The 72,089-nt window shown below is 42.2% G+C and overlaps 3 protein-coding genes across 3 annotated transcripts in view; 2 read left to right on the forward strand and 1 right to left on the reverse strand.

Annotated features, from left to right (window-relative positions):
- Positions 1-2,791: 2,791 nt before the first annotated feature.
- Positions 2,792-3,476, forward strand: PCBD1 (pterin-4 alpha-carbinolamine dehydratase 1). Its single transcript, XM_077822158.1, has 2 exons — positions 2,792-2,860; positions 3,378-3,476. Exons 1-2 carry the CDS (start codon positions 2,792-2,794, stop codon positions 3,474-3,476), a joined length of 168 nt encoding a protein of 55 aa, XP_077678284.1.
- Positions 3,477-5,536: 2,060 nt separating this feature from the next.
- Positions 5,537-50,689, reverse strand: SGPL1 (sphingosine-1-phosphate lyase 1). Its single transcript, XM_077822875.1, has 14 exons — positions 50,596-50,689; positions 35,705-35,870; positions 32,160-32,227; positions 30,091-30,238; positions 27,131-27,210; positions 25,328-25,456; positions 18,407-18,495; positions 16,434-16,539; positions 15,355-15,453; positions 14,060-14,209; positions 12,492-12,730; positions 11,021-11,167; positions 9,109-9,229; positions 5,537-8,978 (listed from the first exon to the last, which is right to left on the reverse strand). The coding sequence occupies exons 1-14, from the start codon at positions 50,596-50,598 to the stop codon at positions 8,838-8,840; spliced, it is 1,686 nt and encodes a 561-aa protein (XP_077679001.1). The 5' UTR covers positions 50,599-50,689; the 3' UTR covers positions 5,537-8,837.
- Positions 50,690-68,289: 17,600 nt separating this feature from the next.
- Positions 68,290-72,089, forward strand: part of TBATA (thymus, brain and testes associated) — a 15,310-nt gene continuing 11,510 nt past the window's right edge. Inside the window, exons 1-2 of the mRNA XM_077822847.1 lie at positions 68,290-68,297; positions 70,341-70,397. Coding sequence (XP_077678973.1) covers positions 68,290-68,297; positions 70,341-70,397 — 65 coding nt within the window. The remainder of the gene's footprint in view (positions 68,298-70,340; positions 70,398-72,089) is intronic.

Consider the following 72,089-nt stretch of genomic DNA (forward strand, 5'->3'; position numbering starts at 1 on the left):
TACACCTTAAAGGATACCTGACATTGTTCTGTATCTCAAGAGAAAAGTTACAAAATAAATTCAGTAGCATCACATTTAACGTAGTGTTTCATCTTGCATTTTCTCTGATACAGTTTATCCACAGCCCAGCCACTGGTTTGAACTTAAGTTTGGGTGTCACTATAGGGCACATACCTGTACCTCATCATTACTGGTTAGTAGGTAGATTTATCATAAATCCGATCTAGCAGAGGAGTATAGCGTGCCTTTGCCTACATGTGTAATTATAGTCCAGTGTGCTTAAACATCGGCATTCAAAGAGTATCGATACTGAATGGCTTGTGGAGCACAAAAAAACCCCAAACACACACACAAAAAGAGAAACCCACAACACTAGAGAAATAGTATCTGCTCAGTGACCAGCCTTTTGGGCTCTGCATCCTCAGACTACCTGAATCAGAGAAAACCAGGGTTCTATTTCTTTGTGCAGATGATTCATAAAATAAGTACAAGTGTGACTGACCAAAGACTAAGATGACAGAGGGGAGTTTAGTTTGAATAATATGCTCAAAAGTAGCACACACAACATGCTCCATTTTAAGCAGCTATCAAACGTTTGAGATTCTCCCAAGGCATCCTGGCTATTCACCATTTAAGATTCCACATCTTACATAAATATGTGTATGCAATTCCAAAAAATACATCAAACTTCAGCCCCAGTGAAGCTAGGATTTTTAAAAGGCCCATTATAAAACAGAGCATCATCTAATCTGCAAGGATTTGGGTTGCTGAAATAAGGCATAATCCTCTACCTATGACTGTTGGCTCTGACACCAGCTCACATATTGCACCTGCCCTCTTCAATAAGCCCAGGATAGGTGCTATTGGCCAACCCCCATTTATGCTCACATTAAACTGGAGCATGCCCCAATTTATCTGGGCTGAATTACTCCACCCAAGCGCGTATTATTTGAAAAAAAAAAAAAAAAAACACAACAGCAACAGCTCTAGCCAACAATAATGAAAGAAAATGCAAAATAACCACTCTTCCCTTCCAATTGTTGGTCACAAATAGCCTCCCTTTATTTAGTGGGTAGATGGAAGAGGCATTCTGAAATTTCTGCTGTAATGTACGAGCATAATATGGAAAAGTTTAAGCACTGGTTTAATCTGACCAATCACAAAATATTCCTCCCAGGATCCAAAGTCATCCAGGGAGAGCAGAGTGGAGAAAGCAATTGCTTAAACATTAACAGAGCAATAAATCTGTTACGATGAAATGGTTTTTCCATTCGTGCAACTTTCCCTATACCCTCCTGGAAGGAAAATACTGCAGTTTGGGTAGGATAGCATATTGCAGCCAGCTTTCAAAGTAAATAAATCTTGGTTAATTTGAGGATTCCCTCCCCTAACTTTGAAAGGGGCATTCCATACCAAAGCTGCAGTCTGGATAGATCCTTTTGTGAAGAGTGCTGGACTGCCTTTTCTTCCCTTCTGAAAACTGTTCAGTTACACAGAACTTGTAAATATCTATCCCTCCGGATAATTTAGTTCTAGCATTAGTTGAAGTTTAAAGTATACTTGTTTGGGAGCCTCTCAGTAGTGCATAACAGAGATGGTTCACATCATACAGCCATCACTCATTTTAGCCCAGTTTGTAGTACAGGGGTTCCCAAACTTGTTCCGCCGCTTGTGCAGGGAAAGCGACTGGCAGGCTGGGCCGGTTTGTTTACCTGCTGCGTCCGCAGGTTCAGCCGATCGCGGCTCCTAGTGGCCGCAGTTCGCAGCTCCAGGCCAGTGGGAGCTGCTGGAAGCAGCGGCCATAAACAAACCGGCCCAGCCCGCCAGGGGCTTTCCCCGCACAAATGGCGGAACAAGTTTGGGAACCACTCTTGTAGTGCATGGTGAAGGCAGGCTTAGCCCTGAAATGACAGGAGTGCTGCAGGTCGTGACCAATATGCATTGATAACTTAAGCCTCTTAGGCTATTTTACAGTTTCTAGGTGGGTGCTGCAGCTCATGACAGAAGTAAGGAAAGCCTCATTGCATGTATACTTTATCTGTGCCTCACTGATTTGAGCACCTACTTTCTATTTACTCTAGGAAAGGAAGTCTTACCTCTGCTCAAGCAAATGTCAATAGCCGGTGTCTTCTTGGTCCATTCTTCTACTTTTTATTTCTCTCCTAGGCAGGAAAAGCCCACAGGTTGAGCACTGATGAGAGGGAGCAACTGTTGCCAAACCTGAAAGCTGTAGGGTGGAATGAGGTGGAAGGGAGAGATGCCATCTTCAAAGAGTTCCATTTCAAGGACTTCAGTCGGGTACAGAAACTGACACCTACGTCCATACTGCAAGTGGTCTGCATTTCAGTTTAGGGATCCCACCCAGAAAGTTAATGCTTATTTTATTTAAACTGTTTCCCTCTGTTCATAGATGTTTAAACCAGAAAGGACCATTCTCATCTGTTCTGAACACTTGCATAAGACAGGCCATAGAATCTAACCCAGTAATTCCTGCATCCAGTTCATAAGCTTCTGGCTGAGCTACAGCATCGATTATTGAAGACATCCAACTACTCAACCAGTCAGCCAGTGTTTTTTGCAGAACTTTTCCCACACAAACAGGTGGACATCGTGGAAATCTTAGGCAAAGGCAATGTAGCGTTAGGGAAGTTTTGTGTTTACCTGGATTCCCAAAAAGGAAAGGAAGTTAATTCCATCAAGGACATGCCAACCATAAATAAGTGTGAGCCACCACTAGAGTTGGCTTACAACTAACTTATCTTTTGTTCCTTCTGGGCAGGCCTTTGGGTTCATGACCAGAGTAGCTTTGCAAGCAGAAAAACTGGACCACCACCCTGAATGGTTCAACGTTTACAGCAAGGTAAAGGATAGCAGTGAGCGATTAGGTCTCTTAACATGGAAGGTGTTTCAGGTTTAGCAACGGATAAACAGTATAACGTTTTCTGTTTATAGGGCGCTTAGGACAATGGGATGCTGGGGGGTCATGACTCAGGCCCCTAGTGCTATGATAATACAAATAAATAACACTTAGTTCCTTCTGTTAAGAGGGAGGAGGTTGTTTACATGTAGTGCAAAAATATCTTGCCTCACTATGTCAGACCATTGTATAAATCATGCCTAGCCTCAGTAATAGTATTGTAGCATCACAATGAAGCTCTAGTAGTTCATCCAACTCACAAAAGTTGGAGTGCTAAAAAAATTTGCACCCATCTCTTGTTTCTGCTGTCCCACTATTAGAGATTTTATGGGTCCTGCTGGGGAAAAAGTAATGAAAGTACTTAACACTACTTCAGACAGACAACCATTTACAATGTTGTAACAAGTTTAGAATATGACTGCTCTTTCCACCAACTGCAAGTTTTTTTGTTTTGTTTTAGGTTCACATTATCCTGAGCACACACGAGTGTGCAGGCTTATCCGAGCGGGATATCAATTTGGCCAGTTTCATAGAGCAAGTTGCAGCTTCTCTGTCTTGAACGAGGCTGGGCATACATAAGCCTGAATTGGCTGAGCAGCTACTGTCTCCTCTCTCATTCTTAAAACTGTAGTTAGAACCATTTGCTGGTTCCACGCAGTTCCTGATCCAAGCAGAAGACAATGCTATGCTCAGCTCCTCTTCCACCACAGCTCAAAGTTTCAGAGGGAATAAGCTGCCCTAGCGTAAAAATACTTCCTACTTCTCAGTTACCAGGAGGAAAGTTGCCTTCTTTTTTAGTCCAGTGAGTACCAGTGTAAAATTGCTTGACCTCTGGTACTTTTGGCATATCTGGCCTTTAGTGGAAGAAAGTAATATTATACAGTGTAAGCAGTTTGAGTTTATTGTTACCCAGTCAGTTGTGTGCTTGCTTCTTACTTTACAATTATACTGTTTTGTCTACAGTGAAGCCTATGTCCCCTGGTCTCTTCTGTTAGCAGACCAGTATCTGTGATGTGCAGTTTGGTTACATTTGTAAGCTTTGTTCAAATAGTATTATAGCAGGTATGTGGGGTTACCTGTGTTGCAACTGGCTATATTACAGAGATGGGAGCCAGGAATGTCAGCTGAAAATATCTAAGTGTTTGCAATAAAAGTTCTTATAACATAGCAGTTGTCAGTTTGAAGGGACCATTCACTGCATAGTTTTGACTGAAGAAACTAAGTTGAAAAAACTAAGCAAGTTATTCATATTTACTCTCTCCTCCCATTCCCCATATAATTCACTCCACACGTCTCCAGGTCATTGCATGGGGAAGCCTTCCTGAGGCATAAATAACTTCTGGAGCAGTTGCATGTGCCTCAAAGTGAAGTGGTCAAAAAACTACAAAAAACAGGCTCCAGAGGGGGACATCCATGAAATGGAGCTGGTAAAGCTAGTAGTAATAAATATCTAACAATTCTAAGTAGGAAAAGGTAGCTTTGGCTCACAGGGTTTGAAGAGTCAGTATTCAAGATTGTACTGTAGGTGGGGTAGGACTTTGAAAAACAGGAGAACATGTAAAAGAGCATAGTGCAGTCTTAAGTATAAAGGCACTCTGCCTTTAAGCCAAAGTGGGATGAAAGCAGTTGGACTCTACGGGTATGTCTACACAGCAATTAAATCCCATGGCTGGCCCAGCTCAGCTGACTCAGGCTGGTGAGGCTCAGGCTGCAGGGCTGCAAAACTGCTGTGTAGACATTTGTGTTCAGGTGCTGCTGCCCGAGCTCTGGGACCCTGTGAGTGGGGGAGAGTCTTTTATTCCAGCATAGACTTCCCCTAAAACAGAGATGGGCAAACTACGGCTCACGGGACTGTCCTGCCTGGCCCCTGAGCTCCTGGCCTGGGAGCTAGCCCCCGGCCCCCACCCCACTGTCCCTCCCTCCCCCACAGTCTTGCCACCGCACGGGCAGCGCGGCTTACGCCCGCCCACCTCTCATGCTTTCCAGTAAGCCTGTCCTGCTGCTCTGAGTGGCATGGTAAGGGGGCAGGGAGAAGGGAGGGTTGGATAAGGGGGCAGAGGTGGTCAGGAGACAGGGAGTGGAGGGGGGGGGGGGTCAGGTCCCGGGGAGGGCAGTTAGGAACAGGTGTCTGGGGAGAGTGTGGTCAGGGGACAAGGAGTGGGGGTGGTTGGATGGGTCGGGAGTTCTGAGGTGGGCAGTCACGGGGTGCGAAGTGGGATGGGGCAGACGCCAGGCTGTTTGTGGAGGCGCAGCCTGCCCTATCTGGCCCTCCATACCGTTTTGCAACCCCGCTGGTGACCCTTGGGCCAAAAAGTTTGCCCACCTCTGCCCTAAAAGGTATTTTGGCACTGTAGTACTGTCACCTCTCATGGATGCAATAATATGGGTATTTGATGTTGCTAAACCACAAGACCAAAATTCTAAGAGGAGCTCTACAAGTGGCTGACTCAGGTCTAACCCTTATATTTGTCTAACGCCAGAATTCACTATAGAAAATCCACCGCTCCTTCATATAGCCTTCCCTTTAATATCCTTAAACACCACACGTGAAGAGCAGTCAGAGTCAATGCCCTTATCTGGGCAGCAGGAAGAAAAGCAGTTGCAAAGCTGTAATTCACCATTAATGAACAGGAAACCACACACCAGGGAGCAGTGGCCTAGGCTATGTATCAGCGCTGGAAAAAAAAAAAAAAAAAAAAAAAAGACACCACCTCCCTGCAAAATCATGGCGGGATCACCAAGGATTCAGGCTAGTGGTTTAGAAAACCCTTCTTCAATAAGAATGGATACAGTGGGCTTGGATAATTAAGTGAACCATTTTAATACAAAAAGGGCTCTCCACTACAGCATTTTACGATCTCTTCAATAATTTCAGCCTACAAAGTTTTAATCAGTAATAAGCGAGAGTGAATGTTACAGAATATTACCATCGGAGCAAATCCTGCCCTGGAAGCCCCTTAAAAACAATGGGTGCATATTTAATGTGCGTCATATTCTCATTGTATGTATTTTAATCTTTTTGAAAGCAACAAGAAAGCACAAATGGAATCAATGGCTCAGCAGTATCGACTGCACCCTGACACTTTACATAGGATATAGTGTTCCATTTGGCAAATAAAGTTCAAACATCTGCAAGCAGCTACCTTCCTTTGAGCCCTTCACAGGCACAGTAATTCCTCTCCACCCTGAAACATTGCCAGTGTTTATATACCTTGTTTGAAAAACTCTCTCTTACAGGAAGATAGAATTTGATATTTTGGGAACCTCCTGCCCCTAGAAAGTACCATCAAGTTTCAGATTACAATCCACACTGTAGAATTTAAAAGCCAGTAAATAATGTATTAATGTCGCCATTTTTCTAAAAACAGTATGCATGATAAAGCAGATACAGATTCTATATTAAATGACAAAAGCAAATAAAGACTGCATAATAGTAAAATACAGTGTACAGAACAGATTACATTTACAGTATAGATCAAATGTACATAAAACATAATCAAAGAGTCACAACCATTAACAGTACATGAAGCCCAGAATGGAGTACACAGAGACAAATACCTCTTCAAGTACATCAAAAAAAAAAAAACATGTGAATTGAAACACTGATTTGTTAGCCCCATGTAATTCCTGGGGAAGAAGATGAGGAGAGTTTTTTAGAACGGTTTTTCCCTTTTTTTAGGTCTGGGTTGGAAGTCAACTATCAAAATAGCTGGGTATTTATATAGAAGATCCCTTTCCAAAGCACAGTATACTGTGAGAGATGTAGTGATCCTCAGATGGCAGGATGCTAATTATTAGGTCCAATACATGTTGACTAAGTCAGCAAGACACAAATTAAGTATCTGGCAATTTGAATTCAATGTTTCAAGAAGAGGGCTGAAAAGAATTCTCGGAGTAAGTAGACATGTGCCCGCCTTATCTTACTGAAGTCTATAAGATGGCTAAGCTGTATTGACTCAGAGTACAGAATACTAGATATATTTTAAAAAGAATATCCTTGTCCACAGACTTTGAACCCAGCACTAAGGTTGCTTTAGCAATGGCTCATAATTCACTCTCACTTTGCATAGCTACTGTGCAAATGTGCGTTTCAGACATGTTGAGTCACTCAGAAGCAGTTTAGATGCAAGCAAATACAGTACTGTGGCTGAGGGGGAGCCCACCTTTAAGATTTACAGCACTCCCCCCCCAGAAAGCACTGCATAATGCAACCACCTCCTGTGAGAGTTGTTTGCATTTGAAGTGTCTAGTAGTATGCAGAAATGGATCAAAAGAACGAGTATTGGAAAATGCACTCCACCCTAATTATAAAGCTCTACCGGGCTAACCACACCAATGATTAGCATCAAAAGCTTTTCTAGTTTGTTTAGGGGGCTGCAACCATTTTACAAGGCTACTCAATGCAGTCTGCATAAAGGACAAAGTGATGCAAAAAAGTAGGGAAGGTGGGGATAATTCTTGATAGAGACCCCCTCCTTAGAACCCAAGGCCTTCATACTTTCAATATTAATTAGATCCCACCTTAACACTTCACGCTCAGCACTATATCAACACCTTTGTAACACTGAAAACAGTTGGCCCAATAAGACTTACATTGAGGGTGGAGTGTACTGTACCTGAGTCCAATTTGCTACAGATTATTTTCAATATAGTACCATAAGGAGATGACCATGGTAACATCACAGTCAGCAGCTGATCCATCATACTCTTCCTGAAGTCTCAGGAAAAGCTGGAGCAGTGTTAAGGCACACTGGTGAATGCCCTTTGAAAATGTGCCTTAAAAGAGTCAGTGCAAAGAGCAGACAGAAACCACTACTTTCTTTTACAAAACTCACCACTTCATATTAAAAGATGGTGTAAAAAAAAGTTAACTTTGGTGCCATGTTTGCACATAAATCCCCAGCCATTACAAAGAGCAAGGCTCAACTGACTTCACTGCAGCATTTTAGGATAGTGCAAAACCTTCAAGTTACATACAATAAAATAATCATTTTGCTCTCCTCTGGAGTTGTGCAAGATACAACAGCATGATGGGTGGTAATGTAAAAGCTCTAGAACAAGAGGCAGGAAAGCAATGATACTGTATTAAGAGTGGTTCTTGAGGAGTACCTTCAGACTCTTTCCCCTATCCTACCCATTTGGTTTAAAATTAATTTTCTACTTCTACTGCAATTTATACAAGACTCAGGAAGAGTTGCTTACATTAAGAAAGTCATCCAAAGAAATTACTATCTATAAATTGACAACTGTGTCTAACTGGATCTCCATATGTAAAGAATTCAAAGACTGGATTGGGGAATCAATAAAGAAAAGACGATCATGTTCAGAGTTAGCAAGATATAAACCCCCATCACGCAATTTGTTAAACACGGTTTCCTACAGTAGGTAGCAGTACAGTTGGAAGAGTCACTGAATACTTGTGTTCCATTCACTTTCTACCTCCAACTTCTGGGGAAGTTGCTTCAGTGTCTCTATGTTTCAGACAATTACAGAAAACCCAAATCCTAGTGGGGCATTCACTAAGTAAAAGATCCACAGCTTTTCTTCCAGGAAAAGAAACGGTACAGAATAAACAAAGACAGAATACCTGAGGAGTTAGGGGGTTGTGGAATGGACATTCAACTGCCATAATAATGCCATTCCATCCAAGACTTTTAAGACTAGTCTTGGTAGCTAACCAAGGTGATACAATAGAAAAATTAAAACTAAACCAACTACTGAGAAGTGACAAAGACAGTGGAAATTACTCAAAAGTTGATTTCAGAAAGTAGAGGGATGAGACAAAGAGAAAGGGGAGGAAACTTCTGTAGATAAAGCTGCTGCCTGATCTGATCAAAGACAGTAGCTTAGTATGATCATCTTCCTCCAGGAATTCAGAATACCACCTCAGAGCTGGCTGGCAAAGTACCAGTTACTGCATTCAGGAGTGTCCAGGAGAACCGTTCATGTGTTTGTCACTAGAAGGGATGTCTGTGCTATAGAGGCAGTCCAAGTATGCATGAGAAATCTCTGATACCATCTTCCTGTCCGGGATGGACTGCGCCATTCCATAGATGGCACCCTATGGTTTAAAAAAAATAATAATAATAACAACAACAACACAGGAAAACTCTATCCCAACAGGGATGTGTGAATTTAGAGATTTAATCATTTCAATCCAACTTCACCCTTGTTGTACACTGTCTCCTTACCATGCCAGTGGTCTTGGCTTTAGGGTCCTTCATGATCTCTAAGACACAGTCTTGGACATCCTCCAAGAATTGTTCTGCAATGCCAGGTTTTGTGTGCAACAGCGTAATGCAGAGATGGATGCTACAGGCAAAGGGGAGAGGAGAGGAAAGATAAGCCATTTCACAATGGAAAGGGCAGAAAACTATTCCCTACATTTTCAGAGTAACTACGAGGGTTTAAGTCATGCTGCTCCCCTTGACTGATGGGGCCCCTTTGAAAACTTAAGGTATAACCTGTTAGGCCTGCCAGCACCCGCACTTAGGTATTCTAAAGAACAAAATCAGGTTTACTGATTTTCAGAAAGGAAAAGCAGGTCACTCACTGCTATTGCCCCCTTCAAATACAATAAATCCAGGGAGAATACACATTAAACAGGGTTTCCCAAACTTTTGAAAGCTGAGCCCTTCGTTACAGAAATGGCAGTCACACCTCCCTCTGCAACCTCACCACATGTTGAAGACCACGCATCTTAACAGATATAACTACTCCATCCCACCTTTCCCGAGTTAATCTTTCATCCTTGTCCTCAACACACACACTTTAGGAAATGCTTGTGTGGATCTTCATAATATCCTTCCCTCCACTTTGTTACATGCTTTGAAATATTTTAAAATGTCAACTATTATTAGTATCTGAGCTAGCACCCATTCAAATTAATGGGGCCGCTCACACCTCAGAACTACTGTTTCAGCTTCTCTACATACTCCTCTACCATAGCTTCATGTTTTGAAGGGTTTCTTTGCAATCACAGTGAATTTTTTTTTTTTAATTGCAAACTGAGAATCTGGAGAACAAGGAAGCTCTGTCCTTGCCTCCCCCTCAGTTACTGTTTCACATCCTCAAGGGGCATGGGTCCCACCCTTTGGGAAATACTCACCAAGTTCTAGCAGATTGTTGTACATGGTCACCTTTTAACACAAGCTCCCTCAAAGGCTCTGTAATTAGTGGGCATTTTCACAAGGAAGTGTGTACTTACCTTGTGTTAGCCAACACGTTAACTAACATGAGATACAATACTAGTAAGGACAAGGCAGTCTGTAGCTTTCCACACATTAGCAGGTTGAGGTAGAGACTATGAGTGGGAAGCCCAGCATTTGCCTTGACCTAACTCACGTTCAAGCTATGAACTGCCTTGTCTTCTTAGGATTTTAATGTCCATACTTTGATGAGCAGTGAGGACAAGGCCTAAATGTAAGTTGTTAGCAGATGTGCATAACCAACTCTTGACAAAGCAAGGGGGGCCACTTCGTACAAAGAACATTAAACAAAATGGTTGCTTTTTGTTGGGCTATGCAGACAGCACAAACGGGAACATTTACATATTGTAGAAACCCACAAAATTTTACAACTTTCTAGGCTTCCAGAAAACTCTTAGGACCTAGCATAATTTAGGCTCCCCTACAACTTTGCACCTCAGTGGGTTTTTTTCTCAGTGTTGTGCAGTTTGTTTGGTTGTGCTTGTTTTTTTATGAACACATTTTAGAAGTCTGCTTTCAGAGACACTTGGCTAAGGACTGCAGACAACTACAAACTCCTGAAAACCAGAGACCTATCTCGACAGATAGTCAACATGGTGCAGAGACACATACATGTGACTGGGTTTCAGGAACTCTGAAATTCTAATCCAGACTGCCATTGACTAACTGTGTGGCCTTGGGTAGCCACATAACCTCTCTGACTTGATTCCTCTCCATGTGAGGGTGCTACTTAACTACCTCCTGCACAGGGATGTTGGGAGAACTGGCTGTAAGAAGTGCTGTAAAGTTGCTCTTCCTGGATCTAAAGGCATTTCTTGACCACAGTTGTATTTGTCCCATCTTCTAGGCTACAATTGGCCTAAATTAACAGTTCCCATTTTGGCAGTCAACTCACCTTGACGGGAACTGCAGGACATTTAAGTTCCATCCTCTAGTGCTTAACAAATTTGACAACCGATAGATGTCAAAAACATCTGATCCGACAGAGATGACAGACACCTCAGGTTTCCCAAAGATTTGGATGTTGTCAATTTTCCGCAACCTTGAAACAGTTAAAAGTGATTTATTTTCTCAATAGTAATAGAGGATAGCTATTTTGTGGGCCTTCTCAGGCCCAGAGGGAGGGAATTCCATAGCGCTGGAGCCAGAGAGTGAAAGACAGACTGCATCCATGGCATCAAAATCCCTCGGCGATGAGTAACAGTTCAGGGAGTCAGTATGTACCTAGGACACAGCCGGTTAGCCTAAACTTTACCTTGTGTGGGCATGGATTTAGTGATTTACTTCATCACGTGCTGCTAATAAATCCATTAGAATAGAACCAAGATTATCCAAACCCCACCTTATTCAAAACAATCATGTCTCCCAAGAGTCTCAAGTACATAAGGATGACGACTCACTATCTCCCTGCCACTTCTTGTGGGGGAAATGAACTTGTGTATTTACGATGTTTACTGAAGGGCAGGCATTTCCCCCCCCTCAAGCTTTCTTATCAGGGGAGCCAATTCACTATGGAAGTTACATGTTAGGGTGAGTCAGGAACAACTTGCTCACTCACTAGAGGCCCAGGGGATGCTTTATTGGTACAAGACATTAATTTCTAGAAAATTTAAACCTTTCATTTAAAAAAAAGTTTAGCTCAAATGCTTAACAGCAACCTGATGAACAAAGGTGCCATGTTACTTTCCTGTTGTAAGTCTACAGACAGCTTTAATGCCTGTTCTCGTTGTTCATCACTCTGCCAAAATCATCAGAACAAATCCTATGGGAGCAGCAACACCGTCTAGAATCACACTGCTGCAGCTGCTAACCACTCAGGAAAGCTATGAGACCAACGACCAAGAGCGCTCAAACAAACAGAGGCTGTGAAGAGAGTGGGGAAGCAAAGAGCACTAGCCCTTTGAGGCCACAAAGCACCAAGGTTGGTCTTGGAGAGAACAGTTGCTCCTTCTTTCAGCCAGTGGAGTGGAAAGTTTCACATTTCATAACCCATTAGCTAGTGGCTGATACAAAAGACGACACCCCCCAAAGCAAGGTTCAGGGACAACAGTTTGGGATGGGAAGAGGGGAAAAGGTGTAGGAATTTCTACCAAACTGTAAGTTGCAGGGAAGGGTTGGGTTTGAACCACGGCATTATTGCTAACTTTGCTGTCAGAGATCCAGTCCCCTCCTCACCCTCATCCTTTGCACGAATTTATGGCTAGTCTGCGTTTGGATAAGCCCACAGCATATTGAGTAACACTGGACTTTGGGCTCTAGCTTCCTCAGTCTGAAGGGTAAGAGCTAAGGGATTTTGGGAGCGGTTCTATGTTCAAGCTCCAGAAAGGGTCAAGAGGGATGACAAAAATAAAGCCAAAAAAACATACCCTGATTCAATGAACCGTGTAGTACTAATGACCTTCTTAGTAGCCTCAACATAACCGTCTTCTCCCATGTACATCATGGTTGCCCAGCAAGCTGCAATGATGCCACCAGGCCTGGAGCCAGCAATGGTTGGGGAGGCATAAATGCCCCCTTGCCAGTCAGGTGCAACAAAGAACTGATAGTGCCTGTATTTCTTGTCACTGTACAATACCACTGAAGAGCCTTTTGGGGCATAGCCGTACTGCAAGAGACACACACAACAACAGGTAATGGGTATGTTTGAGCACGTACACAGGTAAAAGACTACAGACTACAGACTAAATTCAAGCTCACATTAGATAAGCACTGCTGGCATCCACATTCCCACCCTCTCTCATGTTTTGAAGTATAGAAATAGTCCATTTTAACACCTCCCCTTCCCCTGCCTTTCCTGGATATCAGCGCTACTTTATGGTACAGTGGTGGCACCAGAAAAAATCTGACAAACTCTGGCAGAGATCCAATCACTCGGTCTGCCTGGGGAGTAATGCCAAAGCATAGCAGGAAGGAATCAACTTATTCTCTGAACCACAATGTTGTACACTGCCCTTGTTTAGTACACAGCTATAGTATTACGTGGTCATAAAATTGTCCATTCTCATTCTACCTGTTGAACTCACAAGATATGAAAAGAAAAATATATAAAAATATACTAATTAGGAGTACTAGATATATGTTTTTTAGACAAAGAAGAGTTCAAATCCAACTTCAACACAAAGTACACTGAATGATGAAATACTGCATCAAGCAGTATGGTGTCCCTAGCCTCTGTTTGCCAGAGGCTGGGATTGGGTGACAGGGCATGAATCACTTGATGATAACCTGTCTCTTCGTTCCCTTTAGGGCACCTGCCATTGGCCACTGTCGATAGACAGGATACTCGGCTTGACGGACCTTTGGTCTGACCCAGTATGGCCGGTCTTATGTTCTAAATGGACTGCCCTTTATTTTCACTGATGGTTTCTTTGTGTGTTAAAGAACAGGGCTGAAAAGGGGGCTAAACAATACTTACTGTACCCATCATGAAGCACATCTTTTCTGAACTGCAGCAGTGAATCTGAGATGTTCTTACCTGCTTTGGAACTTGGGTCCATAAGAAAAAGGGGAAATTTAAATACATACTGTTGCAATACAGTACGACTGGACCGTACCCAAGCAGAAAAATGTTACTCTAGACTCCTAAGATCAACCCCTAATGCCAGCAAGAATATAGAGCACTAAGGTGCTCATTCATGTGCATTGGTTCCCTAGCAGTTCCCACAGCCACATGCAATTTTATTCCTGTTGTACTTCTGCCACATCCTCCTCTTAGCTCAATTCTAGTGGAATGCAATAGAAGTAACACAAAGTGCTTTAGGAATGCTACAGACAGGGTTGACATTAGAACTCTTGCTTGAATGTCCATTATGGCAGGCCTGGCTACTCCACTTTTAAACAGTAACCGTCTCTTATAACTGCCTAGAGAAAGTGGATCTGGTGCAAGCAGTACCATTTAATTAGATGGATGCCCCCAACCATTTCCCCTTCTCACCTTGTGGGTGTCTGCAGAAATGCTAGTCACGCCTTCCACACGGAAGTCAAATGGATGCTGTAGTGGAAACCCTGCCTTCTCCATGAACGCAATGAGGAAGCCACCCAGACAGGCATCCACATGGAAGGGGATTCTATACTTCAGTGCCAGCTAAACACAGACAAGAGGTTCTAGTTAGTTACTCAAGCAAAACCAAAGAGGTGAATTTAATAGAGTTCTTGGGACAGCGGAGTTAATTTTGCATTTCACATTTGAGACAGTGTTCGGAATCTCCAGAAGGGTTCAGAAAGCATCAATTCTCAAGCAGTGGAGCACTTGGTGGGGTGGGGACAGGGGGAGGGAGAGGGTGCAGAAGATCTGGCTGATCATATGATGTTGTTCCTTCTTGCTTCTAGATTTAAAAAATCCATTATGAGAGACTGCTAAAAATGTATTACGTGTCCTTTTATTGACACAGAATGTAACGTGACTTGAAATGGGAGGAGGTGTCCATGATACACTATTAAGGCGTCTTCCACATTAAGAAAAAAAAGGTAGAGTTCCCCTGATTTGTAACATAAAAAATGAAGTGAAATATAAATAAAAAATATATCTCATTATTCTCTCCTCCCACCACTCCAGCTATGAGCCCACTTAAAGGTATTTCTAAACCCTTTGATTTTCCCCAAGTAGCTTTCTAACCATATTTGTTTAAATGAAACTGTTTCTCCTCCACCTCCCCACCCCAGCTCATCCTCCTGCTGCTCTCCCCAGACTTGGTCCTGCAGTGAAGAAGTCAAACAATTATGAAATAGCCTATGACAAAGCATCTTCAGCACCAGAAGAAGGAAGATACAAAAGTGTATTCCACTTTTGAAGGCAGAAGCACGCATTTAAAATTTGCCATTTTGCAAGAATCCTCATCAGCATGACATATCACTGTATGAAACAGCTCACATTTTAAAGAACACCGAATAGCCAGTTTTATAACAATGTCCAGTTGTCATTTCAAATACTTAAATCCTGCACTCTTGGACAAGTTTTAAATGCCTAAATAAATAATAAATTATACCAAAACCTAACAATCCAATACTCCCCACCCCTTCCCAGCCTCATCACTGTTCATTAGCAGCTGATCTGCTTGAAAACAGTTGCTATATTTCCCACTAGCTTGTTCCTCCTTCTACCAGATTCATTCAGCAGTGTCACAATTCTGTATTTACATTCTTTTCTACAAAGAAAACACTTGCCCAGGATAGTCAAGTCTTATTTAACCCCTCTTCCCTTCCAACCTCATATTTCAAGGGGCACTCTACCTTTGCCACCTCCTCAATTGGGTCCATAACTCCATGGGGGAACTGGGGAGCGGAACAGACCAGCATTGCAGTATTCTTCGAAATAGCCCTTCTCATTGCCTGAAGATTTAAAGAGAGAAGATAATCACATGCCATTGTCCACCCTGCCAAAAAATGAAGCTACTAGATTTAAGATAAACCAAAACACAAGAGCCTATGAACAGTGTATATAGGAGGACCTTTGTGCACAGGCTGTAGATGGGTGTTCATTTCTGCTTTCTGTAAAAACTTTAAAATTACTGTAACTAACTACAGTAGTCTGTATCCTGTCACTTCAATTTCATAGCAGTTGTAATGAAGTAGCACACTCAGCGCTTCCATTAAAGACATAAGAGACCAATTAAGTCAATTAACCCAGCCCCTGCAAGTTCAAGATTTTATCCCAGGTTTTTTAATATTTTGTCTGAAACCCAATTGAAAGTGCTTTTGCAATGCCTAGACACAAGGATACATTCAATTCTAAATTAGTGTGCTAGGTCAAAGGAAAGGTTTAAATCTAAATTGTTTACAGCAGTGTTTCCCAAACTTGGGACACCGCTTGTTCAGGGAAAGCCCCTGGCGGGCTGGGCCCGTTTGTTTACCTCCCACATCCGCAGGTTTGGCAGATCGCGGCTCCTACTGACCGCGGTTCGCCGCTGCAGGCCAATGGGGGCTGCGGGAAGCGGCAGCCGGTACGTCTCTCAGCCCGCGCCGCTTCCCACACCCCCATTGGCCTGGAACGGCAAACCGCGGCCAGTGGGAGCCGCGATCGGCTGAACCTGTGGACGTGGCAGGTAAACAAACCGGCTGGGCCCACCAGGGGCTTTCCCTGCACAAGCGGCGTCCCAAGTTTGGAAAACACTGGTTTACAGCATGGCCCAGTGTAGAATGCAACAACAATTATTTTTGCTGCAGTTTTATTTGTTGTTTCTGATAAGCACTGTTCATCACCACCATCTCTACCTATCAACCCATCCCTAATAGGCAGAAGACTGCTATTTCAGGAACATTATTGGAAGTTTTCCACAGAAGAGGTGTCTAGGGCTGTCTAAGAGCAATACCTGAACATCCACTTGCATGGTCTTGGTCAACGGTATGTGCACAATCTTCAGTCCAAAATAATGAGCTGCTTTATCAAATGCTGCATGAACACTTACTGGAACCAGTCTGAAAAGAAGGAAAGGCAATACTTCAACCAAGGTATGTTTAGGTTGCATTTGAATACCTGTCCAGGTATAAGCCAAAATTCATACAGCAGGCATTTTTATACCTGACCCCTTGCAGGCAGGATAGTCAGCCTATTGGCATGATTTAAAAAAAACCAGGAAATGTGGGCCAAAGATTATTTTGGGCACACAGGCCCTGTGCTTTTGTGAACTAAAATATACAGTGTTCCACCATTCACTTCAAACTTTAAAGGGATAGTTAGAGGAAACTGCTTCAAAAAGGACTCTCTCTCTCTTCATGGACTTATATGAAGTAAATACAAAACTCATAATTCTCCAGTTCTTTAAAATAAAGTTCTCACATCTCTTCCAAAATGAAGTCCTGCTTATAAGAAGTGTTGAAAATTGTGCAATGTCACTGAGGTTTGCTCTGCAGGAGCACATCAAAATACAAATGTGGGGATGCAAGTACACCAAAGGAAAGTAACATGCAATCTATAGAAATTGGTGTGGATTCTGACTAAACTCTCATACATTTGGTCACAGTTCGCAGGGTCAGCAATCTGGGTGCTCTCCCCCTCCCGGAAGGCCTGGGCCACCCGCTGCCGCAGGAAGGCGCCCAGGTCCCGGCCCTACTTGGTCTCTTCCACTAGCCACTCCTCACAGAGCTTCAGAAACCACTGGTATGGGGCCAGGACCTGGGCACCTTCCTGCGGCGGCGGGTGGCCCAGGCCTTCCGGGAGGGGGAGAGCACCCAGATTGTTGACCCTGCAAACTGTGACCAAATGCAATCTATAGTAAGTCCAATAGATGGCAGTGACTGAAGGCTCAAAAAGATTAACCAAAAATGGATTCACTTGGATTCATGATACTTTGCAGTTGGTTAGCGGTCTGCAACAATGTCAGGAAGAGAGCTCCTTCCTTCAGGATTACAAATTTGGAAGAAGACAAAAGAACACTGTTCTTATCTCTATTGTAATATTTCCTCCATAAGCAATTTACCAAAGGAACGCTTACTGTTGCTTCACAAGCTTTAAAAGATTATGCACTGTATGAAGAAGAAATCACTGGGGCTTGATGATGTAGTGCTCAATACAACAGCCTTTCAAATTCAAGCTCAAAATCATATGCAAGAAGTATTTTGGTAGTCTTAGTCTAGCCCCTCTATTTGAGCAAATCAAAACTCCAACACACTTTAAACTGGTGACAAACTCTGCTCCAGGGAGGTCCAAAGCTGAAACGGTCTGGGTTTTGTAGGTGAGTGTAACGCCGACAGACCCTGGTTGTCCGCGGGCGGGATCAAACCAGGGACCTCTGGAGCTTAGTGCATGAGCCTCTACCGCATGAGCTAAAAGCCAACTGACTCTTAGTTAAGGCTGTAGAGCAGACTCATTTATCTCTCTCTTTAAGTGGTCTTGGTGCCACTAGACAGAACACCACACCCATAAGGTGTGTGGGTTACATGAGCATTTAGGTACTGGCAAAGCTTTTGGGGGTTGGAAGTGGAGATGCTTCTCACCTATCTCTAATTTTAGATTCAAGTGTACCTATGCCCTGAACATATACACTCAAATTAGAAGTGATGAATCACGAGCAATGCTGTTCATGTTAACGTCAACATCATCTCATACTGTTGAAAGCTTGCTGTCCTATTTTGCATTATTTCTTTCAGTTTGGGTTTTTGTCCTAGGTTTGGCCCTCAAAGTTGACAGATGAATGGGGGGAGTGGGGGTGGATTAAGAGAAATGAGAGAAAAAAGTGCAGCATACCACCTGCCCCAAGCCAGGGCTGTGAGCAATCATTTTTCAGGAACAATAAAATCAGACCAATCTTTGAAAGAAAAAACAAGCCATGGAGGTACTACATACATTTCTGGGTGCTTGATTCCTCTCTCATAGGCTAGATCCCTGTAGGCTTTACAGGCCATCAGAATGCTCTCAGTCCCACCAGAGGTCGTCTATTGTGAATAGAAGAAACAAATGAAACACTAAGTGCATTTGCAGAAATGGGGGTGGGAGGGGAAGGGAGGAGTTGAGAGGTTATGAACATGCTGATGCTCTGAGTGAGGTTTCAGGCCAGAGCATCATAAGAAAGGCTCAGTTCTACAAGTGAACTAGAAACCAAAGAAAAGATTACAGTAGCTTGGGGACCATCATAACACAAAATGTCTATCTAAAAACACAAGTGATCTTCATTCGGAAGACAGGTAGCAGAATAGTTGCTCATTCACAAATTGTTAGAGATGGTTTTACCACAAATGAAACTACAAAGGGCAATAGAGCACCTGAATGGTGCTTTTTCGATCACAATACAGAAAAATAAAATTAAAAAAAAAAAATCTACAGACTTCTGATCTTCGTATCACCGCACACCAGTGCCACAAAGAGCTTTAACTGAAGCACTCTAAAAAGGAGAAAGAGATAATCGTATGGGAAAACTGTTTAATACAGACCAGTAATCGTTGTGTAACTACAGCTACCTATATAGTTGATTCTGCCTCCCATTAACTTTGGAGCATAGAGGAATAGGTATAAGGGAGAAAAAGCATAGACAAAGCTTTAAAGAGAACATTCCAGGGTGCTCTTGTGGGAAAAACGGATCATTTAATTTTCATATTAGTCATCTCAGACTGTAAGCTGTTATTTGCTGACCGCCTGCTGCATATAAAAGTTACTGCCACCCCGGGTCGGGGTGGCCTAAAGGTTCCAATTAACTGAGCTAGATGTTCATAATTAAGGTGAAGGGGGCATCCAATGCCTTTGGAAATCTTTACTTTTTGATCACCAGCCCTGCTTGCTGATCCAAGCAACACTAATGGAAGGTAAATCAGAAAAAAGGTAACAGTCAATGTTTTCATGCCTTAAGATGTATTGCTGGTCTGCTACAAAATCCCAAAAGTAACATCTGCAAAACTAAATGGAAATGCAACAGTGAGTAAATACATACTGATATCAGGAACAAAGGTCACAGAAACAAAAAATCCCCCTGTATTTATTCCTGCTGCTCTCCGTGCCAACCAGCAACAGCTGCTTCAGGCAGTATCCACACCAGGGGTCTGAAAACAAACTGTGCTCTTCGTAGTTTGCAAAAGCAGCAACTGAAAGGCTTGAGGTAACAAAGCTACAAACTGGGAGGGGGAAACCACTGTGTTTCTTGTTAACCAAGCAGGTGGTGGCAGGATTATTATAAACATGCTGTTTTATAAGCCACATCAGTCATTCCCAAATTCTTCTGCAAGCTCCCTAATTTTTTTTTTTTTTTTGGGGGGGGGGGGGAGAAAACACGACTGCCGACACATTTGGAGACCTCCCTACTTAAATGTAGTATAATACTAACAAAATTGTTCCTCTTTATTAATTGGTGGTATTTAAATGAACATGACTTATTTATTGAAACAACTACATTCTGCTACTTATTTACCACTATCTTCCATTTATACTATTAGATGCAAGGTGGTTTACCCTATCAGGTCCTTAGGGGGGGGCTTCTGCCCACTTAAACAAACAATCCCCTTACCCTTCAAACTGAGCTTACAACCCTAGTCTTCCATATCTGTCCTCTCAGACTTCGCTGAGAAACTCCCAATCTTGCTTCTGTCTCTCCTTCACCTTCGGGAGGACACCCCTATAGATAAATTGAGTAGATACTTATTTGCTGTGAAGTTTAGCTTGTTGCACTGGACAGTTGCCTGCATGTACAGTTTGTGCCACATACCAAAGTATATGCCAGGCCGCAGAGTCCCTAAGATTTCTGTCAGCATAGCTATAGTCAGATATGGGTGTTAAAGGTTTCCTATGATTCTAATGGACCAGCAAAAGCCCTAGGGTAGATGCAGATATACCAGTGAGAATGTCCTTTTGCCACTAAAGCTTATTTTGTTTGCCATTAAAGCTTATAAACTACATCAGCAAAAGCACTTTTGCGCTGGTATAAGCTGTGGCTTGATTAGGAGGATTTGCCAGCATATAGCTATACTGGCAGACTGTTTCTCGTGTACACAAGACCTGAATCACATCATAGGATCTCTCTTCCTCTAGTGTCTGTGGTGAGCTAGACAATTGGCCAATGCAAGGTGATTCAGCACCAGCTCACAGCCTTCTTAGATATTTCTCTCTGCTCCCTTCAAAGGAAAGTCTTCTACAGTAACAGAAGTTGTCCAGTATGAAAGGATTAAAATCAGACACTGCTTTTGTGTTTTTCCTACCTGAGTACTCTAGTTTCAGAAGTCAGTGCAGAAAAGCACATGCAAAAATCAAGAACAGGAGTGTGTTTTGGGAAATGGAGGATAAGAAAGAACAGAATCCCTCCACCCTTTCTAAAATGTGTCATTTGTTCCCTTGCTTTTGAAGTTCTGAGGCAATGGGTAAGTACCTCTTTATACATGTGAGGTTAGCGTTTAAAAGTGAAACTGTGATGTTTAACCAGAGTTAGACTCTATCCTTGTCCCATTTTCAAGGGAAGGAAAGCTTATGGGTCCTTACAAGTTACCATGAACCACCACCCTAAAACATATCCCTCTTCATTTACTTCTGCATTAAAAAGAAACTGCCCATCTGACCCCTATTTTAAGGCCTTTCACAGAATTGTGGGTTCCAGAGTTTAACTGTTGATCAGGAAATAAAACTTTTGGAGATGGGAGACAAAGCTGGCAAAAAATCCTTAAGATTTTCCAGGTTGCACTAGCCCTATGAACGATATCAACAAATTGTAGTTTGTTGCTGGGGAAGCATGTACACCAAGGTCCAGTGCAGCTATTCCATGTGGGCAGCATCACACAAGGCTGCTAAAAGCCAACCTCCTGTCAATCCCACTACTTACACCTCACAAGGTGATCCAGCCTCATCGTTGGTAGATCAAACCTCACAGATTTGCAGATGGGCAAGCCTTAGATAAGTCCACAAGAACAGTGCTCACTTTACACTTTTAAAAGCCAATTTTCAACAGGAAGCTAACTACCTGACAAAAGTTCAAAGCACTGGAATTTGGAGAGAATGGCAGAAGGAACAAACATGCCAAGTTTTAGAGAAGATACAGGGGTGACTCATTTTCCTTCCTCTTTCTGCCTCATGTATACACTTTAAGCAAATAACTTAAGACACAGGCAAAGCTTTAAAAAGAGAAAAACAACACCAGGACTTTATGGTAGCAAAAACACGTGCACACAGAAGTCAGCAAAAGAGCTCTAAGTTGACTGCTGGTCTCCAGCTGAGGACAGGGCGGGCGTGAGGGAGACAGGAACGGAGACAGTTTTGTTTTTTTTTTTTTTTAAAGTGGTCAATTCTCCTCAATGACACGGCACTCAAACCAAGTGTTAGCAAAATCCATGACATTTTAAAGACTAACAGGAGGGGAAAAAAAAAAAAAAAAAGGAAATTCATTAACAGAGGTTACATGGAAAAAACCCCTCTTCACTGGAATTACAGGGGAAATCCATAAACATTCTCAAAAGGACCTCTACAAAAAGAGAAAGCTTGCCATTGAGAATCCAACCCTGCATCATAGGAGAAAGAAATCCCCAGACTATGAAGTGAACATTAAATGATTCAGAACTGATTGTAAGCCTCCATCTGGAGTCTTCTTGTTAATTTTAGGGTGCATTGCCGCAAAAAAGAGAACTGATTAAGAAAAAACTGGAAACATTTTCCTGTTGGAAAAGACTAGCTTGAAATATTTCCAGAAAGATGAGCATCATCTTAAAAAGTAATTCAGGGGAAAAAAGGTGAGTTGAAAACTCCTACAAGGGATTAGCAATAGTAGTATTTAAAACATAAGGGGAACAGTTTTAGGAACGTGTCCAGAATGAAGAAAACTCCTATAAATAATGAAAATTGTGCGTCTACTTTAACATTCACTACACTGATAATTTATTCTATTTTGTTTTTATACTCATCCAATGCATCAGTATCATTCAAAGTAATGCAAGCAGTCATACATGATTAGAACTGGATTTCTCTCAGGAGTTCTTATTTCTTAGAGTAAGAAGGAAACAGATTTGACCTCAATGGAAAGCAGTTACAGAAACAGTTTCCTATATTTTCAAAGGCACCCTGGCCACTGAATTTTTACTATGTTTATCCAACATCCTCCACCCGCTTTAATAGACCACTGAGGGGGCATCACTGAAATTGTATTAGCAGTCCCAATTCCCTACTTCAGATTAGTAACAATTGTGGTCACCTCCTCCAGAATGGAAGAAACCAGACAGTAATATCTCCAGACATGGCCAGACTATATGTCTCAGAAACAGCAGTTATGGCCAACAATTTCAGGAGCAAATGTATATTTTAAACTACAAGACTGTAGGTGAATAAAGGTAAATCAGACTTTATACATTAAAAAAGGACAACAGCTTTCAGACTACTCAAGTTGTTTAAAAAAATAACAGAAGTAGATTCAAGCACTACAGCTGTCCATGGTCTGCCTCATTTTGTTGCCTCACACCCCGCCTCAAATGTGTCTTTTAAAGTTTGAAAGAGCCACACAGAGGGAAAGCTGACTGCCCCATACAAGCTCAACAGTGTCAAATACATGAAGAAACAAAGTGAAAGCACAGATAAAAATGCTTTTTCTCTGGCCCTTCAGAGACCATGATCGTAGGTGTGAAATTTGAACCACAGAAGGTTGGGGGGAAACATGCAAGTCTGAAAAGTCTCAGAAGAAATATTCCGTTAACTGTTTGACAAAACTCTCTGGAATGACTGAGACATCAGAAACTTTGAAATATTTTAGGTACAAAACCTTACCTAGACGTTACTGTTTTGAAATCATGGCCCACTTCTGACCCTTTTGAGCAGTGAGTGTGACAGACTGTCCCAAACAACAACATCTGGCCTCCACATCACTTCTCCAGGGCCTTCCTTTAGCTCCGAGACACTTCCCCAGGACCGTGAGGATCCAAGAAGTCCCTTGGTCACAAACTGCTAGTTCCATTTTTGAAATCTGCTGTTTCAAAGCATCTATCTTGTACACTGTGAGAATTCAATACCTGCAAGACTAGTTTCAGGAAGTTAATTACAGGGTTAGGTCAATTTTAGCAGTTTCTGGATAGCCACTTTAACTCTCCCACTGGCCTTGCGTATTGGATAACTGTTCAACAAGGTAGTAGGCAACTTCCACACCAAGTTTTTACACTTCCTGCTGAGATTCAAGCAGAAGCCTAAGCCAAGCAATCAGGGACTAATGCCTTATACGCAATTTGCAGAGCTTCAGGGCATGCGGCAAGGCCCGTTTAACTACTCAGGCTTTAGGGAAGTGGGAAGGACGAGTGCTGGTATTTTTGTTAGGGGGCATTTGGAGGGTTTAATGTCATTTTTATAATTTTCTAGTTATGAAGAGAAGCAGCTGGCGAATTTTTTATTTATCTTATATGTGGCTTGTATTTTCATTTAGGTAATAGCACTTAGACCAAAAGCTAGACACTTTTTAAAGCTATCATGAACAATAAAAAAAAAAAATTAAAAAACCAACCATTTTAAGTGTTGAAAGTTTGTGAGTGAAGTTCTCCAAACGTGAGAGAAGTGCTGCAAAATTCTGCTAAGTACATGGACAACTATTAGAGACCAATTAACACCACAATTGTAGAGAGAGATCTCTGTGATGCAAGCTACCTTCCTCAGATAATTTAGTCAATGTTCTATGCAACTGCAAGTCAGTATGAATAAGAGGTGGGGTTAAGTAAGTGTCTTTGAGACACAGAATTTTTTTTTTTTTTTAAACCTTCAACTGGCCATACAGTACACCAGCACATGGGTTGCAGAGTCACCAGCAGCAATTGCATGGCAGGTGCTGACAACTTAATTCATAATTTGCCACCAATACCTTGCTCATGATATATTTAGTTCTCTACAACTTACAAACACAGCCTACTTCTTTCTTGTACTGCAGTAGCGCCAAGAGACATCAATTACTGACTGGATGCCTCTGTGCTCGGCACTGCACAAACACAACTACAAAACAAAATTAAAAAAAAAAAAAAATAGTCCCTGCCCTGAGAAATGTACAATCTAACTTTGAGACAAGAAAATAAGTGCTGTCTTTTTATGGGAAGGATGCATTTGTTAGTACAACAAAAAGTGTGACTGTTAAGAAAGTATGAAATGAGGGAAATGGACTAAAACTCGTTTTGCAAGTAACTAATTCAGTCAATGCTTTCAAATTGTTAATTTCAGTGCCTGTGAGCTTTAAAACCATGCAAGCCAACTTGTTCAGACAGCTTACAAGTTGGACAAGGACAATATGTACCACACCCTGTTGATCAAAGCCATTTAATACCCTCAACTGCTTCTTCGTGGTCTCCAAGCCAACCAGCCGGAATTGTTTGCAGTCCTAGTTTTGGCATGCTGATGGATTTCTAGATTAGAGCAAAATTAAAGAAAAAAGGCTACCTGCTCTCAAACACCCCACCCCAAGCCAGTTACATTTTAGAGTTGGTTGTGTCGTTCCCCATCTAAGGCCTGGTCTACGCTTACAATATTTTGCCAGTATAGCCTTGTCAGAAGACACATGCCTATTAAGACATAGCTATGTGGCTATGCCAGAGTAATTTCTTTCTTTCAGGGAACTGGTATAAAACTATATTTATAAAACAATTCTGCTGGTATAAACTGAGTCTCCATTAGGAGGCTTTACCAGTGTAGCTATGCAAGCAAATTCTTTCTAGTGTAGAAAAAGCCTAACGCGACATACAGGAATAATCTTAGCACAGCTAGTAGAAAAGGAAGTGTGCAGCGTCCAATTAGGAAAGTTCATATGTTTAAGGGGGGCTCTGATTTAGCTTCTAGATTACTTACTACTCCACAGGAATTAGGTCCCCCATTGAAGAGTGTGCAGGCCATCCTCACCACCTCCGCTTCCATCTTCCTCAGGCCTGGAAACACATCTGGATGAAGGGGATTACTCCATGCAAACTCCTCATAAACCTATAAATGATATATTGCAGAACAAGATCTAGGTTACTGTTTAACAAGTTCTGCAATGGGAATCAAAGGTGGCAATACAGACCGCCTTAGAAGTGAGCTAATTCAATTAGCTATTTTTAGCCACAGTAACAAGGAGCAGCAGCAGCAGGTCTTAGGCAGCCCAAAGCAGTGTTTTGCAGCCTTTAGATGTAGTAGTAACTGAAGCTATAGATGTGATGGAGACACTCACGTAGTCTACCCACTGTGGCTAACTCCAGAATTACCCTAGGGCACATCTGGCCTGTGGTACAATTATGCAACAACCACCAAGACGTGAGGAATGGCCTATTTTAGTAACAAATGTTGTTTAAATAAGTTATAAGGTGCAAACACACCTGTTCTCAGCTTACCTCTATTAAAAGAAAACAAAGGGCTGCTTTACAAGATCAACTTTTACAAGTACCAGCTTTTATTCTTAAAAAAAAAAAAAAAGCAACTAAAACTCTCGTTAGTACAAGAAGCAGTTGATATGTTTCTTTGAATAATTAACTTTAGAACAAGATCTATAACAGTAACAGACAAGTTTGTGGCCAGAGGAGAATTCTGGAATAACTACAGGCAGATAGTTCAGCTGGGAAAACAAACTCTTTGAAGCAGTAAGACTGTCCACCTGATATGCATCAAAATTGTTCTCAAAAGCTACCATTTCACACCAAAGTATTTTGCAACCATGGCTTTACACGACAAGCAAAAGCTAGTGTGGGCCTGATTCTGTTCTCCACTCGCCAGAACCAGAAGCAATTCTACTGAAGTCAGTGACAGCGTAATCAGCCAAAATACAGAAGAAGTGTCCACATATCTAGAACCAAAGAATTTAGCTAGATTTCCCGAAGAAAAGCTGTGATGGGGTTTATACACTCAAGCACCTGAAAGCAAGGAAAATTAACAAGCAATAGGAATCAAACACTGAGTTAAGTACCCAAATGGAGCTCATTACAATTACTATAAAAGATAGCCCCAGAAGACAGGGCTGACTAAGGGAAAGACGTTCTTTCTTCCTGGGGGAAGAATTTCTGATCTAGGCAACTAAACAGGTCTTTGGGCTGTTTAGAATTCTTTCAACCTTCCCAAGGAGAGAAGTTTCTGGCTATGACACAACAGGGACTTGGCTGAAGCAAGCCAGCCTTCTGATTCTACCACCGTCTGAATATTGGCTGCACTATACAGTTTGTTACAAGTTTTCATTTGCCTTGGCTGCAGGGCCCAGCTTAACAGGCTGTCCCAGTCAGAACTTCCACAGAAGCCTAATCCTGGAACAGGTAGCTGCAGGCAAGATTCAAGGTGTAGTCAGCCAATGTCAGTTTATCCATTCCCTCGTAACTTGTTACTTGCTTTATCATTCCAAATGTTTTACCCATTCTGTCTTGAATATCTATAGTGACGGTGCTTTGACAGCCATAGCCTTTGGTCATCTATTCCATGGCACAAATGTTTTGCTAGGACTCTCCCTCCTTCAGCCATATCTATCTCAATTTTTTCCCTTGGCTTCAGACCAATGTTTTTTGTTCTACCATCTTCCAAGACAAGATAAATAGGAATTATAAATAGGGAATTAAGGTGTTTATGGATATTCATCCCACAAAAAGGTATTTGTGTGACTCACACATAAATTATACCTCTTGAACACTTATTTACCTTCACTAGCAAGTGAGTGAGTTTCTCTTCCCCGCTGTATACTGTCCCAGAGACTTTCCCATCCTCCCAATGTACTTTACCTGAAAAATAAAAAGCATAAACAGCATACGTTTGCATAAGCAGCCATCCTAATATGAAAGCTACCCAAAAGTGCCAAAAACAGCATCTATCCTAGTAGCAATGCATACCACAAGTGTGATCCTCTCAGTTACTGATTAGCACTAACAATTCCCTCCATACTACCATTAAAATAGCTCAGAATAACATGAGGAAACTCTACTTTTTAAAATCATGGCAAAGAAAGTAACTTAACTGGAGTGCCTGACTGACTAGCAGCTTCTAAGAATTGGCAAGTCCTATGTAGGTTTGTCCAAATTTTGCAGATGTTTAAGTCAAGTTTTTTTTTTCCTCCTGTTGATTGTCTACAACTGGCTCATAATATAAAAGAGCTTTGAAAAAAAAAAAAAAAGAGCTGTGGTTAGTATGTTACTTCCAGACTATACTTGGATGGAAGTATTCAGAATGTAAAATGCTAAACCCTTCCTATAGCATATTTCCTATTTCACCAGTATTAGCATGAAACATTTAGCACTATTAGATTAGCACAAAACAAATTTCATAGTAATAAATTAGAAGCCATAAGTGTTCCATCACTTTTTACTGAATCCAATGGCTATAAAAGATGCAATAGTTGAGCAATGTGTAACTACAAGAGAATATATGTAAACAAGTTTGCAATAATTCCCATTCAAGTTCCAAAAACCTGTCCACACTGCTGGATTCTATTTGCTGAAGGTGATAACTATACAAACAGAACATTCAACCATGTTACAAGATATTTGAAAAACAATTCAAACCAATCTGTACTGGTAAAATATGCAATGCAAACTCCAGTTCCTGTTTTCACCTAAAAGTACATGCAAATTACTGCAACTTCAGAACATAGCAGGTATGTCTGGCAGAGCAAGGGCTGTGCCCTTACCAATAAGCACCTCCACACGTTGTCCATCATCCAAGTGTTTTAACTGGGTAACCTTCTAGCTCTAAAATAAAGCTGTAACATAAATGCACCATTTCAGGGAACATTTTCAATAGGATTCAGTTCACCGCTTTACCCAATACCATCTTCCTCCTTTTAAAACCCTTAAAAAAAAAAAAAAAAAAAAAACTTCCTCTTCCACTTGGAAGGGGAAACTTTCATAACTCAGGGAGTGTCAACTTCACCTACATACACATGACTCAGGTCCCAAATAGCTGTTGGAGAACGTAGAAGTGAACGATAAGGGTAAAAACAGACTGGGAGGAGGGTGGGGCACCTTTGAGGGAGTCAGAGGAAAAAAGCATTTTGAAAATAGATAGAAAATTGAGGGCATAGAAAACAGACATGGAAAAAGAGGACACAGCAAGCTCTAGAAGAAGTGTGGAGAATAGGAAAATTGTAAGATTGGTTTTACTGAAATTTTCCTACATACAATATTGTTTATTTCAGGTTCAGCGGTGTCAAACTGTTTCATGAAGAAAGTCCCGAAGCCAGGAAAGGTACAATATTAGCTAGCCCTCCCAATCAGACTCTTTAGGAAGTTGTAAATTCCCCTAAGTTTTCTGATTAGAACGTGGCAGGTACATTAACTGGAGTAGAGATTTTTTACAATAGAAGCGACTCAACAGTGAAGTTTCAGGTGCTGTCTACGTGGAACCAAGCCAAGGAAACACTATGGCATAAAACAAACTACAAGTCACAGTGACGGAGAGAAGTGAAAAATTCCATGTAAGCAATGTTTTGTACTTTGCTTTACAAAACAAAAAAACATGCTTCTGGCAAGAGCATAGCATTGGGTTGCTCTGAAGCATGTTCAAACCTGACTCCAAAATATTTTCCTAGTTATGAGTGTCAGTCAAGAAGAAATTGTCCTGCTTTTCTGGGCCAAAGACTTAGTGTCAGGACACTGCACCAGTTTAAAGAGAGAGACCTCACTCTTTCAATAAGGGCAGTTACAGTGTCCCGTTCTCCCCCCACCAACCCCCCATCACTGATTTGTTTCTGTGGGGTTGCCCATTAGAGCTGAACTGCTGCAGCCGATTTATTTCCCTTAGGATTGGAGGTGGAGGAGAAGGGAGGAAAGTGCATTGATGTATCTGTTTTGGAAAAAAGATCCCAAGAAGAGTAGTGGTCAAATTGGCCCATCCCCACCTCAGACAACCAGGAGACTATCCTTTCCTCCTTACTGTGACAGACTGGTCAGTGAAACAGAATAAAAACTTTCCGATTTCCTTTGTAACCATTACCCTCAAACCCAGATTGTCTGCATTATATTTCACTACCATGATGGAACAGAATTACTTTTCCATTACCTTCAGCATTAGAACACCAGGCACACGAGTTTTTTTTATGGGATGCCTGAGTATTAGTTAATAATTGTAGTTAATTAGAAACATGAAGATTGGTATTAGTCATTTACAGGACAGCATCAACCAACATTTGACGAACACCAAGAAAAATATTTAAGCTGAAACTATTTGTAGCAGTCACCAGGGTCCATTTTACCTTTATAGGTGTGTAAACATATAGCATAATTCTAATATTAGGCCTATGAAGTAGACCTGCATACAGAGGCGCCAACTCAGTGGATGCTCAGGGGCTGGAGCATTCCTGGACAGAACAGTGGGTGCTCAGCCCCCACAATCAGCTCCTCCCCCTCCCTCCCAGTGCCTCCCACGGATCAGCTGTTCAACAGCAGGCAGGAGGTGCTGGGGAGGAGGGGAGGGAAAGAGGAGGAGCAAGGGTGGGACACACTCAGGGAAGGGATAGGGAAGAGGCGGGGGGGGGGGTGCTTGTGGGAAGGGATGGAGTAGGGGCATGGCCGGCGGGGGGTGGGGGAGGGGGTCGAGCACCTCCCAGGAATTCAGATAGGCAGCGCCTCTGCCTGCATATATACACCAGTATATGCTCACTGTCATACCCATAGAGCTGTACTCCTTCATCTTCTCTAGTAGTACAGGTTGGCTCATGCCTTGCGCTGGCAATGCTTTGATATAACCCTTTCCATCATTCAGGAAGTGCAAACCAGAGGCTACATCATCCAAGGCCTTGTTAAACTGCTTCTGTATCTAAAAAGAAAATTAAATACCTTCAACAGGGTGCATACATTTTATTGTACCCAGAACATTCAGTGCTACTGACTGGAACAATAAGCTCAACACTGAACTGTGTTAACCTCTTAAACGGATACTGTCAAATATTGTGCATGTTAATTTCATCCTTTAATACCTATTTAGGGTCTTGAAAATAATTTTGTTTGTCAAATGTAGCAAAGCAAGATATTGGGCTTCCCTCCACCTTAGCCTTTTTATGGTGTTGAAGCCCATGATAATATAAACAGCTGATTTTATACCAGTTACAGTTTCAAGATGGATTACTTTAGGACCATCTCACTTCAGAAATCAGATATACATTTAGAAACTCTTAAAAAAAAAAAAAAATCTATATTGCACAACAACATAACACAATGAAAGAACATACAGATAAGACTGAGACACTAACTTCTCCCCCAGTCTACAGTTTGAAGGCCCAGACTTGCCCTCACAGCAGCACAGATCTCTCTCCCAGAGGCATTATCTAATATAGCTGTTGAGATATCAACAGTAACAGAGACTTTTGAACATTGGAATGCCTGGACATCAAGGTCTCTTGTAAGCAACATGATAGGTTTATGTGTCAGACTCTACTGATCAGTGGACATGCTTGGCAAATGAAACACTAACACATTTCTTTGCAATAGGCCAACATCTCACTAGCACTATCCTGAAAGTTTGGGTCATATACAAATAAGGAACAGTTGTAGGGAGCCCAGAACTACTTTGTGTCTCCTTTGCCAGTAAGCAAGGGACAGACATAAATGGAATATAATATGGAGTTATGAATTCATCTGACCCAGCTCATTGGCTACGACAACCAGGTCAAATGATGGCAGAATGTGTTGGTCAGGACTTCAGCATAAGCACATCAACCCCTTTAAAAAGGGAGATACTTGTAGCTTATAAGAGCTGGATAAAAGCTTTTAAAACTAGTTCCATGCATCAGTAATAATGCCAAGAGAAGATCTGGAAGAGAAAGCATTCTTTATCATGCTAAGCCAGTGGTTTTCAATCTGTGGTCCCCAGTCCCTTGGGGGTTCGCAGACTATGTTTAAGATTTCCAAAGGGGTCTGCACCTCCATTCAAAAAAATTTTGTAGGGGTCTGCAAATGAAAAAAAAAGGTTGAAAACCACAGTGCTAAACCACACATCTGTTACATCAAAAGACAAACTTAAGACAAACCTGGCCCCTGAATCCTTCGTTTTATTTAGTCTTTCTATTGTGACCTATGTCCTCAGGGCAGGGACTGTACCTTGTATGCCACCAAATACAGTATTGTCATTTACTAAATGCATTTTAAAAGAAGTTATACCTTTCTTGATGCTAAGAATTCAAGACAATTGCTGAATCTTGTAGTAAATAGGTTTCAATAAAAGAAACTCCATTGTATTTCTTGTTGTAATGATTACATAGCATCTGCTCTCTTAAGAGTAGAGTCCAAGCCATTCCTAACACAGATAGGAGTTCTAAGCCAATCAAAGACAAGGAAAATAACCTCTTCCTCTTGCATAACACAAGGTTCAGTTATCACATTCGTTCAGTTAACTACATACTGATGACACAAACAGAATGATAAATTAGGTAAAGAAATAACCCAGAGTAAACTCTGTGGCCTTCATCCACCAGCTGAGGCTATTTTCAGAAAGTCTGATAATATACAGAAAGGAGTTGGGGAAACTCAGCCACTTGGTATTACTGGTAATGAAAATGTAGTCTCCCTTTTCTGAAGCCAATACTGCTACAGAAAGATTACCTGGACTGTAAGCTCTTTGGGGCAGGGACTTCATGTTTGTCCAGCGCCTCGCACAAAGGTCTCCTGGGCGTTATTGCAATACAAATAGGACAGAAAGACAGAGCTGGCTGAATGTTGAGGAAAGCTCGTCAGATACTTACTATGGCGCCAAGAAAAGGCAGTTTTCTTAGAGTTTTAAAGAACCATTTTTTACTTCGTGATGTTAAACCTGAGATAAACAAGAAACAAAAATCAAAATTGAGCAACCTGCTCTGAGCTAATAAACCAAAAAAAACTCCTCAAGTTTAGTACTGCTGATATATGGCAGGAATTCTTGGCTAAATGAAACAATGAAGAAGGGATAGAGGTGCAGAGATGTAATACACTGGAGAAGGAAATTCAAATCTGACTCAGATTACATGCAAAGGTGATTTAAGAGCCTTGTTTAGTCATTAGTAGGCATTTGTCTAACTCACCATAAACATATATTCTCGCATTATTTGGCATTCTGGACAGGAAAGCTATAACAGGAATACCAGAGGTGAAATTCTGGCTCTATTAAAATCAATGGCAGTTTCTCTCTTGACTTCAGTGGAGTCATAATTTCACCTCAGGTGTCCAGCATGTTTTAGGTGAGACAGGAGGAGAACAAACATGAATAGCACCGGCCTGCATCACCTGTCTGTAGAGTTCTAAATACTGTGGGGGACCTCACTTCTATGAGGAGGACCACTATTCAGTAGAGAAAGAAATAGATGCTTATTGAGAGCATTTTTCCATCTCATTGCAGAATATCACTGGCCAGTGATTGCACTGTGCAACAAAAAGAAGAGATTGTGTTGTCAAATGGTCAGAGCAAGTGGCCAGGTACCAGGAGAATACTGGACATGTGTTCTGGCTAAACTACTGTCTCCTTTTTGGTGTGGGCAGTCACCTGATTTGTGCCACACATATCCAATTTTCCATCCGGGTTATGTAGAAATCTCATTGAAATCCAGATTCTGTTTCTGACCTTTGCTGGAGAAGCAATGATAGGGTTAGCTATGCTCAATACCATCTTTGGAAGACAATCTCTTGACAGCTATTGGGATTTAATCCAGCAGAGGGATGCCATGGATCCTTTAGCCACAGAAAAGTGATTTAAGGTTAGATCAGATCAGAGGAATTAAAGACATTGTACTTTATACACACTTTTAGGTAAACATTGGCAGCTACAGATAACACTTTCATGAAGAAACATCTGAAACTATCTTAAAATCTCACTCTAAAGACTTCACAATCTTTATCTTTGATACTAATATGACTTCTTTGCTTTGCTTCTTTTTTCATCTTGAGACACCAACAGGAGAATACAAACTCAGCTAACTTTAGCACTAATGTTCTGCAGAAAATACTTAATAGCTTAGATTTTGGAAAGAATTTGTATTACACACTTCGTTGATAATCTGCTTTTTGTTTGTTGTTTTTTCCTAGGTGTGCAAGTTTCTTCAAATTTTTACTATATACTTACATAAAATTCAAGATGTTTAATCTAAGATTTCCCAATACTATGCTAGTATTTAAAAAACAAATTAAAAATAAACTCAGGTACTAGTACTGTGTGAGCTTAAAACTCAGAGCCAAGAAATCTTCTGTTTATTCTTGCTAAAAAGAGTGCTCTTAGCAATTCAAATGTACTTTTCCCTCCCCTGGGAAACTGTGGGAAAGCACAAAATTAAACATCAAATTAATACACTGTTACTCCTAACAACAGCCACTAGAAATTACTACATACTCCTATGGGACTCACAAGGAGCTACAGCCTCCTCTCTCGGATAGGTCCAGTGATTTTTAGTACCACCTTGCCACAATAAAGAAGAATGCACAGCAATAGACCAAGAGATCCAATTTAATTTTTTACACTTCAAAACAAGGAAAAAGGCTCAGAACAGATGAAAACATGTGGGTATGTACCTTAAATAACTGACTCTCAGACAGTAAATGTGTATGATTAACGGAAAGGAAAGGAAGCCCCCTTCTTCAGCCCAACATGTGTTCCGGACAATCCTCCCCTCCTGGTGTTTTGCTATTGTGTCATGATTCCCCATAATGAACCTCACCAGAGCACAGAACTCAAAGGTGACAGTTTCTGACTTTTGATCCACAGGAATGACCAGCAAATGAGTGTTTAACCAGAAGTCCAATGGGAGGGGAAGAGCAGAGCAACTTTTCTGCATCACACAGGCACACTCTAGACTGTCTTCCACCACTCCCTAATATGGAATGGTTTAGCTACTGAAACGTCACCACGTCTTGTCCTTAATATGATAACCAGAGATTTTACTGGTACATTCCGGGTTACGGCAGAAGCCTGTTTAGAATGTTGTGACGCATGGCCAGAAAGGGTTAAACATCCTGCAGGATGAAGGACTTAAATTCAACCCTTAAAGACATATGGGGAGATAGTGTTTGTGTTTTAGTGTATTTACATAAATATGGATAGTGGTCAACAATGTAATCAACAGTCCCTGTCTATGCTGTATTCTGATAATTCAGAGATCAAAAGAACATCCTAACATTTAAATTAATTGTAAACATGGGATACCACTGTATTCATCTCTTTGTAATGTATAGCAAATCATCTGTCAATGGTGGAGAAACCAGACATTGTCGTATGCTAATCTGTGTGAATAATTAACAACTATGCTTAGGAAATGAGGCCCTATTGTTCCCCAAGGGACCCCAACTCTGTCAAAGAAAGCCTGAAATTGTACAAAAGATCCTTGGGTCCCAATCCTTTTTATCTCAGATCTGCTTAAGCTTCACCAGAGGAAGTTTGCTTTTCAAGATTGAGGTCCCAGTTCAGCTGGAAACACCCTGAATATAATATTGGACAGCAGGCAGGCAGTCCGCGACTTGATGTTCAACTTACGATAAACAGCACTTATGACGTTTCTGAATTGACACCCTGATTTGACTTTGGACAATTGGTTTTGACTTTACGAAGCTCGGTCCCGCAGTGGAGTGCGTTGTGATTCCGAGTTATGACATTTTGACTTACAAATGGTTCCTCAAAATTGCGTTGTGTCGTAAGTCCGAGGACTGCCTGTATAACCTATGGACTAAATTCTAAAAGAACTCTTTGAAACTACAAAGCTCACCATCTCTGCTATGTATCTGAACCTCAAAAACTGAACTCATGTCTGTATGTATATTGATCTTTTAACCATACTCACTCTCCTTCCCTTTTTAATAAATTTTAGTTTAGTTAATAATAATTGGCTGTAAGCACGTATTTGGGTAAGATCTGGAATATTCATTAACCTGGGAGGTAATGTGTCTGATCCTTTGGGATTGGTAGAACCTTTTCTTTTATATGATGAAATAAGATTTTCTGAAAATCTTCATTAGATTTTACTTGGGTACCTAGATGGAGGCCTGAGGCCGAGTCACTTTAAGGGAACCGTGTTAGTTTCTGGGCAACCAGTGAGGTAGTAAAGAAGCTGTTTTGTGCTGGCTTGGTAAATCTAAGTATTGAAATATCCACCAGCTTTGGGATTGTCTGCCCCATTCTTTGCAGTACATCCTAATTGAGTGACCTCAGCTGGCCCCCACTGAGATCCCAGTCACAAATGTTTCAACAGAAAAATATTTACATGAGAAATAACCCTGCCCCCACAAGCACATTAGGAAACTCAACTCCAGAGAGACATGCCAAGGTACTCACTCTCTGGTTGAAAGAGGATACTGTGCAGCCACACCACCACCAGAGTAGAAGCAAATGTTGAGCCAATCAGTTGCCAGGGTTCAATCCCAGCACACTGTCCATTCACAAAGCTCCTTGCTTTTTCTAAATACATGAGGATGATTTCCTTATAGGGAACAAAGGTGTCCTGGGAAAAAACAAAAACACACATTACAGAAGGTAAACCCGCCCCACACCTTTTCAAATCACTATGAATAAGGGCATTGAAGAAGAGTTATTCCTAAAATAGATATTGAACTGCCTCCCAGGTAGGTAGAGCTCCTACTAAAAAGGAAGGTATTCAGTATTTTGTGTTGTCAACGGTCAGAATTTCATCATGAGTCTCTTGATAATTGTTTTCCTTAAAGCCCCAACTCCTGGAATCAAGGGGTTACATGATGATTTCAGCCTTCATTCTTAAAGTAGTAAGTTTCTAGCCCTGCAGCTTTGTACTGCCAATGTGAGGGCTGGTCTACACTACATCGTTAGATCGACATTCCCCATATTGGGTCGAATTTATAACGTGCTTGTCTACACTACACTGCCCTTCCTGATGACCCTACAGGGCTTTTAAAATTGACGGCTGTACTCCACCTCAACGAGGCAGGTGGAGACCAGGATGGGGAGGGACTGGATATGGAGTAAGTAATTCAAGCATTATTCATTAATTCTGAGCTTCTTGGATGGTAAAGCGTTGAGCATTTTTAACGTGTCAACTGATAATATATTGGGCTTCCCTGCCCAAAAGTAATCAGCAAATTAGAATGCATCACTAATTTTAGAGTTTAATAGGATAAGACCAAAACCCGGTATAAAAAAAAAGAAAGGAGTCCACACTAATTCATTCCAATTGGCACAAGATTGTTTGTAAATTGGTGTAGCAATGCTGTTTTCAACTTTAGCATAGGTCTACACCATTTTCCTAACAGCTATTTAGCTAGCTTTGCTTGAGCCACACAGCCCATTTAACTCTTTGCACTCTGCAACACTCGGTGAGTCCCACACTTTTCTCACTTTCCTCTGAGCAGAGCACGCAAGGAGGCAGGTTTGCACAAGTCCTGGACAATGATTCTGGGTGTCTTCCATTCTGTCTTTTATGCAGTAACTAAGGTTAAGATTGCGTCATGGTTATTTTTAGTAAAAGTCACAGACAGGTCGCAGGCAATAGACAAAAATTCACTGGAACCCCATACCTGCCTGTGACTTTACTAAAAATAACCGGGGGGGGGGGGGGGGAGGAGGAGCAGGAGGAATGACTTCTGGAGTCCCACTGCCTTAGGGTGGGGCCACAACCCTTGCTCAGCAGCCTCATCCACAGGGGGAGAGGGAGAGCATGCACAGGCACCCACGGGGCAGGAGCACATGGCCCCGACCCCAGCCCCAGAGGGGAAAGGAGGTGCACAGCTCCAGCCTCAAGTCCAGTTGCTGACAGCCAAAGAAGTCATAAAGGTCTGGTAAAGTCACAGAATCCATGACTGCCATGACCTCCATGACTAAACTGTATCCTTAGCAATAAGTCAAGTTCTACTTTTACTGAGGGTCAAAGTTCAGATACAACTGTACCATTTGCTATTTTTAGGACATTGGCACAGAGATGCACTGATTAAATCCTGCAAGCCACAGTCCTCTGCCTGAATACAAGAGATAACAATCCCCTCCCTTGTAATCTTGTTCACAGACAGGTTGCATTTAGTTTCTTGCTGCTTCTTCCTCCAGCAACACTGGAGCTACTGACCATCTGTGCTTAAAGGGAATATATTTCTAGCTTTACAGAAGTCAGCCGACTCTCTTCAGTGCTCCTCTTCCATCAACCACTCTCCAGGCTGGATAAGCTCAGTGGCCTGGACAGAATTTAAATCAATCTTTATATAACTACAGAACCTTGTGGAAAAAAAACAAAAACCTGTTCTAACTGGATGTGCGCGTTGTGGGAGCAACACAAGAGGCCTTATATTTGAGGGTGTGAGTCAGTCAACTTCTGTGATGATTTTATGCCTTAAAAACTCCAAGACACACAAAACTCATGAGCACACGGATAAGTTCTTATGTTTCTAATTGACTAAAACAGTCCCCTAAAGTAGAAATTCACCATGAGATCATTTATTCCCTGCCTTCCAGAAAGAAGGATCCAAATATTTGATAAAGCATTCAATTGTTTACATCATTAGTACTTGCAATATTCACATTTTTTTTCCAATGTAAATGCATTCAGAAGCCTGCGCCATTGAAGCGCTTTTATCAATAAAGCTTGGGAAGACATCCTGATGACCCCACTTTTAAGTCCATTAGTTGGTTGGGTTGGTTCCAGATATGGCATGACTGCTACCACAAACATATTAATGTCAACAACTGTTACCATCTTCCACCTCAAAAGGAATTACATTCAGACAGCACAGTAAAAATCCATCAAAAGGAAAATCATACATCTGAGCTAAAGCTAACCAGACTGGACATCTTAGTTGTGCCAGTAAAGTATTTTCCTGGCAATTAAGTTTAAAACTTCAGTAGGTCCCTGCGCACCAGATTAACAAACTGCGCAAGTGATAATGTGGAGAACCTTGCTCTGCGCTGCCACAGTGAACAACTAAAATGTAGGTCTCCATGGGTATCCAAATGACAGCATTTACTAACATTAAATTCACTTATAGGAAGAGCTAAAAATAAGGTCTCTTAAGGAAACAGGATTCCCCCAGTAGGATCACATAAAATTGTTTGAGGACTAAGACTAGCTGTTTAAGGAAGTATAGGGTTATTTTAAGTACCAAGAGAAAATCTGTGCTCATTACATCATTAAAGGTATGTTTAGAACCATTTCTAGAGTCCAAATTGTATCTTTTACAGATACCCGCATCCCAAAGTACGTGACAGCAAAAGGAGATACAATTAGAATGACAATTTCAGCATTCAGGAAGGACATTTTCTGGCTTGGCATACACAGAATACTTAAATCATCTCATTTTAGCACCCATTTATAATTCCTACAATCTCCTCAAAATATTGAATAATATTTCTTCAAAACATTGAAAAACAGGAACTGAATACTATTTTCTGATGTTTCAATAGACATTATTGCTAACATCAACGTTACTTAGCTTGCATTCATTTTTATCTAATGAATGTTGTATGAAGCAGTGTTTGTTGAACATTGCATCCTAACTTGATTACACCATGTGTAATACCTAGGACTTTGTGCATACTTTATTTGATTGGTGTGACATTATCTTTCAGTTCAATGTCACTGGGCTCCTCAGGGTTAAATTAAAGACAGCAAGAGTAGAAATAAATAGTTTTGGTCATGACAGTTTAAAAAGTTTAAACTGTGTTTACAAACTAGCCTGTTTTGAACTATGATGTATTCTTCACACTTGACAGGCATGAAAATGCTACTCACCTGTCAACTTGTAAACTCCAATTTAAATGCTCTGAGTATAGTTTTCAAGTAGGAAAGCCTTGTTTACACATCTGCTGCTGCTAATGGGTGTAGCAGCAAACAGAGCTGGATCAATGTTGAAGACAGTGTAGTTATTTCACAAACTGTGGCTAAATGATATTCACTTATTTTTCAAGCTTAGATATTATCTGATCAGACATTTCTTATGTTTAAGTATTAAGATTTAAGTTGATCATGTTCCTCTTATTTTCTCACTTTAACAAACCTCGATATTTGGACAGACATTGCATCTGATGTGACTACTCAGAGTAAGAATTTAAAAGATATACTGGCCTAGATATTAACCCTACTAGCTAGGTCACCTCTATTTAGAGCTAAAAAATAAGCCCATGTCTGCATTACAAGTTTTTGTCAGCACACCTCTGTTGGTCAGGGGTGATATTTGCAACTGACCAGCTGTGCCAGCAAAAGCCCGTAGAGTTTAGCCACAGCTTATACCAGCAAAACTGCAGTTTTGCCAGTATGGTTGATTTTGCCCTGGGGAGGCCTGGAATAAGCTATGCTGGCAAAAGACAGAAGCAGCATCCATAGTAGGAATGCTTTGCCAGTACAGTATATCAGGGAAGTAATATTATTCTAATTCTGGGGCTACATGCTATAGGTAAAACTGGTGTGTCAGGCCCCAGCTCCCCAGGAATGAAGCAACTCTGATAGGAAACGCATGCACGCTTCATGCTTGTGTGCCACCTAACTCTGAACAGTGTGCCATATGACTGGAGAATAGCTAACATTGTGCCTATATTTAAGATATTTAGAACACATTATGAAGGAAAGAATAATCAAATTCATAGAAGTAAATGGTAAAGGGGGATGCAATGCAACATGGGTTGCCAAAGGTAGATCAGGCCAGACTAACCTGATTTCTTTCTTTGAGAAAATAACTGATTTTTTAAAGATAACGAAAATGCAATAGATTAATATCCTTGAACTTTAGTAAAGCATTTGACATGGTGCCACATGGGAAGTTAACAGTTAAATTAGAGAAGATGGGGATCAGTACAAGATGTGTAAGGGGAGAAGACAACAGGTTGTGCTGAAAGGAGAATTATCAGTCTGGAGGGAGGTTACCAGTGGAGTTCCTCAAAGATGTGTCTTGGGACCAATCTTATTCAATATTTTTATTAGTGACTTTGGTACAAAAAGTAGGTGTGCGCTAATAAAGTTTGCTGATTGTACTAAGCTGGGAGGCATCATCAATACAAAGAGTTTGGAACATCATACAGAAAGAGGTGGATGACATTGAAGACTAGGGTGACAGACGTGGAATGAAATTCAATAGTACAAACTGCAAGAATATGCACTTTGGATCTAATAAGAATCTTTGCTACCACCTTGAAGCTAATCAATTGGAAGCAACAGAGGAGGAGAGAGACCTGGTTGTGGGGGGGTCGATCAGGATTACTATGAGCCACTAACATGATGCAGCTGGGAAAAAGGAAAATGCGATCCTTGGACGTGTCAGGCATGGCATTTCCAATAAAGATAGAGAAGTATTAATGCCATTATACAAGGCACTGGTAAGATCTGTTGGAATGCTGTGTACAAGAAACATGAATTTAAACAAACAGATGCAGAGAACAACTGCTAGGATGATCAGGAGAATGGAAGGGCTTGGCTTGTTTAGTCTTGCAGTAAGAAGGCTGAGGGGGGATAGGATTGCTCTTTATAAATACATAGGGGGTAAATACCAGGGAGGATGAAGAGCTCTTTACATTAATGGAGAATGCTGGCCCAAGAACAAATGGATATAAACTGGCTATGAATATATTCAGTCTGGAAATTAGAAGGAATTTTCCCCCAGGTCAAACTGACAGTGGCCTTGGGAAATATTTCACCTTCCTCTGCAGCATGCTGGTGCTGGTCACTTGCCAGAATTATCTGGGTATATCCCACAATGGCAGGGAAACGAGCGGAAACGAGTGCTCCTCAGTCACTCCTGTTCTCTGCCTGTGGTACGTAATAGTCTATAGTTGAACAGTCCTGTGGGCTTGGTTGTTTGGTTTAGCACAGGGGTGTCTAGCCCATCAGAACTTTTAATCTGGCCCTCGAGCTCCTGCCGGGCAGTGAGGTTGGGAGCTTTCTGCACAGCTCCCAGAAGCAGTGGCATGTCCCCGCTCCAGCTCTTATGTGTAGGGGCAGCCAGGGGGTGCTTCATGCTGCCCCCTGCAACTCCCATTGGCTGGGAACCATGGCCAATGGGAGCTCCAGGGGCGGCACCTGCAGATGGGGCAGGGTGCACAGCCGTCTGGCCGGCGCCATGCCTCCACGTAGGAGCTGTAGGGGGAACATACTGCTGCCTCCGGGAGCTGCTTGAGATAAGTGTCACCCGGATCCTGCACCCCTGAGCCCCCATGCTAACCCCCTACCCCAGCCCTGATCCCCCAGGTCCCAGCTGGAGCACCTTCCTGCACCCCAAATCCCTCATCCCCAGCCCCACCTTAGAGCCTGCTCGCCTAGCCAGAGCTCTCATCTTCCCCCCGCACCCCAACCCCTAATTTTGAGAGCATTCATGCCCACCATACAATTTCTATACCCAGATGTGGCCCTCGTGCCAAAAGTTTGCCCATCCCTGGTTTAGCGTGTGGGTGCTGGGTCGTATTGGTGGCCTGTGATATACAGGAGGTCAGCCTAGGTCATTTGTTGGTCTCTTCTGGCCTTAGATTTTATAACCGACACTTATTCAGTTACATGAACATTAAATTTATTCCAAAAACTGATACACTGAAATGAATATAAAAAGCTATCATTTAGAAAGAAAACTTCTCTGCCAGATAAATTCTATGCTAGACTAAAGGTACAGAAACTGAAAGAACACCCATACGTACCAACCGCCCCAGCAAATCAGGATGACTGGCTATGCAAAGGCCTAGTACAGGTCAATCACAAAAATAAATTGAGGCAGAATAAACAGAGCAGTAACTAAAAATAAAACAGAAGAATTCTAAGTTCCACCTTACAAAGGAAAAACAAAACCATTAAAAGCAAGACAGGGGCCCACTTTAAGCAAGTCCTAAAGAATGTGTAATTATATGAAGTGCCCAAGGGAATCCAAGAGCAAGACAAAGATAAGTAAAGGCTAAGATATCACAAGCAAACCAAAGATTTTTATCAAATGTCAAACCCCAGAAACCTTACAGTTGTCCCCACTAGAAAGCTGACTAGATGTTGACTGCCTTACATAAACAAGAATTACACTCCAATTGCAAAGCGACAGCATTTACTCTGAATTGTAGGCAAATTGCTGTGTATAAGCTAATTTGTTAAAATAAACTGTATTTACAAAAAACACGCATTTCTCAGAGGTAAAGTTTTCAAGAGCACATAAGGGACAGAGCCCAAGTTACTTCTGAAAATGGGACTCAGGGCAGGTCTACACTGCAACCAGGATCCACACTCAGAGATCGATCCACTGGCAGTCAATTTAGCGGGTCTAGTGAAGACCTGCCAAATTGATAGCAGATCACTCTCCAGTCGACCCCTTTACTCTACCTCCGACGAGAAGAGTAAGGTAAGTCGACGGGAGAGTTTCTCATGTAGACCTCATGGTAACTCGACCTAAGGTACATCAACTCCGGCTACGTTATTCACATAGCTGGAGTTGTATAGTGTAGGTCGACCTACCATGGTAGTGTAAACAAGCCCCAGCTTCATGTCGATAGGCAATGATTTTGTAGGTGGCACATCCTCTCTCAACAGACTCGGTAACATTTTTTAAAGCTCCTAATTCACTTTTGAAAAAGTGACATAGGAGCCAAAGTCACTTAGGCAGTTCTGAAAATTTTACCCCAAGTCTCTTAAGAAGAAATTGATGGGTTTCTAGGTAACCTCATATTGGTAAGAGCTGCCAACTCTCTTGATTGATTTAAGGGCTACCTCGAGATTCCCAAAGTGAACCCATTCTCCCAGTTCACAGAAGAGCAGAGACCTGAAAACTCTCTGGATACAGAACACCAGTGTGTTCAGTTTTGTTTTCTATGACTTATGTGCGGAAATCCATTGACTGATTTGGTTTGCACGGTGTGTGTTGTGGATCATAATGTACTTTCTCATGGCTCTCTAGAGCACAAACTCTTTACCATTTATGCAGCACCATGCAAAGGTATCAGCAGCATTAAATACTGAAATTTAGTAGTAGACAACTGTAAAGCAGACTAGAAAATGGTAATTGTGCTTTTTCGATGAATTCTAGCACAGGGCCTGGCACAGTTAACCAATACAGTAGAACCTCAAAGTTACGAACACCTCGGGAATGGAGGTTGTTTGTAACTCTGAACAAAACATTATGGTTGTTCCTTCAAAAAATTTACAGTTGAATGTTGATGTAATACAGCTTTGAAACTGCACTATGCAGAAAAATGCTGCTTCCCCTTTATTTTTTCAGTAGTTTGCCTTTAACAAAGAACTGTATTTGCCGGGGCGGGGGGGGGGGGGTGCAGTCTCTGCTGCTGCCGGATTATGTACTTCCGGTTCCAAATGAGGTGTGTGGTTGACTGGTCGGTTTGTAACTCTGGTATTCATAACTGAGGTAATACTGTACAGTTACGGAAAACCATTAGTATAATCGCTAAATGAATGAAACTATTACACATTAAGGATCCACCTTCTCTGTGACAATCAAAACACCCTCCCTTCTAAATACTGATGCTGTCAGAACAACAAGAGGTTTTGAAATATACCTCATTGCAGGTCATATGCCCTTACTGACATTTTGCATACATGGATCATTCTTGGTCAGCTTGAAGGGACACAGTCTCAAAATTCAAAACTTCCAAGTTATATTTGCATGCACATTTTATGAAATAAGAATTTCATTGCTCTTTTACAAAAAAACAAAAACAAAAAACCAAGCCACTACAAAAAAATCATGCCAGCTGCCAACAGGCCAGGCCATATGCTGTTCTCAAAAAAACACCCAATTTTGAGAAGCCTCAATTTCAGTTTCCCCACTCCACAGATTTCATTAGAAAACTGAAGAAAGCATAAACATGTTGCTCATAGTTCTTTGAAAGAGCCCATTTGATAGGAAGACCAATAGAGCATTTAGTCTATAGAAAGACCAGCCAGGGAATTAAATACCCTAGAACAAAGAACCAGCAACTTTTTTTTTAAAGTGTTTCTTTACTCTCTTAAGAGAAGGGGAAAAAATTAAAATAGTTCGAGTATGCTATTATTTACAAAGAGATGGAGAAACAGATAAGAATTCAGAGAGATTATGTTGTATAAGTTTCTAAATTACGTTTCCTAAATTAGTCTTACTTCCAAAACAGGATCTGCAGTAAGAGGAAAAGGGAGATGTCTATGCTGGTTTCATTAGGTTCTGCAGCACTTCAACAATTTAAAAAGGATTTTTCTAAGGAACAAAATAATCCTGTGAGAATCACTGCTTTCACCCTGTAATGGCTGAAATAACCAAGGCCTTGTCTACACAGAGTTGCCAACAAAATTTATATCAATCAAAAAGTGCCATAATTACATCGTTAATGCATGTTCACACTATGCCCCGTCTGTGGGCAGAGCACATCCACACTTGGTGCTCTCGCATGGGCGGTGAGAGCAGCGCTCTGTGGGTAGCTATCCCACAGTGCTACTCGCCATCTTCTGCAGCTCGGACTTGTGAGAAGGCGGAGTGAACCGCAGCACGTCATGGGTGCGGGCTCAATAACTCATGAAGCATTATTTTCTGTCCCAGCTTTCCACAGATTTCCAACTGCTTTTCGCAGCATTTTCCAACGGCCCGTTTGCTGTGCACCTGCCACCTCTGTGTGAAAGGATGGATCCCGCAATGCTGTCTACTGTTGTGGTAAGCGTTAACGCATCGTGCATCGTCATGCAGTATATCATGAGCTCCCAATACGAACAGGGATCAGAGTTGCCGGACACTGAGTACCACGGAAAGAAACACCAGATTACTTTTGGCATTCATGGAGCACCTGCACATGGTGGACCATCGCTTTTGGGTTCGGGAAACAAGCATAGGGTGGTGGGATTGCATTATTATGCGGGTCTGGGATGATGAGCAATGGCTACAGAACTTTCAGATGAGGAAAGCCACCATCCTGCAACTGCGTGCAGAGCTCACCCCAGCCCTGTGGTGCAAGGACACCAAAATGAAAGCAGCCGTCTCGGTGGAGAAGCACGTGGCGATTGCAGTGTGGAAGCTAGCAACTCCAGATTGCTACCCGTCAGTCGCAAATCAGTTTGAAGTTGGGAAGTCGACTGTTGGGGCTGCATTAGTGCAAGCGTGCAAAACCATTAATCACATACTGCTACAAAGGACCATGACTCTCAGCAATGTGCGCGAAATAGTGGATGACTTTGCAGAAATGGGATTCCCTAACTGCAGCAGGGCGATAGATGGAACGCACATTTCAGTTCTGGCTCTGGACCATCTTGAGACTGAGTACATCAATAGAAAGGGTACTTCTCCATGGTATTGTAGGTGCTTGTTGATCCACCGGGGCATTTCACTAGGGTGGTCCGGGAAGGTGCATAACACACACATTTTTCAGGAACACTGGCCTGTACAGAAAATCATAGGAATGGACTTTCTTTCCGAATCAGAAGAGTCTAGTGAGGGATGTTGAAATGCCCATAGTGATCCTGGGAGACCCAGCATACCCTTTACTCCTATGGCTCATGAAGCCTTACACAGGAAACCTGGACAGCAGCAAGGAGCGCTTCAACAATAGGCTGAGTGGGTGCAGAATGACCATGGAATGTGCGTTTGGCAGCTTAAAAGCGCACTGGCACTGCCTTTATGGCAGGTTAGATCTAAATGAGGAAGACATTCCCATGGTCATAGTAGCCTGCTGCTTGCTCCATAATCTTTTGAGGCTAAGGGTGAAAATTTTCCCCAGGAGTGGAGTGCTGAGACAGATCCCCTGACTGCTGATTTTGAGCAGCCTATACCATGGCTATTAGAGAGGCGCAACGGGGGGGCCCACTTCGAATCAGCAAGGCTTTGAGGCAACATTTCGATAATGAGCACCAGTAATATGACAAATCTTCCATGCTGCATTAATTTCACTTATCTTATTTTGCCTAAAGCTTGTGATGATTCCTGAGTGGGATTTGTAATCAGAAAATGATTAAACTGCATGTATGTTTTACTACCAGCAGCAATCACTATGTGTAGTACACAAATAAAGATTGGTCATCTTTCAGAGAGTGTGTTTTTATTAAACACCAATTAACACACACAAAAACCTTGGTGGGAAGAGAGGTAACAATGCAGTGCAGTGCACTGGAGGCTCTCATAGCCGTGCATAAGTCCAACTATCATCTTGGAAGCTGCCTGAAGGGGTGGAGTGAACGGGATACCAAGAAGTTCTGGAAAGTTGCAAGGAATGTGTGGGAGGAGCTTGGGGAGGGAATACAAAACAATTTTCTATCACGTGCAGGGGGGCAGCAGCGAGCATGCATCTGTTCTGACTGTAGCACAGGGGTGGGCAAACTTTTTGGCCCAAGGGTCATATTGGGGTTGCAAAACTGTATGGAGGGCCAGGTAGGAAAGGCTGTGCCTCCCCAAACAGCCTGGCCCCTGCCTCCTATCCACCCCCTCCTACTTCCCACCCTGTCTGCCCCCCTCAGAACTCCCAACTCATCCAACCCCCCTGCTCCTTATCCCCTAACCACCCCCTCCCGGGACCCCCCACCTCTAACTGCCCCACAGGACTCCACCCCGTACTCCCTGTCCCCTATCCACACCCCTGCCCCCAACAGGCCCCCCATGCCTATCCAACCCCCCTGCTCCCCGCTCCCTATCCACACCCCTGCCCCTTGACAGGCCCCCCAGGACCTCACACTTATCTAACCCCCCCACCCCGTTCCCCATCCCCTGACCCCCATCCACACCCCTGCCCTCTGACAGGCCCCCGGGACTCCCACGCTTATCCAACCCTCCTCCCCCAGTCCCCTGACCGCTCTCCCCAGAACCTCTGCCCCATCCAACCACCCCCTGCTTCCCATCCCCTGACTGCCCCCTGGGACCCACTGCTCCTTCTCCAACCCCCCAACCCCGGCCCCATTACCATGCTGCTCAGAGCGACATATCTGACCACCATGGGCCCCAGCCGGAGCCAGACACACAGCTGCGCTACCCTGCAGGAGCATGCAGCCCCGCCGCCCAGAGCGCTGCCCTCACGGCGGCATGGCTGCAGGGGAAGGGGGCCAGCAGGGGAGGAGCCGGGGTCTAGCCTCCCTGGCGGGGAGCTGACAAGATGGGCAGGACGGTCCCACAAGCTGCATGTGGCCTGCGGGCCGTAGTTTGCCCACCTCTGCTGTAGCATGATTATGGACTTCAACATCTCTGTTTGCTCCTCCTCCACATTTATTATCTGCTCATAGGCATTACGAATGAGCTCCTTACTGTCCGTTCTGTCCCGCTTTTTCAAGAGCAAGTTAAGATAAGGTACTCTCAATGCACTCTTAGAGGAAGGGACGTAGACCAAACAGACTTCGATCATGCAGTATGGCTTCTAGAACACCGGGCCAGTCTAGATGCGAAGTGCTTATGTAGTTCAAAAAATAAAAAAAAAATTAGCATGACAGTTAAATGCTGTTCTGCTGTTAGAATGCAAGTTCTGCAGAAGAGAGTCAGACATGTATGCCAATCTGCAAGCAATACGCTACACCTAGCAATTTTTCAAGAGATCCTGATTCAATCACAGCCTAACCGGTGCAGTTACTTGCTCCATCACTTTTGGCAAAAGAAAAAAATAGGTTTTGTTTTTGTCAAGTGATCTCTTGCACATGCCAGATTTCTGTGTCAGCCCTGGCTATTGCAAAGTTTCCTCAATATAATGTGGTATTGCTCATATCCTATAAATGGATATATAGGCACTACCAGACATTACTTCACTGAAATTCTAACAGTAAACAGAAACCACAAGTCACGCTCTCCTGCTAGGCAGCTCATACCATCAGATCACAAGACGAGGCAAGGGAGAGAGAAGAGAATAAGTAGGACCATATCAGCCACTATAAGATCTTTTGTTCTATCTTCTGTAATACTCTATATTTGACTTTGAAAGGGCCCATGGCTAAAAAATAAGAGCATGGTAACCTGGTTTAAGATGACGATTGGTCATGCATCTTGTATTTAAATGCATACCCAGGACACTGCTATTGCAAAATACTCTGGTATACGTACAGTACAATACGTACAGTACAAAATACTCTGGTATACATACAGTACAATCAGAACACTAGCACTGAGGGAACAGCTACGTGCAATGCATTTTTGACAGTTGATTGGATTTTCAAACACTCCTAAATGACATGTACTCCTAAAACATTTAAGTGTTTGAAAATCCCACACTGTCTCTCAGACGTCCCTTTTCCACAATCCTTACCTTTCAGAGAAGGTTTAAGTAGTTTGTGTAGCAAGTGCCTTCGCACGCATACATCTGAGCTCTTTGCTTTCTGCCTATAGTTCCCCATCCCCAGTCTACCCAAGGGAATCACTGTACTAAACTCTTCCCAGAATATTGTAAAACTTGCATTTAAGGATGCTGCCCAGCAACTGAGGGGAGGTAAAACCAGCTATCCTACTCATAATGTCAAACAAGTCTGCCAGTCACTATAGTTACCTTATATACAGAAAAGGAGATCAGAGTCATAAAAGAGTATGTGAAAATAAGTTGAACTACAACAGATTAACAATCAAGAAATAATAGCTTTCTTTGGAAAGACTGAATTTTGAGTTTTAGGACACAGTTCCTGGCGATCAGGTTTATAAAACAACCTGCTTGCTTGTTCTTCAGCCCCAATCCCCAAACTCTAGCCCTCTGGATATCATCTTATCTGATCCTCCCTAGGCCACCACACAAAACTCCTTTTGTTTGTTGCTATAGGAAAAGCATTTTTATAGCAGCAGAGCACAGCCCCAAGAGAGCAGTCAGATTGATAGAGCCTACAATAAGGGAACATTACATAATTACACCTTTTAAATAATTAAGTTCACAACACACATAACAAGCCATAGAAATGAGCAACGCATGACAGACAAATGACAGCTTAATATCCCACAACACTTCATATTCTAGTTTTATTTATTAAGAGGGTGCAGATGTGCCTGAAATAAAGAGGAACCAATCTTCAAAGAGATCAGTTTCACTGATATATACTGGTGTGGGGGACAGAAGAGGAACAATGGATGAAAAAGATCAGTTTTCTTTGTGTTAATTGTCTAGACAGGCAAACACACTTAAGGGGGAAACACCGTGGAAGCAAATCCCTTGGAGAGAGAGGAAGATGACAGGGGACCCAGCCCAATTAACTTGAACACAGGATGTATTCTCTCTGATAGGTGCTCTTGCCTTACTGACCTCACCCACCACTAGAAGTGCTTTGGAGGTAGTAGTTTCACAAGTATGGACTTAATTATTCACACATTTAACAAGCCCCAGAAGTTTCAATAACTTCCCATTTCTGGATCTAAGAACATAAGAATGGCCATACTGGGTCAGACCAAAGATCCATGTAGCCCAGTTTCCTGTCTGACAGCGACCAATGACTGGTTCCCCAGAAGGAATGAACAGAACAGGTAATTGTCAAGTGATCCATCCCATGGCCCATTCCCCACTTCTGGCAAACGGAGGCTAGCGACACCATCCCTGCCCATCCTGGCTAATAGCCATGTATGGACCTACTGTCCATGTATTTATCTAGTTCTTTTTTTGAACCCTGATATAGTCTTGGCCTTCTCAATATTCTCTGCGAAAGAGTCCCACAGGTTGTCTGTGCCTTGTGTGAAATATACAAGAATGGTCGATTGTAAATCCTCCTCAGAACGTGAAATCACCCTGTAGCAGCCGGACAGGACTGCCTTTGTCCAATATAAATAAGGAGGAGTCTGTATTACTCTTCTAAGGCCACAGCTACACACAAAGTTGCACTGGTTTAACAAGAGTTGTGAATTTCTACTCGTTCAACTTCATGGGCAGACACTTATATCGGCTTCAGCCCAGTTTATTTCAGGTGTAAGCTACACCAATACATCCGGTTTTAAAACAGCGTAAGAGCGTGCATAGACACAGAAACTCGCGCCGATTTCACGAAAGCCGGATTTCCACTAAACCAGTACAACCTCTATGTCTGGACAAGATCTCGGCTGGTACAACCTCACTGCATAACCTCCTAGTGTGCCCGAGCAACGAAAGACACCACCACCTTTCAGAAGCCAGGCTAACCCCACGGTCGTCACCAGCTCCCCCCGAGAGCCCTCTCTCCCGGGGGCGCTGCTCACACCGCCGCAAGAGACACACGGACCCTTCCGACCCCCCGGGCCGGCGCTGCCCCCGAAACCCCCTCTAAAGCCCAGCTGGACACGGACCAGGTGACAGCCCGAGCGGCCGCGGCCCCCGGCCGGCTCACGCCGATCCTCGCCGCCAGGTACCAGGGGGAAAGGGCCGGCGCTCACCATCGTCGCCGCTGCTCCGCGCAGGGACCCCTCGGAACGGGACGGGATTCGCCTCCTCCCCGGGCCCGCCCCACGCTCAGCCCACCAGGGCGCTGCGCTGCGCTGCGCTGCGGCTTGGCGGCAGCGGCGGCGGCGGCTGCTGCTGGCCCTGGCGCGCAGGCCGGGCTGAGATTGGGAGCAGCGCCGCTCACTGCGCCTGCGCTGCCGGCTCGAAAATGGCCCCATTCGCCCGGCCCCCGCTGCCTTATCACTCAGAGAACAGGGCCCCGCCCGCCACCAGGGAGGCGGCCGCAGCGCCCCCTGCTGGGGCAGAGTTGATCCGACGACACCCAGGCAGCGCTGCGGGGCTCCCCCCTTGGCCCCTCGCTCCAAGACAGGCCAGAGCCCACAGCTCCTCAGCCTGGCTTTCCTTTGAGGGGATGGTGGGTTGGCGTCACTTTTCCCCTGCAACCAGCCCCAGTGCTGCTTTATGCAGCGCCAAGGGTTCTTGCTGTACAAGGGCTCCTCACCTAGCACAGCAGGCCGGGGGCTACCCTTTCTTCCTGCAGCCAGTGCGGAGAAGATGTGCCGGGGACTGGAGGTTACCAGGGGTTGCAGCTGGTTGAAAATGTTCAAGTTTTTAGGTGACAACTGAGTGACCTTTCTTCAGGGGTGCTCTGCTCCAGCAAGCCCCAGCGGCTGGCACAGGTTCTGGGGGCTACAGGCAGCTGGCCCAGTTTACAACAGCCCACTTAGACTAATGCACTAAAGCGACATCGGAAAGGGCACTGGCCTGGTATAGACACACAGGGAGCACAAGGGTTGCTTAAGGCCACTGTGCATACACCATGCCTGACCTGTACCATGCTTCTCTGCCCAGCTCAGGAGGGGGCCCATAATCTCCCTCCTCAACACCTCTTTTCTATCTCCCACATTCATGTTAGTGTCAGTATCGACTCTTCTCTTTATCCAGCCTCTTGCACAAGCCTGTCAATATTTTAACCTAAATCCACCCTTTCCCTATTAGCGTCATTGCTAAAACTCTTGTTCTAGGTCTAGATTCTTTCCCACAGCTTGATTAATGTGACCTCCTCTTCTCCAAGCTCCCTGCCTCTCACCTCTTGTTCCCTTAGTATGTCACTATAATAGTGCTGCTAACAATCATATCATCATTTGGTCTAACCCTGGGCAGTCTGAATCCCTTCAATGGCTTCCATTCTTATCCTTTGTAGCCTTACTCTGAACACGCTACAACATCGCTCTATGTACATCTCTTTTCACATCCTCCTTACTCCCTAAACTCCTCAAGCCTCTCTCCTTACTGCTTCTCTCTCAGGAAAAAAAGAGCCAGCATTAGAATTCGGAATCCTGAAGTCATTCTCAGAACTCAGTCTTGTGTAAGGCTATGTCAGTAGTCCATTGCAGCCAGTGCCTAGAGTGGGTTTTTCATGCAATCATCTTCATTACCTCTTTCAGCTGATCATTTCATGACAGAAGCAGCCGCCACAGGATTACACCAGCCTGAAGCTTGGCATGTAGATAGTGACATAAGAGTGTAGTGCGGTAGTAATGGCACAGCTGTGAACAAGCCACATTTAATTCTAGAAGGAAAGAACTTCAGAAGCCTTTATAAATACTCATTAAATCGTTTTTTTTTAAATCAAATAAAAAAAGTTCCTCCATCCTGACCCCACTCTGTATGGCATCATGGAATGGTTTGTTAGGGATGATCTTGCAGCACAAAAACCCCATCCTCTGTTCAGAATTCGGAGGTTAGGAATGTTCTGGAGTGGGTAGATTAAAACAAAATACATTAGTGGCAGGTGAAGAGTGTTGTAACAGAGCAAGTATCTGGGCGGACACCACACACGCCAGAGGTGTGAGCGGTCTACACCCAAATGAAAACAAATTAGCCTTCAGTTGCGTGCGATAGAATAGTCTGACAAAGAAATACCCTTACTTTCACCAGGGTTTTTATGATGTGGATAGCTATAGTACCCTCTTCAGACTTTATCCACCCTCTTTCAAATAAAAGTGGTTTGCTTTTAGGATTCAAGCAGGAGACCAGCCTTCTCTCTTTCTTTATATTACCTAGTCAGTCCCGACCCAGGCTTCCACAGCTTACTTCCTTCTTTTGTGCCCAGCTCTTGAGCCTGGTAGAATATGCATGTGCACCACACCTTTTAGCCCTTTCCTGTCTGTTTCCACATCCCTGAAGAGCTAACAGGAAGATAGAGAGTTGAGATGGGGCTACCAATGCTCAGGCCTTAATGTAATTTTTAGTTTAGATATATAATTCCTTAAATATTACCCAAACATACATTTCACTCTGATTATGACAACCAGTGGGCTCTTGGCTGTCAGAGACCTCACATGTCACCCTTTGGTGAACTATTATGCATATATCTGACCCAGGGGATCCCTCTAAAATCCTGCACTCCCTCTGCCAGCTGGCACCAACAGGTTTCTGGATCACAATACCCCTCTCCCTTTTTAGAATGCTTTTATAAGAAGAAAGGTTTAGAAGAAAGATTTTGAAACTGGAAATTTCAGTAACACTTGATCCTTCTACAATTCTTTTGAGATTGTATGTAGGGCTTGAGATTGCTGAAGAATATCATGAAGGTGACATCAAGATCCCATATCAGAGGTAACCTGCTCACTCTAACGAGAAAATAAATCTGGCAAGATAGGAGAAAAAAGGGAAGGAGAAGTGGCAAGCAGTAAGATGTGTAGTTGTTCAATCTATAAGGATGGATTTAAAAAAAAAAACACAACAGTGTATAGTGGAAAGGGTACTAGATTGGGAATCAGGAGACCCCAGTTCTATTCCTGGCTCTGCCACTGACCTTGGGCCAGTCACTTTATTTCTCTGTGTCTGATTCTCCATCCCTTTAGATGTCTCATCTCTATAGATTGTATAGCTCTTTGGGGAAAAAGTTGTCTCTTATTCTGTGTTTATATAGTGTCTATCATGATGGGGCCATAATTTTAGCTAGCACCTCTGGCCATTACTGTGATATATAATAAGTAGTAATTACTGAGGGAAACATTTGGTCTCACAACAAAGCAATTGGAGTTACATCAGTCAAGCATCAAATCGTTCAGGCTACAATTAGAAACAAATGTTGGTCAAAGTCAAGTTTAGGATAATTCAAAAACAAAAACCAGTACTGTAGAAAGTTAGTGTTGCTAACCTAAGCATAATACCAGCTCATTAAAAAAATGGGAATCAACAATTAAGACATCAGTAAACAAAATCCAGGCATAATTCTCAAAACATAATGCATACTCCTCAACCCCATGTTCCCAATGCTAAACATGGCTCCACAATCTGACTACAAACAGGAATTGCAATCTTTGCTTCAACTAATGATAGCCTGTAGGAGATGTGAGTGAGGAATGTGTTGGCTTTTTAAAATACATTATGAGTGTGTCATATGTCACACCAACCCCATTTCCTTTTAATTTACTCCACATTGATTGACTAAAATTACAGTGTATGTGTCTCTGGGGCTGATCCAGCCCAGCTACAGCCACTGTGAGCTACTCTGGTAGCACAAAGAACCTGTAAAGTCAGCCGATCTGGACCTCCAAGGATTCCCTGTGTTGGCTAAATCCCTTGCACTAATATTTAAATGAGAAGTCAAGAGTATGTAATTACATCCTTCAGAACTAGGATTGTGCAAAAATCCTGGCACAGATGCAGTTAAATAGTTCATACACCCACTTGACAATTGGCACCACGCACAATTATTTTGTTTGACTACCACAAGAAAACATTAGTTTTAAGTTTAGCATGAACCAATATTAAAATATATTGCCTCGTAGTGTCATCTCAGGTGAGGCCTACAGATACTCCGAACCTCTTTGACCCATTTTCCTGAGAGAATCAAAGGTCCAGTGACTAGATCTCACATAAACATATACCCTTTATAACATTTTCACTTATCCAATCAAGGAACAAAAACAATATCATGTGACCAAAGTGCTAATGAACACCGCGGGCAGACAATGTTTGTAAACAATTCATAGACTGAAATTTATTCACAAAAATATAATTTATATAGTTATTTGAATAATTTCAAGTAATAGATTAAATTTAAAGTGACAAATTCAGGAAAGATAAAGGATCATATTTAATTTGAATGAATTGTTCACTGCAAATGGTTTCTACAGATTTAGAATAGAATGTTCGCAATATGAAGTCAATCCAACTAACCTAATTCAAAACACTGCAGTTCTCCTGTTATTTAGTTTATTTGTTTTGTCAGTGTAATTATGGAAGACAGGAGGAAGGAGTAATTGATTTTAAGAGCAAGATACACTGATGCTCAAATTCTCCTCATTCTCTCCTCCACCCTATGGTTCAGATCCTGTGTTGTTATCCTCACAGACTGCCACACTACATGGAACCACATTGAGGTCAATGGGTCTCTGTGCTGGTAGGTCATCTGTCCACAGGAAACCAGTTGCAGGACTACAGTTTAATTCTTTACACAATTGTTATGCATTCAGATTAGGCAAATATAGGTCCTCCTGATCCTGCAAACATTTAGGCTTGTGACTAACTTTATGTACTGCAAAGTCAAAGGGACTACTTGCAGCACATAAAGTTAAATAAATGTGTAAGTCTTTGTATGAGCATGGCCATAGTTTAGGTAGGACTAATTCTAATTGGAGGAATAAAATCTTTTAAGATGACCAAAAGGCCTCTCATGAAAATCTATGGCTGATTAACGCAACAATGCAAACAACACTCAATCTGTTTTAACTACAATCTTCCAGCTGATTGGTGTTTGATTTATAACTAAAAACAAACAGAGCATTATAGCTATTTTCGCTATTCGCAGTTTGAATTCCACTTATTTCAGTAACCATATTTGGTGGGTGATTAAAACAGCAACAAATGTGGCTTTTTAAAAGGTTGAGGCTTTCTAGTTAGATTTTTCCTCCTTGTGCCACAGTTCCGGACTCATGAGTTGCTCAAGGTGCTGAAATGAGATTCATCCAAAAATGGATTAAAAACAAATACAACATTCAGGTAGCTCAAATATTTATATTTAAAGTCCCCAGAAATTAAAAAAAATGATAAATTTTAATATTTCCTCAGCATTTAAGACCTGAATTGGTTTAAAGATTATAGTCATATACCAGGAAAAGACAAAACAGGTATAAGTTTAATTCCTGATTTTAAAAAAAATAGCTAAAAAAAAAAATTTCTGCTCAGTTTCCTAGAGCCACATGCACCTCCTCTCAAATAAATTTTCTGCCTTTGGTTTCCAAATAGATGACAATCTGACGAGTGCAAAAACACAACAGAAGTAAAACACTGACAACACATTTTAAAACTTGATCATTTTGAAAATTTTTACTGTGTGTATACTTTAAAATGTGTTGTCAGTGTTTTACTTCTGTTGTGTTTTTGCACTCGTCAGATTGTCATCTATTTGGAAACCAAAGGCAGAAAATTTATTTGAGAGGAGGTGCATGTGGCTCTAGGAAACTGAGCAGAAAGTAGAAGTAAAAAGGGTTCAACACCTTAAGCTGTCCAGGGTGCTCAGGAACCAGCATCATTTAATGAAATGTCAGCCCATGATGAGCCATGTAAATTGCAGTAGATTGATGTTGGAGAAAGTGAATTGGGTTTAGATTTACTTGTCTCTTTGCCATTGTCTCTTTTTCCACTATATTACTATACAGTTGATGAGAATATTACCACTGTCAACCCCAAGCATTCAAAATTCATGAGTCAGGCCCTCAAAAGATCATGAAGTTTTGTTTTTCAAATAATAGAGTTGGGGATATTTTGTATTTATTTTCTGATTTCTGAGCCTTTAGGTTGTACTCACTTCAAGTTTTCAACTTTTTTCTGCTGATAAAAGCACATCCTCTTATTGATAGTATTGGGGACATTAACATCACTAACATGAAAGAACAGGATTCTGGAGACAAACACTGTGATTAGAAACATACACTTAGATTGTTGCAAAAATTGTACTGTGGTTCTGAATTTGTAATGATGTGACATTTGTCACTCTCACCTTTTAAAATGCAGCACTGTAACTTTTCCCAGTGGTTTCTTCAGAGCTTCATATCAATAAGAAGCTTTCCCACGGTCTCTCAGGACAGAATGGAAACGTATATAGATTGTAAACTCTCCAGGTGAGGAACTCTTTATTATGAGTGTTCAGTATATAGAACAATGGGGCCCTGATCCCCCCAGTCAGGTCCTCTAGGCACTACCATAATTAATAACACAGCCAAATTATCTTCTCAGCTCCCAGCCTGAGTAATCGGGCCACCAACTGAGAAGGTCATAGATCATGGGGCAGCAACACAGCCACTCGTTCTACAGGTGGAACTGCCCATGGATTTTCATTGTCATGGCTCCATCTGCACTGCCCCCCAGAAAAACTTCTTGTACACACTGGATTGCAAAGATCCTCTGCAAACCTCTGGCTCCTGTGTTTGCTCCCCCATGTTCTGGGCACTTGCCCACAATGAAACCACACTGGTCCTGCTGTGTTCAGGGTTCTTTGCATCTATGGGAGGTGTAAAGAAAGATCTGACCCTTAGTCAGTTTTTGACGTTTATGTCCAGTTTACCTTTTATATATTCAAGGTATCAACTGAGGGGAAAAGGGGAGGGGAACTTAGATAGGTGGATGGGGGTGGACCCTTGATCCTTTGTTGTAACACCATGGAGCTCAGAACCTTGTTAATTATGACGCCTTGACAGCTGGGCTCAGATTGTTATAGAATATTGATTGAGAGACTTCTGCCACTGCCATTTATTAAAAATAGTCATCAGTATCAGAATCTCCTCTCCACCCTCATGGTTTCTTGAATACTTCTTATCAAGACATTTTTTCTAAACTCTCCTGATCACACAATGAAAAGAAACATTAACAACTCTGGCACTGCAGACTAATTCCAACCATAATCAGTCACAGTGATAAACTGTCCAGCGAGAAGAAGCCACAAGTGAGATTTTGGAAGTAATAAGTTAAGCTGATTTTTACAGTGAAAGAGCATCTTACCCAGGTTCCAGGTCATGTGGCTGACATGGCACAGCTGATTTCCACAGCTGTACTCACCTGTGTGCAGAAGTATGTCAGGTCAGAGGTGTTTGGGTTGGTCTCTTGCACCTCTATTATTCATTCTTACAAGTTAACTGAGTGGCCATCCTGTATAGACACCCCCAGCTATAAGTGGCATTTCATTGTGATGAGTATCCAGTTCTCATACTCTTCCTGGTCTGATGCAATTTGGCATAATTCCACAAACTTCCATGTTCTGAGAAGAGTTAATGCAACAATAGCCTCAGTCAGTCATGTCAACAAATCAGCCAGAGCCTAAGGACAGCAATCTGCCCTCACCTGCTAGAGGCAGTATTTGGTGCAAGGAGGCTTCATCAACTGACTAGAAGGAATTATGTGATTGGCTGAGAAGATCATTTAATTGGTTTAGAGGCGCTCGCCATCTGTCTTTTACAGAAATACCAACTAGGAATTTTATTCCAAAAGTAAGTGGTGGGTGAAGTAGTTTAGATCTCTTTACTCTAGCACAGGAAAATCTTTGTCTTGTTCAGAAAGCAAATTAAATTGGATGTGATTTGGTCCTATTATATCAGTAGCTGACTAAGTGTTTAATTTTTCCACAGAATCTACCTATAACGTATCAAAATGCATTCCAACTGCAGGCAAGAGTCATGAGTGTTCACATTTCTAATATAGTGATGTCAGCGATCTGTGGCTTTTTGGGAACAGATTCTCAAATGATCCTGCTTGACTCTGCAAAACACTTTGTTAAATTGGAAAATGTGGTTTCTGATAAGCCAGCCTGCACTAGTAGTAAATACTTCAAACCATCATTGCTTCTATCTGTTTGTCTAAGTATGATGGAATGTCTCTATTCTAACACTCAGTGTAACAGTAGGTCAGATTCCAAAGTAAAACACTAGGTCTGGCCTAGTTTGGCAATGCCCTGTCACATGAGTGACAAATGAAAAACCTGCCCTCTTCTTCACTCATGGGCTGGGAACACTACAGAAGTGGTATACATTCCTATAAAATATCAGATTGGGTCTTTCAACCCACATCATCTTCCCTTCTCATCCTCTGCTAGGAGTAGTAGTGGTGGGCATCAGAGGCAATTTTTGTAAATTAAGGGTTCTGATCAGTTGAAGACAGTAATGATTTTATTGTTTAATCATATTAACACCAAATTAATTTAGCTTTAAGGCCACATTCCTACTGCAGATTATGAAACTTCATTTTTAACACCTGGTTATACAAGTGTATGAAACTTCTGCTCTAGTTCTCACTGGTGTAACTCAAGAACAGCTAAACTCAACTTATTGAACTCTCTCAAAGGAACATGACATCCCCCACTCTTCTAATTGAGTTAACCTGCAAAAGAGAGGTTTGTAGTAGAAATGCTGATAGACACTTAACTCTAGTGGTACTACCAAATTTTAGAATAAGATGTTTTAAAAAGGAATATGAACAATGACAACCAAACAGTCTGTCATGTTTAAGTCAACCCTTATTCCATCCTCACCCTCAAGCAAAATTTGTAGCTTTATTTTGCTTAATTCTTGTCAAAGATCCTATGGCCTACTCAAGAGTAAGGGAAAATGGGTTTTAACAGCCAACAATCTTTTTAGCTATTACTTTCTGCATAGTAAATGATGTTCTGGCTTACAGACACTACACTACCACTATTTCATTGCTTAGCTAATTATACACATGGTGTTAATATATACACTTTAATAGTGTATTTCCAGGAAGCAAGGGGAAACTTCAGTATGGAAGTGCTACTTCTCCAGAGCTGAGCTGGCCTGCAGCAGACAGTTCCAAATTTAAAGTGACAAGAGGAAAAAGAACCATAGATCCCTGCTATTTTATCCAGCTTTATGTGCAAGACTCATTTTTCCCATAAAAGCTCCATTTCCAGTGAAAGCATTTTGCAGCATACAGCATCACTGGAGCTAACATGGAAAGCTATATTTCAGAATACCAACAGTAAGAGGCAGCATAGCAATCACTATTTTATTACATAATAAAATATACTGTGACAAAACAATCCAGCATTTTCTAAACATACCTGGTGTGTGTGGAATAGTCTATGCAGAAAGCAGATGTTTTCATTGCAGCTCACCATAGCAAAAGAGCCAGGAGAAGGTTTGCAGTTTTCCCTCGGACAGGTAGTGGTCTTTGGATTTTTTAGGCCCTGATCCAGCAATGAAGTCTGCATGGCAACAAGCCTGACTGGAGCCAATGGGGCCAACGGGGGGCCAACCTTGCAGAGCTCTTCTGCAGTACCAGTTCCTTAGACTGCAAGCTCTCTGGGGCAGGAAATACACCTTTCTATACAACTGTATTGAGGCCACAATCCCAGCTGAGACTTCTGGGTGCTAATAAAGCACTGTGCACTCACCAGCCAGGGATGGAAAAATAAAGTCCCAACTCCAAATCTCTCCACATCACTTTCTTCTGGGCTTCCTTTATTTCCAAAAGCCCAAACTAAAAACCAGAATAAATCAACTCCAATTACTAGGTAATAACCAGCCAAGGTCTTGCCACCTGGGAAGAGAGACAACACACCCTTTCCCTATGGCAGTGGGTCTCAACCTTTCCAGACTACTTTGCCCCTTTCAGGAGTCTGATTTGTCTTGCATACCCCCAAGTTTCACCTCACTTAAAAACTGCTTGCTTACAAAATCAGAAATAAAAATACAAAAAAGGGTAACTGAAAAAGTGCTTACTTTCTCATTTTTACTGTATGATTATAAAATAAACAATTGGAATATCAATATTGTACTTACATTTCAGGGTGATACTTGAGCCTGTTTTTCACTTGTGAGCCTTGTGTGAAGCCTGAGCCCCAGGCAGTGGGGCTGAAGCATGAAACTTAGCTTCATGGGGCCCCCTGTAGTGTGGAACCCCAGGTCATTTACCCGCTTGGCACTCCCTAATGCCAGCCCTGCACTTGCGACTCCCCATAACCCATCCTGTGACCCCTTTGGGGGCTGCAACCCCCAGGTTGAGAAACACTGACCTAGATGAGTTGAGTACCCCCTGGAAGGCCTCTGAGTACCCCATATAGTACTACTATATGTACCCCTAGTTGAGAACCACTGCCCTATGGTAACTTCCCCTACCCTACCTTCCCTTTTCCTTTTATAACTCTGCCCAGATCAACCATCTGACAGGCAGGAATCTAGTAACCCCTCACATGCCAGAGAGCCTTTACACCTTGTCACAATGCTACTGAAGCCGAAAAAACAGGCTCATCCCTATTGTAGTTTGAAATTGGAATAATATTTCATAAATACTTAAAAATAATCATAGCTTGTGCCTTACATTTACTTTAGCAGCTCTTATGTCTTATTGCTTAAAGATGTATTGGCATGTAGTGATGATTAAATACACACTTCACCTAGTTGAGGGATTTATCACCAAATATTAGTTATTTTTTCAAAAAATGCACAAATTCTGAGCCACAAAATTGGTTGCACTATAGCCTGCAAATAATACTGGCCCCATTTCCCAATATAGCAAATATAACTCATGACGTACAGAAGACGACGATAATGCTTCTTAGATGAGAATCAATGTAATTGGATATCATATTCAGCTAAATTTTGGTGAACACTAGGGAAGAACACATTCTTAATATATGATTAATTGCTGTTGCTGGTATCGCTACAGGAAAGAGATCTGACAGGGAATAGTCTCAATAGTTCAGATGAGGATTTGTCAAACTCTATAGCTCCTGAATTAAATGAATGTTTATGCTCAAGCTACTTTTAAGAGGAGACACTTATGGTAACAAGCATGTTTATGTTGATTATTTTAATCTTGTCCCTGTAAACTGTTGTCTCGATGTTCTTTAAATTACCAAAGGTGTTTAAAGGATTCTGCCTAACGTGGTTTCAAATTGTATCTTTCATGTGAATCTTATCAACCTGTTTAATTGTGAAAATATACATAAAATGCAGTGGGAGTTGGACTGGTGACTCATGCCTCTCATAATTCTTCAGAACACAGGGGAGCAAGGATTTTTGTAACTACATTTGAAGCTTTTCGAATTTAATTTTCACTCTAAAACATGAGCTTTGATTCTCTCAGGCCATGTCTACACTACAGACCTTACAGTGGCACAACTGTACCGCTGCAGAGCTGCGCTGCTGTAAGGTCTTCCATGTAGCCACTCTAATCCGATGGGTGAGAGCTCTCCTGTCGGCATAATTAAACCACCCCCAATGAGTGGTGGCAGCTATGTTGGCGGGAGAGCATCTCTCACCAACATAGCACTGTCCACACCGGGCTTTTGTCAGTGGTTTTTTCCCCACCCCCCCGACCAACAAAAGTTTTACTGACAAAAGTGTTAGTGTAGACATAGCCTTAAAGTGGCTGCAGGAACTCCCTCTTTTACTCGGAGAGGAAACATGGCCCATTATCCTTCATACAAAGGGACAAATACTTCTACCTAAAACACCCTTACCTCCTGAACTTGGATGTTTAGATAAAACTGTGACCCACATCCAAATCTCCCCAGTTTTGCCCATCTCTCAGAAATTGCCTGGAGCATGTTGCTCTTGGAGTGGAAACTCTTACTTCAAAGTAATCGATTCTTTTTTACCCCCAGCTGCCCTTCAGCCAATGAGAAGTTCAGGCACTAGACATCAGCTGTCAGAGGCAGATGAACCTTTGTGTAAAAACACAAGGAACTCGAAGCTTAAAATGATCCCCTGGAGGCTTGAAGATGGCAATATTTGCCACAGATAACAGAGAAGAGTTTTATTATGAAGCTGAAAAGAGAAGAATCTGGAAGGCCTATCTGCCAAGCTAAAGCAGCACTTACAAAACTATGTTGCAATCTCTAGAGATCCCAGCTGAGACGTGTCTAGGTGCTGTGCATACACAGTAAGGCAGTCCCAGCCTTAGAGAGCTTACAATCTAATAGATAAAAGGTGGGGAAAAAGAAGCTTTGTTATTCCCATTTTACAGATGGGGAATCGAGACACAGATTAAGTGATTTGCCCTTAATCATACAGGAAATAAATGGCAGAGCAGGGAATTAAACCCATATCTCCTATGACTCAGTCCAATGCTCTGATACATTTGTTAGTCGCTAAGGTGCCACAAGTACTCCTGTTCTTTTTGCGGATACAGACTAACCCGGCTGCTACTCTGAAAGCAATTAAACATAATACCATCCTTCCTCTTAAAAAGGTAGCAAGGCTCAGCTGGGTGGAAAATTTTATCTATTGTAAGACCATCTATGCTAACCACTATGCCACCAATTTATCTGAAACAAAGACATACAGTATTCTTATTGTGCATCTCTAAACTGTCCTCTTAAGAAACTTGGTAGATTTACAAAAATAAGCTTTCATTATGCACTGCAGCTGACTAAACAATTATTATCTGAAACTTTATTCTTGGGATACTTAATTGAGCCTAGAGCATGAGGAATCCGATTATGACCATTATCTTGTTCTACTTTAGAGAGGAAATCGGTATCACTATACTGCGCCCTACATTAGGGTATATACAGTACCATGGAGTATGGACTGAGAGCTGCTGAAGTAGGCTGTTTTTCCATTTGAAGAAGGTAGTGGGGGAGGTGGGAAGGGCAATGTCCAAAGCAGCAGTAAACTTGGGTGGGAGGGCTGGAGGTAGGTCTCTCTCCGTATATAACCTGTCATCTATGAGCAGCACTTTCCCCAGCTGTCTGATGGTGTTCATGACAAGGCAGTGCCAGCCTGTGGCTCTGCTTTTGAGAACAGAGTACTGGCAAATGAAAAATGATTCTGGCACTGACTTCTCTGTCTGCCTTGGTGTTTGTTACTGGAGTGTGCATCTGCACACAGTGAGTATAGATTACACTGGTAGATACAGCATCTTGTATGATTGTTAGGATGTCCTCCCTAGCAAGTAACATTATATCAAGCTCAAAGGGGTGATCGATTTTATGATTAGAGCACAGGCTGTAAACAACTGCAGTGCTGATGGTAGCATGTCAGCTGAAAAGTAGGGATGTAAAAAGAATAAAACATGCACAGACATGATGGTTTACATGCTCTCCAATTACGCCTATCTTCGCAACTAATTCCCCCAACATGTTGTTTGTAGCAGGACTAATGAACTGTCCAAATGACTTCTAGAGTTAAAGGAACAGTGTACATTAGCAAATGTGGCACACCGAAATATAAATACAAAAGTCCTTTACTATGACGTTCAAAAAAGCATTTTTCCATGGGCTGCACCACAAACAGTATATTCTTTTAACTGGTTTCATAGTAAGAAATTAACTAACACAACCCAGAGTTGTAAGGGTACTTAGAGACTTTCCAAAGTGACTCATGATATGGGGTGCCCTTTGAAAAAGGCCTGATTTGTTTCAGACAATAGGTGCTTAGTGCTTTCTGAAAGCTAGGTCCCTGGAAGAAGTCTCTATTTGGGCTCCCATAATAAAATAAAATGGTGATAATCAATGATATAAGTACCTGAAAGAAAAAAATTGCCCACAAGAAAATCAAGTGGAGAGCAGAATAAATGCAAATCTTTCATAGGGGAGAGAAATGTCAATCATACAAAAATACCTCAGAGATAAGGAGGATTGCCCATTATATTTTTAAAATATTCTTTAGAATCCTGAAATATCAATTATGGTGTCAGTTACACTTACGTCCCTTTCTATTCTGCTAAATCCTGCTTATTCAAGTCCTATTTAAAAATGCTTTTATTCTCCCTGTTCAGCAGGAGAAGGAGGTTAAACTTGAAAGACCCTTCAATTATATATGAAGAGGCAGATCTGCTGGCAGCTTGGGGACGAGTAGCTGCATATCTGAGAGCAGATGAGCACCTCTGCTCTTCCTGCAATTACCTATTTAAAACCCAAAAGGTGCTGTGCAGTAGCACTACTGTACGTTAGCTGAGGTTTTAGTTTTTGCTGAAAATAAAAAAAAATAAATCTTCCAATGAAGGTCTGTTCTTCAAACACTTCAGTAGGTTTTGCTGATCCATTCAGCAGAGCTTTTCATGTTGTTCCCTAGTTCCCTGACAATTGGCAATCTGCATCCTCCCACCTAAGTACTTTGGAGCCTAAGTTTCACTGACCATCAGTTTTACATGGACTTGTCTTTTAAACTGTCTCCAGTCTAGTACTCTACACGTAAAGGAAATCGAATGGTAAGACTTCTCCCTTCCTCCTCCCCTCCTCCCAACCCTACCTCCCCCAGCCAACTGCTAGTCCAGGGGTCGGCAACCTTTCAGAAGTGGTGTGCCGAGTCTTCATTTATTCACTCTAATTTAAGGTTTCGCGTGCCAGTAATACATTTTAACCTTTTTAGAAGGTCTCTTTCTATAAGTCTTTAATATAACACTAAACTATTGTTGTATGTAAAGTAAATAAGGTTTTAAAAATGTTTAAGAAGCTTCATTTAAAATTAAATTAAAATGCAGAGCCCCCCGGACCGGTGGCCAGGACCCGGGCAGTGTGGGTGCCACTGAAAATCAGCTCGCGTGCCGCCTTTGGCACGTGTACCATAGGTTGCCTACCCCTCTACTAGTCTCTCACCCCTGCAGAAGGGCATTAAAAATCCATTGTAAAGAGCTTACTAAATCAAGATCTCAAATCAATAGCAAAGAATAGACTGGTTTAGAAACCTATTTTAAAAATAAATTAATAAATAGTTGTATCTCAAATTGACAAGACTGGAATGGTTTTCCTTGCAACAGCTGAGATTACAATCTAATGAACCATGCAGGAAAGATGGAGAGTGCACAGCATCTTGTATAATTGTGTTAACATAGATGGTCACATCTCAAGGTCCAAGAAAAAATTACCAATATCTTCTAGATGCATTATAATAGAAAAGTCTCCTGAGAATTATTCATTCCAGAGGTGCTTCACTTGAAGAATATACCGTATTTTTGTAGCATAATTCAAGTACTCCTAATGCTCTAGGTCAGTGATCATCTGAAGGAAGATTAAAACATGATTTTAGTGAAGTGACTCAATGTCTTGGACTAGAAAAGATGTCTCAGATATACTAGCTGAACTGAACAAGCAAACTAACTCTCTAGCTCCCAAACTGTGGAGAAAGCGGCAAGGGGGTACCAGAGGCCAAACCTATAGTAGTAGAAAAGAGATCAAAATAGCATGGAATAGCTCATGGAATTGTTAGATCCCCTTCATGGTAACTGTCCTTTAAACAAAGACAGCAGCGTACAGCTTCACATCCTTCAAGACTTATAGAAGAGCTCCATGAAGCTCGAAAGCTTGTCCCTTCCACCAACAGAAGTTGGTCCAATAAAAGATATGACCTCACCTACCTTGTCACCCTTCAAGCTAGTCACGCAGCTCATTCAGCCACACACAGCAGAACACACTGCCTCCTAGCCCCTGCTAGCCCAAAGAGTGAGTGAACCTTGTATCCCATATCATACAGCCACAACGCTACCAATTCAGTATAAAATATTGCCACAGATAGAGGACTTTGGATGGCTTGAAATGTGGTGACCTCTGTATTTCACAAATAGTACTCTTTTAAGAGAATATGTCTTCATCACAAGCTTGCCCCAGTCGCTGCACTGTGTGGTAGAAGAAATGGAGTCTCATGACACAAGTTACAGACATTCTGCTTTTGATTTTGGTGCCTGGTGCCACTTTGTATTCTGTGGGGCCTGTGTTGCGCTGTTCCTGTGATGTCCCCTCTCTAGCTTCACTAGATCACAGTTTCCCTGTTGCTGGCCTCTTTTCCCTTCTGTCTGTAATCATACCAGTCTGTAATAAATGCCTAACGCTTCCTACAGCTTCACAGTGCATTACTGAGCCTATGTTTTAAATTGGCAGACTTTAACACAGTGGTAGCATGCAAAACAGATGAATGTCAATACATATTCATGCCACGGGCTAATAATGCAGCAGCAGAAACACAAGAAAGATCAACATTCCATCCAGTTCTGTGTTCTCTCCTTGACAGAAACATCTACTGAATGCTGCAGAAAAAGGTGAAAATGCCTAAATGTGTAGCTGTGTGGTGTGTTTGTGTTGAGTTGGTGGGGAATTTCTTCCTCATTGCAGCTGATGATCAGCTCATGCACTGAAGCATAAAGATTGGTAGCTGATGTAAATCTTATCCTAGCTTGTATAACTGCAGGTAAAGCAGTGGAGTGTATCCATCCGTTGTGCACTTTTTGGTCCAATTGATATAGCGTGAGGACATGAAGGCGCTTAGCTTGTTGGAACATAACACAGTTTTAGGAACAGGAAAAATTATTTTGTCCTAACAAGCCTGCTACTTTTTATGTAACTTTCAGCCCACATTCTTGCAGTAAAAGTCCAGATTCCAAATTCTAAATTCATGCCTATTCTTTGCTGTGGTGGCCTCCTATGGCAATTTTTGCCATTTGTTTAGCACTCATTGAGTGAAAATGTTCTGCTTGCAGATCCTATTTTCTCTCAATCATTAAAAAGTTAGTCAAGATAATTTACTCTTATACACCTTGTTCAGAGTCTGGAGGGCCTCCCACTAGGTCACCTCCAAATCTCTGCCTACTGGAGGCATCAGAACCATCCTTTTATTTCCAGATTTCAGTCTCTAACTGTTTTTCCAATAGGCACCATGAACTTCTCTCTCAGCCAGGTGTGCACATATTGGGACTCTTAGGTGAAGGCACGTGTGACTGAATACACACCTCATGCCACATTCTCTTAATGGAATATATGCTTCTCCACAGTGGCAGCTGTCTAGGGTAGAATGTGCATCATCTGTTTAAATATCTGCCTTCCGATTTATATGCAATGTGTATATGCAATAATAATTTCAGAGAAAATGCCTCACACTTTGCAACCTTAGGGTTTTTAAATTAGCAGGGAAAGTTCTTGGCCTCAAGAAGCACATTTTGCCCCCATAGAATTGAAGTACTGATTATGCCACTGCTCCCAGAAGAGAAAATTAACAACAGAATGAAAAACAAATCTCATTAGGAATTCAAGTAGCCTAGTCCTTTCTCAAGATTATCTGTTTTAGAGGAGGCATATGCGTTTTGGCTGTGGGTCTGTTTAGGTCTAGGAGTGCTTAGCTTCAGACGTAGTGCTGGAAGTTGCTTCTACCACTTTGGCACACCCAAGCTGATCTTACTTGCCTCTCACATTGAAAGCCTTGAGATGTAACTATGGAGTGCAACTGAGAATGAGATTAGTAAGGTAGAGAGCAAGGGGGGTTATTTGACAGCCCCATTTGGGGGTGGAGGAGGAGGGGAAATTGAACACTGGGGGGGGGGAGGGGGGCTTGGCTGCTGTCACCAAAAGTGTAACCTAGCAACCTGAACACAATCAGGCACGAAGTAAACAGACTTTTTAACACAAGTGAGGTAATTTTGCACTTCTCCCTCCAGACCGTGGGAGCAAAGGGGACTCATTCACCAAGCTATGGTAGCCGTGTAAACAGTGAGTAGGTCCTTTATATATATGTATTTAATAACAGGTACATTTCTGGCTTTTACTGCTTTCTTTGTTCAAATACCAGAGTCCCAACTTTCCCTTTGAAACAGCAGCCCTCTGAAATGTAGGAAGCTGGGGAGAAGGAGCTTCTAGCAAGTAGCCCTGATTTATGCAAATATGTATGAACAAGCTACGTCCCAGACCACATCTGTGTGAAAAGAAAGGTACACTTGCACATAAAATAGCTGGGATGGACAGGTAGGTAGTTTCCGAATTCCCAAAGTCTGTGACTTAGTGCTGCTGCTTTTATAGCCCTCATGTTTGAGTGTCCACTCCCCCACATTACCTTGGTTATTACTGTTTGTGTTTTTCTCATCTCATACCTGAGTCTATGAGGTACTCAGTACTCTCAACTCCCATTGGCTTCAGAAGGGGTTGAGGGTGCTCAGCATTTTGCAAGGTCAGGCTAGTTTTGTTTCTTGGATCTGACTATATACATGATTAGCAGAGTCTCTGCTGGCATTATTTTATGTATTTATTTATTTGCATTGCCATTGTACCTGGAGACCCCAACCAAGATCAGAACCCCATTGTGCTAGTCGCTGTACATAAATGTAGAATGAACCAGTCTCTGCTCTGAATAGCTTACAATCTATATAAATAGATCAGATAAACAAATGATGGGAGAATATAAGTACCATTATCTTCATTTTACAGTGGAGGAATTGAAGCATAGAGAGATTAAGTGTCTTGCCCCGGGTCACACAAGAGATCTGTGGAACAGCAAGGATTTGAATCTAGCTCTGCTAAATTGCAGTCTACCTGCTTAATCACAAGACCATCCTTCCTGTGCCTTCTGGGTATACTACTATTAGGAAGGTTTCCTCTGAATTAAAAATACATTTTTAGGGAGTTTTCAAAGAGTTATAGAAATGATGGGGTGGAAAGATTTATTAGGTCATCTAATTAAAGTACAACATATACCAATCCTGTACACCTCAGCTGGGAAACCAGCTATGCGTATACATACCACAACTTTGATTCGTACGGTAGATGCATCACAAAAGTGAAACTGCCACAAGTCTGTTTCACAAGGGGAAGAACCAGCCCCAGTTACTGGGGGGATGACTATTTTCAGAGGATTTATTTAAATGAACTTTAAATAACTCACAGTGACTTGTTAAGGTGTCATTTGTCTGATGACTGGTGAGGGCTGGCTGGACTTCTTACGGCACCCTGTTTACATGTGACTGCATTGTTGGGGTGCTGCTGAATATGCTGAATATGTATCATAATCTCCTCCTAGTCCTGGTCACTGAGATCCACACTACAGGTTTGCAAAATAGTTCTTTAAATTTCCTTTGCTCGCTGCCCCAGCTGCCTCTTCAGCACCAGCCGTTCTTTAGAATTAGCGTGGGGGTGGCAAGGTGGATGGTTTGGCCTAGGTATGGCATGGACAAAATAGCTTTCAGGCAGATATTCAGGCGCTGGCCTTTAAAAAGCTGTAATTTCTAAACTAAAGGAATGTTTAAGCAAATACAGATAAACAGTATGTCAATGATCTCCCCAGTGGGCTCCACTTTAGTTCCATTTGAAATGGTGAATTATGAAGCAGAAGGTAGAGGGAAATGATAGCACCTAAAGCTTCTTCTTGTGATTTGTTCTGCCCTTTATTAACACGTATGGAGTGTTTGAAACCTATGCCCAGGGGTACTGAGCAATGAATCCCACTAATCCCTGCTAAGCACCAACCCACACCCTGGGCCTGTTGTGTGATTTAGGGATTCATTATGCAGACACAAGGTGACCAGTGTCATGTGGGTCTTTTTCACTTCCCATTGGTTCCTGAGGGAACCCATTAAAGCTCTGAGGGAGTACCTCTTTGTTTCTATTTGTAAATGCTACTTCAGGAAGCACCTGCCAACACAACGTGGTATAATAATACTTCCCCCTTATAGAACGCTTTATAAACATTCACTGATCCTCACAACACCCCTGTGAGGTAGGTATTGTTAGCCCCATTTTACAGGTGAGGAAACTGACACAAAGAGAGGTCAATGGTTTGAGTGATGTGAGAGCTCAACACCTCTCAGACCATGGTATAAGTGAATTTAGGAACTGAATGTACCTTAAATTATAGCAATTGTGAGAAGAAAGATTCGGTCTCCCCATACAATAGATGGAGAGTGTGTCCATAGGTGTGTATAGTACATGTACATAGAATCCATGTGTCTAAATTCCCAACTGGACTGTGCAGCTACGGATGCTAGAATAATCACCAACTTTTCTGTATTGTCATAGAATCACTAAAATGGCAACAGAGATAAAGAACTTGGAACTTGTTCTTCAGCAGCTGGAGTAAGTACCCAAGTGCCATTCCCTACATTTGGAAGAAACACCTAAGCAGCAATGCCCATGAGTGAGCTGGTGGGAAAGCAGCAGCTTGTACCCATGCAAACAGTAACTGAGCTGATGGGGCTGCTGACTAAAAATGGTCATATGAGGTGGTGATGGGTGTCTCATTGCTGACAAAGAGGGAAGCCTGCTGAGCCCATCTCCATCAGGCAGAGAAAAAAAACATTCTGCTTGGAGTTTAGAGTATTAGCTTTCTAGCTTATAAAGCTGCACACACCAGGTGTCCTGTGCAGTGACATAAGCAGAGCTCAAGTTACATTGTGCGGTAACAACACTGAGTGACAGACCATTAAAAAGTCTGGTTTTGGTTTTCATTTTGAAACCATGGGTGAATAACTACAGAGGCAGCATCCTTTCCCAGGACTAAACCTGGGTGAATCGTTCATAACAAATAATTCACAATGAATTTCACCTTGTTTTCTGTTCCCACTTTGTTTGCAAAAAGAGAACATTTTTCTGACCTATATTTGCGGTATGAAATTATTCACTGAGTAATTTCTGCTGATAATCCTTGGTCTGTGGCTTGTTTATGAGCAGTTTGTTGGGGATGTTCAGTGCATTGAGAGTAAGCTGTCCAGGGCTAGATTCTCTATATTTCAGCTGGCCCTTTAACACTGCCCTTGGGTCAAAGGAGGCATAACAGGATTACTGGGGATTCCCCTTTTGTAGGTGAATTCCAGGCTGGTATAGAGCCAAGTAGCCTGTTGTAGGCCACCTCTTCATGCCCTGCTCCAAAGATAGTGGGCACATCAGGGAGAAGAGACATGTTGGGGTAATTCTCAGACAACAGAACGGCCATCTAAGGGGCTATTATAGCTAGGGTAGGTTACAACAACCTGAGGCTGTTCTTATACTTACAGCAGGGGATGAACTGTCCCCTGGCTGCCCCCAGCCTCAGTGGGTTGCAAAGGTGTTTCTAAACCACCTTTTTCCCAATACCCCAAGTCTTGCCCATAGTACATAGATTGGACTGATTGGATGAGCACAATGCTTAGAATCAGGTTTCTGGTGCTAATACTCATACTAATGAATTCAAATTCACTTTCTACAAGAGTTGCCTGAAAACATGCCATTTCTACAAACATGCCTGTCAATCAACTTGTATTCATGTAACGCAAACACAGAAGGGCTCTCAATGAATATTCAGGCAAAATTCAGCACTCACTCAGCTCTACTCAGCAGTTAACAGCCCCCGTTTGAAATACTGCCTGGGCCTGCAAATCACTTCCAAAGAAACCTTCCCTGCACATCATTCTTCTGCTGCAACAGAGAGCATTTTGAAAACTTTGTTCCTGCCAAAGCATAGAGCACTCTGACACGCAGTGGGCTGCCATGGGGAAGTATGTGGGGAGTCCTAAAATGGTCTTTTTTTGTAGCACTTCAGAAGGATCAGCGCTGAGTTAAGATGATCATGAGGAAAAATCAGAACCCACATATTCCTAGGTCTCCTCTGGTTCTGATCTAGGAAACAGAACACTGAGCCAGACACTCAAGCAAAATATGATGATTTTTTTCTAGCTAAGAAACGCAATGAAGCATGAGCATGATGCTACAATGGATCCTGCTCCTCATATTAGCATTGATGCTAATAATGCTGGGAGTCATCTGGTGAAACGCCAGCTAACGATCCTCTGA

The sequence above is a fragment of the Eretmochelys imbricata genome, chromosome 7 (assembly GCF_965152235.1).
Source record: "Eretmochelys imbricata isolate rEreImb1 chromosome 7, rEreImb1.hap1, whole genome shotgun sequence".
In the NCBI taxonomy this organism is placed as follows: Eukaryota; Metazoa; Chordata; order Testudines; family Cheloniidae; genus Eretmochelys; species Eretmochelys imbricata.

Coding starts and splice junctions, on each gene's coding strand:
- SGPL1 (XM_077822875.1), bottom strand. Junction 27,211..30,090: donor GAAGGAGTACAGCTCTATGG/GTATGACAGTGA, acceptor TTTATTTTTCAG/GTAAAGTACATTGGGAGGAT. Junction 25,457..27,130: donor TCACTCACTTGCTAGTGAAG/GTAAATAAGTGT, acceptor TATCATTTATAG/GTTTATGAGGAGTTTGCATG.
- PCBD1 (XM_077822158.1), top strand. CDS start 2,792: ATGACCAGAGTAGCTTTGCAAGCAGAAAAACTGGACCACCACCCTGAA. Junction 2,861..3,377: donor GGTTCAACGTTTACAGCAAG/GTAAAGGATAGC, acceptor GTTTTGTTTTAG/GTTCACATTATCCTGAGCAC.